Here is a 72089-nt window from a genome sequence, read left to right as displayed (position 1 = left end):
GGAATGACAAATAGAGCTAGGTATCATCAGCATAACATTGGTATGAGAAGCCATGTGATCAGATGATCTGTCCCAGTGAGTTGGTGTATATGGCAAAGAGAAGAGGTCCCAGTACTGAGTCTTGGAGGACCCCTGTGGCAAGGTGGTGCGCTGCAGAAGTGTGACCAAGCCAGGATACTTTGAAGGACCGACCAGTGAGGTACGATTCAAACCAGGAGTGTGCTCTCCCTGTGATGCCCATGCTTGAAAGCATGGACAAAAGAATACTGAGGTTGACAGTGTCAAATGCAGCCGATAAGTTGAGCAGGATAAGTACAGAGGACTTAGCTGTCGCTCTGGCTTCTTTTAAAGCTTCTGTCACAGCTAACAGAGCCGTCTCAGTGGAGTGTCCACTTTTAAACCCAGATTGGTTTGGGTCAAGGAGGTTGTTATGAGAGAGGTAATCGTTGACCTGCTTAAAGACCGCCCTTTCAATGATTTTAGACAGAAACGGGAGGAGAGAGACCGGCCGATAATTCTCCACATGAGTTGGAGGGAGGGAAGGTTTCTTGAGCAGCGGTGTAACCTGAGCTTGTTTGAATGTGGTAGGAAATGTGCCCGATGTCAGTGAAGCATTAATCACATGCGTGACTGCTGCAGTTACAGTAGGAGCAATGGATTGGAGAAGATTAGTAGGAACGGGGTCCAGCGGGCATGTAGTAGGATGGCTACATGTGAGAGGTTTAGACACACTGCTCTGAGTCAGAGGGGTAAATGAGGAAAATGATGCAGTAGGACTTCTGTATGCAGATTTTGTGGTAACAGGTTCGGTAAACTGTTTGCTTATAGCTGCCACTTTGTCAGTAAAAAATGAGGCGAAGGTGTCTGCTGTTAGATTGGTAGCAGGTGGCGGAGGCGGAGGATTAAGTAGAGTTTTGAAGGTGGAAAAAAGTTTCCGGGTGTCAGTAGTACTATGAATCTTGTTGATGTAGAAAGACTTTTTTGCATCAGTGACACTGGATGCGAATGATGACAGTAGCACCTGGAATTTAGCTAGATCTGCCGGATCTTTTGACTTTTGCCATTTCCTTTTGGCAGCTCTGAGATTGGTGCGCAACGCTCGGAGAGTATCATTAAGCCAGGGGTGAGACTGGGAGGATCGGGAGGGTTTGGTGAATAGAGGACACAGACTATCCAGAGATAAGCTCAGAGTAGAGCAAAGGGACTCCGTGGCATCATTAACCTGAAGGGAGGAGAATGTGCTGGAGGTTGGAAGAGCGGAGGCAACAACGGAGGAGAAGCGAGTGGGCGACAGGTTGCGGAGATTGCGGCGGAAGGAAACCATAGGGGTAGAAGCAGATGGTCTTCTCGGGAGACTCACTCTGAACTGAATGAAATAGTGGTCAGAGAACTGCAGAGGTTTGACAGATAGGGCCTCTGTGGCACAGTTTCTTGAGAAAACGAGATCGAACACTTTGCCAGCTTTATGGGTCGGAGGACTGCTGAGCAGTTGTAGCTCAAACGAGTGCATTAGTGACAGAAAATCAGAAGAGTTAGGACTGTCAAGGTGGATGTTCATATCACCAAGGACAATTGTGGGACAGTCATGCTCTAGGATAGAAGAGAGCAAGGTGTCTAGTTCATTTAGAAAGTCACCGAGTTGTCCTGGTGGGCGATATACGACAATCATATAGGTTTTGACCGGTGCAGTTACCAAGATGGCGTGGTATTCAAAGGTATTGTATTTAGCTTCAGGTAGCAGTTGGGTGTATTTCCATTTGTTGGAAATGAGCATGCCCGTTCCACCACCTCTCCCAGATGTACGAGAGGTGTGGGAAAATGAGTGGTTGGTTGAAAGTGCAGCCGCACTTAATCCACGTTTCAGTGAGAGCCAGGATGTCAAGAGACAGGTGATTAGCATAAGCCATAATGAAATCTGCTTTGTTTACCACCAATTGGCAATTCCACAACCCCACAGACAAGGGTGTGTCACAGAGTGAAGTGGGCTTTAGAGAGCGGAGGTTGTTAAGGTTGCGGTGGCGTTTGGTTGTGTGACACCTTCTGTGCGAGCCGGAGACAACAGGAATGGGAATGGGTTTGAGGCTCATTTTAAAGCAGGTGGTGAGGCCAGAGCGACATGGATGAGGCAAGTAGGACAGGTTTACCTTGTTCAGTGGCCTTGACCATATGACCAAGTCTTGCGGTTAGCCTCTCAATTGCAATTAAAGAAACTGTGGTTTCACGGAAAGTGGTATATCACTAAGTTTGTCTGCGAAGATGAACTCAAGTAAGTCGGCATCTCCAACAACAGAAACAATTTAAGGGCCTAAAAAAACTTTGTATCAACTTACTTCCACATATTGTCCGATGTGATACCCGTAGTCTCGAACTGCAGGCTCTGCCACTGTCTCCAATGAGGCGCAATCTTACTTGGTTTCGCCGTGAAGACCCACATATGGGAGTTTCAGTTTTCCATCGGCCACTCACATCAACACTTATTTCGTTGATGTCTCAAGAAATAGCAAGGAGTCGATTTCTTGTCCCAGGCATCATTTACGTGCTACTCGATGTGAACTTTACTGAAAAACACACAACTCAAGGCCGCAGCGTAACTAGGGTATCTAGTGTATGTACCTGTAAATTTGATACTTGCCAGAGCTCTGATACTGGCTACTGGAAGCAGCCAATGAAATCAAGCCCCTCGAACAGTCCTGCTGCGCGAGGGCTGAATAACCAATCAAATTAACTGCAGTACAATATATAGTAATATAGCACTGTTAGATCTGGTTAGGTCATTTATTTTTGTGGTTGGTAGCATTTTCAGACTTGATATATTGAAACAGTTGGCTCTAACAATTCCTTCAACAATGTATATGGTCAGAAAAATACTTTCACTCAAAAGCGATGATAGGGTTTTCGTTCTTATAAACAAAGTCCCACCTTAAACAGAAAGAACCACGCAAGAGATCAATGTTAAGTTCAGCTTTTGCAAAAGAGGAGAACCGTTGCTGCTTCAGCCACAGGTGTATGTGTTTAAGCAACCTCCAGCAATCTCCGACTCCCTCCCTGCAGCAGCCTGGTTTTATTCAGAGATAAGAAAAGGGGGAGAGCTTTACAACAACAAAAGGTTGCATAGAAAGTTCAGAGCGCTTGACTCTGTCGAATGTTTAGATATGGAGACATATCTGCAAATTCAGAGTATGAGACCTTGTAAAAAATCATACAAAGAGATACATCTGTAAACTGGTTTGAATCAGGCATTGTGCGTTGTAGTTTAACTCAATTAAACTCTGTTGACCTCTGGAACACTCTGTCATCTCTCTTTGTCTATACGCATTTCATATCACATGATTGGAACTAATATAGCATATGATTCATATATGGCACACAGAATTTATGGTATAGCATGATAGTGTAATTATAGCACACGGTATATCATGAGATAACAACTAAAAACTCTAACAAGCGATGACTCCATTCACTATGTGGCATGCCTAGTTTGTAACAAAGTATATACACTTGAAGAGGCAACAATAATTGTAAACGATGGACGAGGCATAAGTATAAAAATCTGCAAGATGTTGTCATGTTGGAAAATAACAAACTTGTCCAAAACATACACAAAAGCATCATCGTAAGGAATGTGGAACTTTGCTTTTGAAAACAGTCATTGTAAGAAAAGGCTTAACATATTTATATTCCAAACGTAGCTTTTGCTACAGAAATTTTACAAAGATTGCAGGACTTAGCACATAGACCACGTTTTAATGAAGTCTGTGAGAAGTGGAGAGAATGAGAAATGTGTGACAATGTATATGCTGACGTGTATGATTTAAAGATTTGGAAAGACTTTCAATCTTATGATGGCAAGCCATTCCTCTTTGAAGCACGTAATCTGGGTCTCATGCTTAAACATTAAGCATGGTTTCAGCCCTATGATAAGGTTAAAGATTACGTAGGTTTTACGTACCGAGTTGTAATGAATCTGCCTCATGACGAAAGATTTAAGCAGGAGAATATTATCATAGCAGGAATCATTCCTGGCCAACGTGAGCCTAAATGGCATATTAATCCCTACTTGGGATCTCTTGTCAGTGACCTTTATGACCTGTGGAGAGGGTTTTACTGGTTAGACAATACAGAGCAATTTTGCACCCCTTTTAATGTTTAAGACTTTATGCAAAAATGACTGTTTCCACAGAGTGTCTTTCAACACCATCAGGTTCGACAGCTCCACACTAGGAGGGGAATTATCAACAAGAAACTACAGAGCAAAAGTCGTGTGTATTTGCAAGGTGGTTTAGAAATGGCAAGAAAACTGGAGAACCTGTTATTGATCTGAAAGCTGGAGCTCAACCAGCGTTGATTTCCAGAATGCTTAAGGTCATAGTCTTTTTGAAAAAAGATGGTGAGACAGTTAAAGCTGAGCATACTGTGGCTGAGGTTAAATGGTTAAAAACACACGGTGATAGATATTATTACAGTCAAAGTGATTCATGTTCTGTTTGGGAAGTAGGTTTTGAGCCATTTTACTGTGCAACTTACTGAAAAGCATACACTGAAAAGAATCATTGGCCGTTGTGCCTATACCAAGACTAAGGTTAGGTTTTCACGTAGTCGGGAGGAAAGTGTAAGCATTGTTGTTCCAGTGTCATCACTGAGATGCATTTCGGGACAAGGATAAGTTTAGGCTAAAACATGACTGATAAATGAAACATTACCGAAACATTACTGAATTACCCTTTTTCCACCTTTTTTAAAATGATTTAAGAATATGATTTGTTGTTTCTAAAAGCTTATGACTTGGAAGTTGACTGGCTACTTCAAGTTATTTTCTTGTTTTCATTCAGCATCTCTGACAAGTAAGCAATTTCAGAATCAGAATGGGTCTTTATTGACAAGTAAGTTTGCACATACAAGGAACTTGTCTTAGGGTGAGCAAACACAAAAGAGACAGGACAGAGAGAGGTGTTAGTGTGGTGGGGGTGGGGGGATCGTTAGAGGTGATCAGCTTCAAAGGGCCCTTCTCCTGTTGTGCTGGGGGAGGGTAAGTGACTAGTTTGCTGGTCTTTGTTTTTCAAAGTGTCAGTAAAACTTTTCTAATTCTATTCTAATGATATCAAATCAAATTTGTTTCTAATCTTTGACATAGCCAAGACTCTAGTTACCACCAAAGCCCCATCCATATAATATTTTACAGAAAAGGTTTAATGTTTTTTGTGTTTGTAGTAAATAATTAATTAAAAATAGTTAAAATGTGATTTAAAGGGTTAAAATCCTAAAAATGATTGAATGTTAGGTATTTTTGAGCAGGACGGAAGTTGTTTTGTTAGCCCGATTCTTTCATTGGAAGCCCAAGAACAAGCTGGATAAATCTTAAGTTAAACAAAGTATTTATATGTGCTCATGTTATAATTGGCTTTGTTCTTAGACATTATGTATTCATATTCTGTATTTTACTAAATAACCTATGTTCCTAGCTGGTACTTTTCCACTCTGCTCATACTGCACAATCGATGATCTTAAAATGGTCCAAGACCTTAGAATGACATAAACAACTGGGTCAGACAAAACATCTCTATTAGAGTAGATAGGACTGGTACATTAGATCAACGCCTAAAACAGCACTCACACATACACACATTGTTTATCACATCCAAAGAACACAACAAGGACAGTGGTTGGCCTTATCATGCCACTAAAAACTGGCCAATTATACTCTGACAAGTGTGAATACAACTTCTGTGAGATAAAGCTGAATATAAATATGAAATGTTTCTGGATATCGGGGCTCGGCCTGACGGATTTCCCGCGGGAGCTCTGGCACTCCGAGTCCAGCGCTGCAATATACTTTACATGTGACCACTAATAAATACTTTATTTAATAAACGATTTCTCCAGCTTGTTCTTGGGCTTCCAATGAAAGAATCGGGCTAACACTCAGATGTAAAGTATATGGCAGCGCTGGACTCAGAGTGACAGAGTTCTCGCAGGAAATCCGTCAGGTCAAGTCCCGATATCTTGAAACTTGTCATATTTCTGTTCACCTTTATCTCACAGAGGTTATACTAACACTTGACAGTGTATAATTGGCCAGTTTTTAGTGACATGAGCAGGCTTACTACTGTCTTCGTCATGTTCTTTGGATGTGATAAAGGACATGTGTGTGCAAGTGTTGTTTTAGGTGTGTATCTAATGTACCAGGCCTATCTACCCTAATCGTGACGCTTTGTCTGACCCAGTTATTTTGTCCCGCTATGTCATCCTAAAATCTTTGACATACATTGTGTTGTATGAGCAGAGTGTAGAAGTACAAAATTGGAACAGAGATTGTTTAGTTAACTACAGAATATGAATACATAATTTCTAAGAACAAAGCCAATTATAACAGTTTTTATAGTGATAAAATATTGATATATGATGTATGTATACAGAGTATATCCAAAACTAGGATCTATCACAGATGTGTTTCCAGAAAATATCCTATTTTAGCATCTGTTGTAGATGTATATGGAAGATATCCAATACCAGGATCTGTCACAGATGTGTATAGGAAAGATATCCAATGTCAGGATATGTCACAGATGTGTATCCGGAGAATATCCTATACTAGGCTTTGCTATAGATGTGTATACGGAGGGTATCCTATACTAGGATCTGTTACAGATTAGATCTTCCTGTATAGCCCCGGAAACATTTTGGATATGCGGCAGATGTGTAAACTTGTGTACTGTTGGATCTGTCTGGATATTAGGTCTTTTAGTGCAGTGTCAAATTGATTTATTATTTTCATGTAAGATGGCAGCATGCTAAGACATGCAATGTAGGGGGTGCAGAGGCAGTGTGCTGGTGAGGCAAACCACCATTTCCAAGTATTTTCCTTCCAAACACGAGGTCTCTGGCAAACAAACTGGATGAGTAGAAGATACAGATTGCAACGACTGGACATGTCTATCGAGCTAGCCGGTGACAGCAAGTATCCTCAGGCTGCTGACATCATATCCAGGGACTTCAATCATGTGGAATTGTTAGCCCGATTTTTTCATTGGAAGCCCAAGAACAAGCTGGAGAAATCGTTTATTAAAAAAGTATTTATTAGTGGTCACAAGTAGAGTATATTGCAGCACTGGTCTCGGAGTGCCAGAGCTCCCGCAGGAAATCCGTCAGGCCGAGCCCCGATATCCGGAAACATGTCATATTTATATTCAGCTTTATCTCACAGAAGTTGTATTCACACTTGTCAGAGTATAATTGGCCAGTTTTTAGTGGCATGATCAGGCCAGCTGCTGTCCTTGTTGTGTTCTTTGGATGTGATAAACAATGTGTTTGTGTGCTGTTTTTAGGCGTGGATCTAATGTACCAGACCTATCTACTCTACTAGAGATGTTTTGTCTGACCCAGTTGTTTATGTCATTCTAAAGTCTTGGACCCTTTCAAGGTCATCGATTGTGCAGTATGAGCAGAGTGGAAAAGTACCAGCTAGGAACATAGGTTATTTAGGAAAATACAGAATATGAATTTATAATGTCTAAGATCAAAGCCAATTATAACAGATCTGAAAGCTGTTCTTCCCAAATTCTATCAACACATAAAGTGTACAACTGGGGGAGGAAAAACACTGAACAAGGTGTACAAACGCATAAGGATCTATTCAAACCTGAAGCCCTGGATTACTCGGGAGGTCCAAAACCTACTTAAAGTCAGGAACACCGTATTCGGGTCTGGTGATGGGGCACTTTATAGTGCTGCCAGAGCCAACCTGAAGAGAAGCATCTAAGAGACCAAGGTAGTGTACAGGAGGAGGATAGAGGACCCACTTAAGAGCAGCAACACCAGCTACAATTCCAGCAACTACTTAGCCACTGAGGGAGACGCATTGCTGGCAGAGGAGCTGAATCTCTTTTTTGCCCACTTTTAGGCGACACCAGCAGCAGCTCCATTACAGCTGCCTGTCCGCAGCGGCCACACACTTATTGTGGAAAAGTGTGAGTTGAGGTGGGTACTGAGGAAGATGAACTCGAGGAAAGCTGCAGGACCCTATGATTTAGCTAGACGGGTGCTGAAAGACTGTATAGATAAACTGGCTGGAATTTTCACCAGGATCTTCAGTCTCTGTCCTGTCCCTGTCTTAAGACTGTCCTTTGTCCTGTTGTAAAAAAAAAACCCACGTCCAAATCCAGTCCAAAAACAAACCAGGACCCATTTCAGATTGCTTATACAACAAAGAGATCTACAGTCCCTCAGGCAGCCCTGATCCACCTGGAGCAACAGGGGAGCTACGCCAGACTGCTCTTTGTGGATTTCATCTTTGTCACAGCTAGGTGCCTAGCCGACTCACAAAAAGGACCCAAGAGCAGACGCAGAACACTGAGAGATTTAGAGTTAGAACAGAGTTTATTTACAGGTGTTGGGAGCCAGAGGGAGGATCCAAGTAAACGTGGAATTCTGAGAGAGGAGGTAGACAGTTAGTGAGGATCCGATAAGGTCATTTGTCCAGACAAAGGTAGTGATCAGTTCTTACTAGGTCCAGGTAGGAATCCAGAATGGAAAGGGATGATACTGGCTGTGGTGCTGTGGTCCTGAGTCAGCAGCAGGGCGAGCAGGGGGTAGGGGAAACAGGAATCCAACAATGAATGCTAAGTGCTTAGCATGGGAATCCAGAATGAGGAGAATCGATGACGGAAGTGGCACTGAAGAGAAACACGAAGGCAAGGTAAGTACTATAAAATAACTCTCTATGGAACACAAGAGTCGGCCTAATTACCACTGGTGAAGTGAAACAATCTGGTGAAGGCTGGTTGCTCTTGCAGCTCCTTAAGACTGTGTCTTGATGAGGACAAATGAGGAACAGGTGTGAAGACAGGAGCACTCCAGACTCCACCCTGGACTTCCTGGAAACCGGCTTATTCCCACCTAACGCCCAGAAACCACAACACAGCCAAGCATAATCGTGATAATCGTAACACCATCTTCCAACAATGACTGGTGTCCAAATTGGCAGATCCCGGACTTCCACCACTCACCAGCAGCTCTATCCTAAGCTTCCTGTCAGGTCGCTCCCAGAACCTCCACTGTTCTCAGCCTGAACACTGGCTCAACACAGGGCTGTTGAGTCAGCTCTTGTTCATACATATTTACAAAAGAGCAGGTCTTCACACAGTGACCCTGACATGTCAAAACGGACATAAGTAATAAACAAACAGTCTCTATTGCTGTCAGTGGTCTCGTCCATTTGTAAGGCAAAACGTTTGTCTGTCAGATGTTCTGTGAGTTGTTCTTGGAGGTCGTCTGAATTGTCATATATATATCTCCGGACTGTGTCATTGGAAAGGACATATTTCAGTTTCTCACTTTTTTCACCTAGCTTGTCCAATGCTGCCGGGAGTATTAGCTCCTCAGCTATTGTGTGAGGTTTTTTGGACCTTGCAATGTGGTGGGAAACTTTGTACGAGGTTAACAGTGCTTTTTTATTAACTGATGCCAAGCTCACAAAGCGGCCAGCCTGTTGGCGATACTCATCGAATTTTCAATAAAAAAAGTCCAGTGGCTTATTGGCATAACTGGGGTGTAAGGTCTCCAGGTGTCATCTTAATTTGTTTGGTTTTATGCTGTCTGCTGAAAGAGTTTTTAGGCATAAAACACACACAGGTCTTTCCTCATTTCCGACCGTATTCACGGTAAACCCAATGGCTATGTAGGCTTCGTCGTATTTCCTGGTCTTATTGTGTTTATGCCGGTTAACGTCACTTGCCTCTGACGCATCTTCTGCTTTCTTTTCATTCCTGTCACAAACTTCTCCATCTCTCCTCCTGCCTCAACTCTGTACACCAGTGTTTCCGTGTACTTCTTCTACTGGGTTAAACAAGCAGCCTGTTGATTAGTTTGAGCACCGCTGCCACCTAGTGATTGGAGGCCCCCATGCCTCTTGCGCCCCCCAATACCTCACCGAGCCCCACTATTTGAGAAGTACTGGACTAGACCTTCAATTTTTTTGTTCTTTTTGTAAAAAAATAAGTGACAATGACAATAAAGACTTATCTTATCTTATCTGATGTCACTTTAACCATGCAAGCGTTTGAACTATGCTCTCCTCACTTTTCATCAGTTTGTTGACTGCATCACAAGAGACAGTAAAACACCGGACCTTCTGTATGCCAGTTAAAGATACATACAGAGCTACAGCCCTACTTGTACTTGGCCACTCTGATTGCAACCTGGATGATTTGTCAGTATGTTCCTGCCGTTCAAAAGCTGCCTGTCTCTACAAAGGCTTATGTCATATACAGTGGGGCAAAAAAGTATTTAGTAAGCCACCAATTGTGCAAGTTCTCCCACTTAAAAAGATGAGCCTACAAACTACAAACATTTGACCTCTGTCATTGCAAACAAAGGGTATATAACAAAGTATTGAGATTAACTTTTGTTATTGACCAAATACTTATTTTCCACCATAATTTGCAAATAAATTCTTTAAAAATCATACAATGTGATTTTCTGGATTTTTTTTCTCATTTTGTCTCTCATAGTTGAGGTATACCTATGATGAAAATTACAGGCCTCTCTCATCTTTTTAAGTGGGAAGGTATTTTTTTTTAGTAGGCACAACAGTTTGTTCACAAACCGGATTGTTCGTATGGATCGTTCTTTCGTTCATTTGTCATGTGACTGCAGCTCAGCTACGGGGCGGTGCACTGAGAAACAATGGAGGAAATGAATGATGTCTGATTTGTGATGTTCATTTGTCATGAAATCATAATTAATTAGTGGTCTTCGGTTCTTGTAGATGTGTATAGTGTTCTTGTGTATATAATGCATGTGTAAATAAATAAATGATAATGTAATAATGTGAATAAATAATACAATATAATAATAATAATGACAATAATAACAATATAATAATAAAGATGATAGTAGTAGTAATAATAATGATAATAATAATAATAATAATAATAATAGCACACAATAAATGCACCATGTAACATTTCAAGGAACTTATTGTTACTTTTTTTCTCTCTTAATTGTGTTACTAATTGTCAAAATGAATTTGAGTTTTACATTCACTTGTCCTCTACCAGCTGTCACGTGACAGGGCTGAACGGATCGTTGTCGTTCGTTAATTTGTCACGTGACAACTACCGAGTCAGTGTCAGGCTTTAAACAACAGTGGCAGGGAGGATACAGACACAAGTCACCTTATTGTGTATTTGCTTTCCCAGGTTTTCACATGGTTTGAATTGTTTGTGGCATTTTGTGTATTGTATTTTGTCAGCTCAGCTGAAGCAAACTATGTTGCCTTCAGTGATAAGTGTTTAGAACCGTGGGCTTTTTGTGCAACGCCCACAGTAGGGCTACAGCGCCACCTGCTAGAAAAATGAACGAAATGAACAAAATGACTCAAAAAAAGATTTGTTCAATTTACTGTTCGAGAGTAAAAGATCCGAATCAGTAAAATGAGTTCCCTTACTACTGTTGTGTGCTCTCATCTAAGAATTGTCCAGTTTTCCTAGTCTCTCCTGAGAAACAGATGCTGTTTTGGAAGTACTCATCACTGCTTGATATCATCACATGCCAATTGGGGATACAGCCATCTTCTCCTCACTACCTTGGCCACCTTTTGTCAACTGAGTTTTGGTAAACATTTATAAACTTATTTTGTGTCTTTGGGTGCAGAAAACTATTATTCCTTACAAAATATCAGTTTTGCTCAGCAAATTTTCATTGGGGCGAAATTACCAGTTTAAATAGATTGATCACGTGTGTGAGGGTGTTTGTTTTTTTTCCCTTTTATGTAAATTGATCCATTTCGTATCTACTTCTTCTCTGATCCTAAACAACATGTGGTTGTCCATGGTAGGGGCTCCAAAACACTGTGCCCACACTGCCTTAATGTCTCCCACAGCTAACAACTTGCCCATAGTCTCTTCTTCAAATGTTCTTATTCATTTACTTGCACCTTTGTGAACATCAGGCAATCTAGCAACCAGCCCTGTAAGGTCAAGCGTATGCCATGGCACATAATGTCCCTGGGTCCCCTTTTATTAAAATTGGGTATTGTCCTGTATTGGTATATCTGTCTGGTGGGTGAATATTGAGTCTGTATCTCATAACATTTATCTTCACTGGTGCTGCCATCTTCAGGCAGAGTTATCATGGGCTCAGAGTTGATTTTATTCTTATCACTATCTATCATAATTTCTGCCTGTGCTCTTCCTAAGTTACCTGCGTTGCCCTGGTGTACAGGGGTGAAAACAAGTTTTTACAAGTAAATGAAAACACTAAGTATAAAAATAGGCACCCCACCTCTTTGCAAAGAGGGCCTTAGTGTTATTTCAATTATTTCATACAATTCCACATACTGCCACTATAAGCGCCTGTTACAATGATGGCTTGAGTACACACAAAAAGAATAAACATTCCTGTTAGATGCTAATGGAAGTTCAGCGTGTGTGTCTCATCTTTTCTGTGTCACAGGTCAGTAAAATGTATTTTTATGCATATATATTGTTTACCTGTAAGAGTTGAAGAGATTATTGAATTGAAGGTCAACTTGTGAGTATTGTTATGTAGTTTCAAATTAGTATTGTGCAGAAAACAGGACATATTTCTGGATGCTAATGGAAGCTCAACGTGTCTCATCTTTTCTGTGTCACAGCATCACACATTGAGGACAAACAACCACATTACCCTAAGCCCATCCGAGGTTGCTGGGTAATACTGGGAACTTACTGTTTTCTGTTTTAGATCATGCATCTCTGTTTGGTTTATTTCTTGTTGTAAATCTGAATGAATGCTCAAGCTCTAACTAGTATGATTCTCCTCCCAGCTTATCGTTAAATCCAGTGTAGCAGTCTAAAACTGTGGATGTCTTACCGCCTGTACTACAATATCTTTGAACCATCTCTTGTAGTATAGTTTTGCCTCGAGGAGGAGTAATGGTACGATCTTGATTTTCTGATTTTTGGTAGTCTGGGGCATGTGCTGTTGCTGAAGCTGCTAAAATCCTAGGACATTCAAGAGGTGGCTTCTGAACTGGTGATTTTTGATAATGTGGGGGTTGTCTCTCTGCACCCTGATTTGAATTAAGGACAGCATCTGGCTCAGGACATCCTGGGTCATCATGTTTACTTGATGTGGATACTGGGGTACCAGGATGTTCATGTCTACTTGATGTAACTACTTGTTCTGTATGTTCATGTGGTGTCTTGTGATCTGTCATTTCAAAATGATGCAGGGTCATGCTGATTGATTTTATCCACTTCTACCTGTTGGCTCCTCAGTATTGCTACACCCTCTCTCAAATACCGTCACTTTCAAACAAGTTTAAAACTTTTAATTCAAGCTCTCTTTTCCTGTCTCTTTTTGCTTTTATCTCTTGGTTTGTGAGCTTTGATTCTTCATTCCATATCTTCACAGGCAACCACATCAAAAGTCCCTTCTTTTGGCCATAGTGAGGGCAGTCTTTTTGTCAATTTTTACAATTTTTTAGATATTTTTTGAATATCCTTTAAACAAAACAACCCTTGGATGTCTAAGTTTCAGCTAGTCTAAAGCTCAAACTAATATTAGTTCAAGACATTCTCGGGTAAAGACTAGCGTGTCTACCTGCGCGTGTCCACCGAGCAAGGCCACTGAACAAGGCAAACCTGTCCTCATCCATGTCGCTCTGGCCTCACCTTGTTGACACGAACATCCACCTTGACAGTCCTAACTCTTCTGATTTTCTGACACTAATGCAGTCATTTGAGCTACAACTGCTCAGCAGTCCTCCGACCCATAAAGCTGGCAAAGAGCTCGATCTCGTTTTCTCAAGAAACTGTGCCACAGAGGCCCAATCTGTCACACCTCTGCATTTCTCTGAACACTATCTAATTCAGTTCAGTGAGTCTCCCGAGAAGACCATCTGCTTCTACCCCCATGGTTTCCTACACTAAGCATATCCCTGGATAGTCTGTGTCCTCTATCCACCAAACCTGCCCGATTCTCCCAGTCTCACCCCTGGCTTAATGATCCTCTCCGAGCGTTGCGCACCAATCTCAGAGCTGCCGAAAGGAAATGGTACAAGTCAAAAGATCCTGCAGATCGAGCTAAACTCCAGGCGCTACTGTCATCATTTGCATCCAGTGTTACTGATGCAAAAAAGTCTTTCTACATCAACAATATTCATAGTACTACTGACACCCGTAAACTTTTTTCCACCTTCAAAACACCTTTGCCTAATTTTTTACTGACAAAGTGGCAGCTATAAGCAAACAGTTTACCGAACCTTGTACCACAAAATCTGCATGCAGAAGTCCTACTGCATCATTTTCCTCATTTACCCCTCTCGCTCAGAGCAGTGTGTCTAAACTTCTCACATGTAGCCGTCCTACTACATGCCCGCTGGACCCCGTTCCTACTAATCTTCTCCAATCCATTGCTCCTACTGTAACTGCAGCAGTCACGCATGTGATTAATGCTTCACTGACATCGGGCACATTTCCTACCACATTCAAGCAAGCTCAGGTTACACCGCTGCTCAAGAAACCTTCCCTCCCTCCAACTCATGTGGCCGGTCTCTCTCCTCCCGTTTCTGTCTAAAATCATTGAAAGGGTGGTCTTTAAGCAGGTCACCGATTATCTCTCACATAACAACCTCCTTGACCCAAACCAATCTGGGTTTAAAAGTAGACACTCCACCGAAACGGCTCTGTTGGCTGTGAGAGAAGCCTTAAAAGAAGCCAGAGCGACAGCTAAGTCCTCTGTACTTATCCTGCTCGACTTATCAACTGCATTTGACACTGTCAACCACAGTATCCTTTTGTCCATACTCTTTAGCATGGGCATCACAGGGAGAGCACACTCCTGGTTTGAATCATACCTCACTGGTCGGTCTTTCAAAGTATCCTGGCTTGGTCACACTTCTGCAGCGCACCACCTTGCTACAGGGGTCCCCCAAGGTTCAGTACTGGGACCTCTTCTCTTTGCCATATACACCAACTCACTGGGACAGATTATCCGATCACATGGCTTCTCATACCAATGTTATGCTGATGATACCTAGCTCTATCTGTCATTCCCACCTGACGACCACACGGTCTCAGCACGAATCTCAGACTGTCTCTTTGACATATCAACATGGATGAAAGCCCATCACCTCCAACTTAACCTCCCAAAAACTGAACTGCTTGTCATCCCAGCCAAACCAACCATACACCACAGCATCTGCATCCAAACCGAATCCCTATCTCTTGCTCCATCAAAGGTTGCTAGAAACTTGGGTGTCATGATTGATGACCAACTAACCTTCAAAGATCACGTTACCTTGGTTGCTCGTTCATGCCGCTTTGCATTACTAAACATAAGAAAGATCAGACCATACCTAACCCAACATGCCACCCAACTCCTGGTTTAGGCCATGGTCATCTCCCGCCTTGACTACTGCAATGCTCTCCTAACTCCAAGCCTGTACTATGAAACCTCTGCAGATGGTCCAGAACGCGGCGGCGCGTCTGGTCTTCGATCAGCCTAAAAGAACACTTGTCACCCCTCTGTTCATTGAACTCCACTGGCTAACATTAGCCGTCCATCCATCCATCCATCCATCCATCCATCCATCCATCATCTGCCGCTTATCCGCAGCAGCTTGTGCAAAGAAACCCAGACGTCCCTGTCCCCGGCCACTTCCTCCAGCTCTTCCGGGGGGACCCCGAGGCATTCCCAGGCCAGCCGAGAGACATAGTCTCTCCAACGTGTCCTGGGTCTTCCCCGGGGTCTCCTCCCAGTGGGACGTGCCCGGAACACCTCCCCAGGGAGGCGTCCAGGGGGCATCCTAACCAGATGCCCGAGCCACCTCATCTGACTCCTCTCAATACGGAGGAGCAGCGGTTCTACTCCGAGCCCCTCCCGGATGACTGAGCTTCTCACCCTATCTCTAAGGGAGAGCCCAGACACCCTGCGGAGGAAACCCATTTCGGCCGCTTGTATTCGCGATCTTGTTCTTTCGGTCACTACCCACAACTCGTGACCATGGGTGAGGATGGGAACGTAGATTGACCAGTATAAAATAGAGAGCTTCGCCTTCTGGCTCAATTCCTTCTTCACAACGACGGGTCGGTGCAGAGCCCGCAACACTGCAGACGCCGCACTGATCCGCCCGTCAATCTCACGCTCCATTCGTCCCTCACTCGTGAACAAGACCCCGAGATACTTGAACTCCTCCACTTGGGGAAGGATCTCATTCCCTCATTTCCTTACTGCCGGCAATGCGGACCAAACTCTGGCACCGGTCATACAGAGACCGAACGGCCCCTATCAAGGGGTCCGGCACTCCATATTCCAGGGGAACCCCCCACAGGACTCCACGAGGGACACGGTCGAACGCTTTCTCCAAGTCCACAAAACACATGTAGACTGGTTGGGCGAACTCCCATGCACCCTCCAGGATCCTGCCGAGGGTATAGAGCTGGTCCACTGTTCCACGGTCAGGACAAAAGCCACACTGCACCTCCTGAATCTGAGGCTCGATTATCCGACGGATCCTCCTTTCCAGTACCCCCGAATAGACCTTACCAGGGAGGCTGAGGAGTGTGATACCCCTATAGTTGGAACACACCCTCCGGTCCCCCTTTTTAAAGAGGGGGACCACCACCCCGATCTGCCAGTCCAGAGGCACTGTCCCCGATGTCCATGCGATGCTGCAGAGAAATGTCAGCCAAGACAGCCCTACAACATCCAGAGCCTTGAGAAACTCAGGACGGACCTCATCCACCCCCGGGGCCCTAACACCGAGGAGCTTTTTGACCACCTCGGCAACCTCAGCCCCAGAAATGGGAGGCCCCGTTTCCGAGCTCTCCGACTCTGTCTCTTCCGAGCACGTGTTGGTAGGATTGAGGAGTTCCTCAAAGTATTCCCCCCACCAACTCACAACATCCCTAGTTGAGGTCAGCAAAGCCCCGTCCCCACTGTACACAGTGTTGACTGTGAGCCGCTCCCCCCTCCTGAGACGCCGTATGGTGGACCAGAATCTCTTCGAGGCCGTCCGGAAATCGTTCTCCATGGTCTCACCGAACTCCTCCCAGGCCCGAGTTTTTGCCTCAGCAACCGCCGAAGCCGCAGCCCATCTTGCCTGCCGGTACCTATCAGCTGCTTTCAGGGTCCCACTGGCCCAAAAAGGCCCAATAGGACTCCTTCTTCAGCTTGACGGCTTCCCTCACCACTGGTGTCCACCAGCAGGTTCGAGGGTTGCCGCCACGACAGGCACCGACCACCTTACGGCCACAACTCCGATCAGTTGCCTCGGCAATGGAGTCACGGAACATGGCCCATTCGGACTCAATGTTCCGAACCTCCCCCGGGATATGGTGAAGCTCTGCCGGAGGTGGGAGTTAAAGCTCCTCCTGAAGGGGGATTCTGACAAACGCTCCCAGCAGACCCTCACAATACGTTTGGGCCTGCCAGGTCTGATCGGCATCCTCCCCCACCAGCGGAGCCAACTCACCACCAGGTGGTGATCAGTTGACAGCTCCGCCCCTCTCTTCACCCGAGTGTCCAGGACATACGGCCGCAAGTCCGATGATACAACCACAAGTCGATCATCGAACTGCGGCCAAGGGTGTCCTGGTGCCAAGTGCCCTTATGCCTGAACATGGTGTTCGTTATGGACAGTCCATGGCACAGAAGTCCAACAACATAACACCACTCCCAGGTCTCACTGTCATTGCCCACGTGAGCATTGAAGTCCCCCAGTAGAACGAGGGAGTCTCCGGTAGGAGCATTCTCCAGTGCCTCCCCCAGAGACTCCAAAAAGGGTGGGTACTCTGAACTGCTGTTTGGCGCATAGGCACAAACAACAGTCAAGACCCGTCCCCCCACCCGAAGGCGGAGGGAGGCTACCCTCTCGTTCACTGGGGTAAACCTCAATGTACTGGCACACAGCCGGGAGGCAATAAGTATGCCCACACCTGCTCTGCGCCTCTCACCATGGGCAACTCCAGAGTGGAAGAGAGTCCAACCCCTCTCAAGAGGACTGGTTCCAGAGCCCAAGCCGTGCGTCGAGGTGAGTCTGACTATATCTAGCTGGAACCGCTCAGCCTCGCGCACCAGCTCCGGCTCCTTCCCCAACAGAGAGGTGACATTCCATGTCCCAAGAGTTAACTTCAGTAGCCGAGGATCAGACCGCCAAGGCCTCCGCCTTCGGCTGCTACCCAGCTCACATGGCACCCGACCCCCTTGGCCCCTCCCATGGGTGGTGAGCCTGTTAGAAGGGGGACCCACGTGATGATTTTCGGGCTATGCCCGACCGAGCCCCATGGGCACAGGCCCGGCCACCAGGCACTTGCTGCCGGGCCTGGCTCCGGGGGGAGGCCCCGGTGTCCCATATCCGGGCAAGGGATGACGAGGTCCAAATTTCTTTTTCATCATAAGGAGTCTTTTGAGCTGTTCTTTGTCTGGTCCCTCATCTAGGATCTGTTTGCCTTGGGTGACCCTACCAGGGGCTTGAAGTCCCGGGCAACATAGCTCCCAGACTCATTGGGGCACGCAAACTCAGGGGAGCCTTAGCCGCATCAAATTCAAGTCACTGACGTTAGCCATGGATTCCACCTTAGGAATGTTTTGCTCCTCCATAGGAATGTGCTGGGTGGTCTCTCTTACAAACAATGGGTGCCTCATCCTGTGTTTTTCATATGATTTACAAATTTTTCTATTAGTGAAGTTTCCACTTTGCATCGGCTGCTTGTGCAGCTGAGGTGGCTAAGTCTTTGCGGCTTTGCTTTGCGATAAGACGTATTGCATCACTTCCTGTTGCCTTGTGTGTGTACTGTGACATTTCTTGCTCCTCTTGAACTACTAATAATCACCTTATTTCTCCCTATAATTTACACATTTTTCATAGTTAATTCTATCGCATACTTCTTATATTCTAATGCTCAGTCTTACAGATCTTTTGTCTTTATTTTTCACTTTTTAGCGATGTCTTGGGTTCTCTAGCTTAGCATGGCTACCAGTTCTCTTCCTCCATCTCCTGCTTTCACCTGATCCGGGTTATCTGAATTGGAAGCTCGGCTCTGCACTGTTGAAAACCACCCAATAGCGAGCCAGGCCCCTTTAGCCAGTGCGGAGCCAACTAGCCTAGCTAGCTCTATTAGTAGTCCCCTTGAAGATCCCGAGCAGCCGGGACCTCAGAGTGGCTGGGTGACTGTCAGGAAGAGGAGCCATAGTCCTAAAGTCAAGCCTGTGATTCACCATCAACCTGTCCACGTTTCAAATAGATTTTCCCCAGTCAGTGACACACCCAATGAGGACAAAACCCTGGTAATTGGCAGCTCTATAGTAAGAAACGTGGCATTAGTGACACCAGCGACCATAGTCAAATGTATTCCAGGGGCCAGAGCGGGCGACATAGAATCCTACTTAAAACTGCTGGCTAAGGATAAGCGTAAACACAGTAACATAGTTATTCAAGTCGGCGGTAATGACACCCGGTTACGCCAATCGGAGGTCACTAAAATCAAAGTTGCATCGGTGTGTAATTTTGCCAAAACAATGTCGGACTCCCTAGTTTTCTCTGGACCCCTGCCAAATCTGACCAGTGATGACATGTTTAGTCGCATGTCCTCCTTCAATCGCTGGTTGTCTAGATGGTGTCCAGCAAACAACGCGGCCTACATAGATAATTGGCAATCTTTCTGGAGAAAACCTGGTCTGATGGGGAGAGACGGCATCCATCCCCCCAAGGAGCGGCTCTCATTTCTAGATATATGTACGAATTTATTAGTCATCGAAAAACATGAACACCCAGGGTTGAGACCAGGATGCAGACTTGTAGTCTTACAACTTTAACTGAACAAAAACATCAAACTATTAAATGTGGTTTGCTGAATATTAGATCTCTCCTTTCGTAGTCTCTGTTAGTGAATAATTTGATTTGTGATCATCATATTGATATATTTTGTTTTACAGAAACCTGGCTGCAGCAGGAGGATCATGTTAGCATTAATGAATCAATGACTATTTAAATGTTCACGTTCCTCGAACCACAGGCAGAGGAGGAGGAATGGCAGCTATCTTCAGAGCAGGGTTACTAATCAGTCCTAGACCCAAGATTAGTTTTAGCTCTTTTGAATCTCTGATTCTCAGTTTTTCCCACCCAAAGTGGAAATCACAAAAACCTCTTGTGTTTGTTGTTGTGTATCGTCCACCTGGCCCTTATTCTGAGTTTCTGTCTGAATTCTCAGAGTTTTTATCCCAGTTAGTGCTGAGTACAGATAAAGTCATTGTAGCAGGTGACTTTAATATCCACGTAGATGTTGAAAATGACAGCCTAAATATTAACTTTAATGCTATATTAGACTCTATTGGATTTTCTCAAAGTGTTCCCAGACCTACTCACTGCCTTAATCATACCCTTGACCTTGTGCTGACTTATGACATTGAGAGTGAACAGTTAGCAGTGTTCCCTCAAAATCCTGTCTTGTCTGACCATTTTTTGATAACTTTTGAATTTACATTACTTAACTATATGGCTTCTGAGAAGAATTTTACATATCGAAGGTGATTTCATCATCTTTTTCTTCACTGCCATGTGAAAATATGACAGAGGACGGCAAACAAAATTTTACTCCAGCAATACTTGACTCTCTTGTTGACAGCACTATAGTTTCAATGCGTACAACACTGGACAATGTTGCCCCTCGGAAAAGGAAGGTAATCAGTCAGAAGAGGTTGGCTCCTTGGTATAATTCACATCTGCATGCGTTAAAGCAGACTGCAAGAAAGCTGGAGAGACAGTGGCGTTCCCCTAATTTAGAAGAGTCTCAATTAGTCTGGAAAGATAGTTTAATAACGTATAAGAAAGACCTTCGTAAAGCTAGAACTGCTTATTATTCATCATTGATAGAAGAGAATAAGAACAATCCCAGGTTTCTTTTCAGCACTGTTGCAAGGCTGACAAAGAGTCCAAGCTCTGTTGAGCCATGTATTCCTTTAACTCTCAGCAGTGATGATTTCATGAGATTCTTTATCAATAAAATTGTTATTATCAGAGAGAAGATTAATGGAATCCTTCCCACTATTATCACTGATGTATCATCAAGTGCAGCAGCTTTATAAGTATCTTTAGAACCTGATTTGTATTTAGACAGCTTCTGCCCAGTTGATCTCTCTGAGCTAACAACAGCTATAATCTCTTCTTTTGATCCAGTTGACCACAATATGTGACTCAAACGACTGGAGAACTGGGTGGGTCTGTACTAAACTGGTTCAAAACATACTTACAGAACAGGAAGTACTTTGTATCAATAGGTAACTTTACATCTGAGCAGACAAGAGTCACATGTGGAGTTCCCCAAGGTTGAATCCTGGGACCTCTTCTGTTTAACATCTACATCCTCCCACTGGCACATATTATAAAAAAACAACAAAATAAACTGCCATAGCTATGCAGATGACACGCAGATATATATTATAATGTCACCAGGAGACCGAGGCCCTGTACAGGCCCTTGGTACATGCATTGATGAGATTAATGGCTGGATGTGCCACAACTTTCTCCAGCTAAACAAAAACAAAACTGAGGTAATTGTCTTTGGAGCCAAAGATAAACGATTGCAGAAGCTGCATTCAGCTTCTGTGCTCCGCATGTCTGGAACAAACTCCCAGAAAGCCTCAGATCAGCTGAGACACTTAATGTTTTTAACTCCAGGTTGAAGACATCTATTTTCTGCATTTGAATAAAGCTCCAAGTAAGCTTGAGTTTCAAAACGGAATCATATTTTAACTACTGATTTTATCTTTCATATATATCATTTTATTCTTATTTTATCTATTGTTTTTCTTTCTTTCTTTTGTTTTAGGCGAGACACGGCAGGCAAAAAAAGTGATTTTTCATGCAGTGGTCAATTTTGAGATTATGAGCCAGTCTACTCCGTCAATACGTGTTCTTTCAACCTGCTATAAAGAAAACTTTGAAAACCTACATTAAAATGTTTATTTTATTACATTTTGTTTACTTGCGGCAGTACGTTTCGCCCGAATTTACCAAGGAGTTAGCATTCCAACGCGCCATGCCGAGCTTCGTCTGTTTACTGAAGTCTGTCATGACCGGTATCACTGTAAAGCTCCGACTCTCCTGCACAATGATATGTAATGCAAATAATGGCACTTCATTTCTATCAGTAACCAATCGTGAATGTCTAAAGGCGGATTTATAGCTAATGACAAAATCTCATTGGCTACTGCTCGTTTTTTTTAACCTGATTCGCTCAGAATCATCACGTGGTAGACTCTGACACTTTCGCGGAATCTCCGAAAATGCCCCCAACACCGCAACTTTCAAAGAAAAGAAAGCAACAATTGCCCGTTGCAAGATGCAATAAAAGAAAATATATTAGATTAGCTGATGAACCATCGGAAAGCAGCACATCTGACAATAAACTGCCGTTATGAAACCGAGGAGGAGTTAATGACAGTGCCACTGACTGTGCGACACAGCAGTGGCCGATCATACATGTCGCACGTCTCAATGAATTGATACGCAATCTTGTATTCTATTGAGCTTGTATTCTATATTATTCTAGATTAATAATATTCTATATTATTATTACTGAGGGCCTCAACATTTGTTCTGTTTTTTAGAAATTGTTTCCAATACAAATGTATTAAATTCCGCTATTTAAATCTTTACATGCCATTTTCTCAAAATAATTTTTTTGTATTTTTCCAGTACTAATATCTCAGCCTACGTAGCACCTACTCACACCAAACTTTCCAGTTTTACACGTAGCGGTATTCTGAAGATATTTACTGAAGGATTTCTTAATAAACCATTCCTGGCCTGATTTTAGGAACATTATAATAAAAAAAGATGGAGAAAATTGATGTTTTTTTATTTGCTAGCTAATGAAAGCAGATATCTTGAAATCCTACTGTAATTTTCTTTTCATCTGGTGTGTTAACAAAATTAAAAAATGATTTTGCACCTGGCTTTATCATGTGTTCAGATCTATCAACTGGAAATATATGCAAATTTGCGCATATTTAATTAGATAATGCATAATTTGCATAATTAAATGTATGAAAAAAATGTCATACAAATTTAAAAAATTTGTATGACATTTTTTTCATACATACATGATGAAGTTTCATGGTGATATCTATTATTTCAAAATGTTACCCTAATGACCTTCAGTGTCTCGCCTTATTTCTTCTGTTTCAATGTCTCTGTAAAGCACTTAGAATCACCTTGTCGTTGAATTGTTCTATACAAATAAACTTGCCTTGCCTTGCCTTGCCTTCTAAACTTGTATTTTAGACCCAATCCCAACCAGACTGTTAAAGGAGGTTTTCCCCTTAATTGACACTTCCATACTGGATTTGATCAATCTGTCTTTGTTGACAGGATATGTACCTCAGACTTTTAAGGTTGCTGCAATAAAACCTTTATTTAAAAAAACCTACTCTTGATTCAGAAGTGTTGGCTAATTATCGACCTATATCCAATCTCCCTTTTTTGTCTAAAGTACTTGAAAAAATAGTTGCAGCTCAACTTTTTGATCATTTACACAGAAATAATCTGTTTGAAGAGTTTCAGTCAGGATTCAGAGTGCATCATAGCACAGAAACAGCACTAGTGAAAGTTACCAATGATCTCCTCTTCGCCTCTGATAGCGGACTTATGTCTGTGCTTGTCCTGTTGGATCTCAGTGCTGCATTTGATACGATCGATCACAGCATTCTGTTACAAAATGAATTGAACATGTTATTGGGATTAAAGGAACTGCATTAGGCTGGTTTAAGTCATATTTATTTGATAGATTCCAGTTTGTTCTTGTAAATAAAGAATCTTCCTCACACACCAGAGTAAGTCCTCAGGGACTTACTGTGAGTTTCTCAGGGTTCTGTGCTTGGACCAATTCTTTTTACTTTATACACGCTTCCATTAGGTAACATTTTTAGACAGCATGGCATACATGATGATACTCAGCAGTACTTATCTATGTAACCAGATGGAACCAATAGGTTGGTCAGACTACAAGCCTGGCTTAAAGACATAAAGACCTGGATGACTCAGAACTGTCTGCTTCTAAATTCAGACAAAACTGAAGTTGTTCTCTTTGGACCTGAGCACTTCAAGGATAAATTGTCTAGTTATATAGTTACTCTCGATGGTATTTCCTTGGCTTCTAGTTCTACAGTGAGGAACCTTGGAGTTATTTCTGACCAGAATTTATCATTTGAAACATATAAAACTGGTTTCTAGGACTGCCTTCTTTCACCTTCGTAATATTTCCAAAATCAGGAACATCCTGTCTCAGGGTGATGCAGAGAAACTAGTTCATGCATTTGTTACTTCAAGTTTGGACTACTGTAATTCCTTATTATTGGGCTGTCCCACATATTCTCTGAAAAACCTCCAGCTGATCCAAAATAATGCAGCCAGAGTTCTGATGATAACTAAAAGGAGAGATCATGTTTCTCCAGTTTTAGCTTCTCTTCATTGGCTCCCTGTTAAATACAGAATAGAATTTAAGATTCTTCTCGTCACATATATTAGCTCTTAATGACCGAGCGCCATCATATCTTAAAGATCTCATTGTAAGATATTTTCCTAACAGAGCACTTCGCTCCCAAACTGCAGGTTTACTTGTTGTTCCCAGAGTTTATAAAAGTAGAATGGGAGGCAGATTCTTCAGTTATCAGGCTCCTCTCTTGTGGAATAAGCTGCCAGTAAATCTCCGGGAAGCAGACACCCTTTCCACTTTTAAGATTAGGCTTAAAACTTTAATTTTCGATAAAGCTTATAGTTAGGGATGGCTCAGGTGATCCTGAAACATTCTATAGTTAAGCTGCTATTGGCTCTCTGTTTGTCTGCTTTCAGGTCTTTTTTGCTCTTCTTCTTTCCTCGTCCTCCAGTCCGGTTCGGCTCTATTACATGTTATATATTGTAGTTAGGAATGGCTGAGGTGATCCTGAAAAATCCCATAGTTAAGCTGCTATTGGCAGAGAAATAAAAGGATACCTTCGATCAAACTCATTTTGACAGGTGACCTCTTACCTCTTATCGATCAATCAAATTAATATGACAGGTGACCTTTGTTTGACATAGATTAGCCATCTGTTGAAGAGATCTTTGACATCTAAGGAAGGGGGTGTTTATGGCTAGGGTTAAGAATAATTACAGCTAAGGTCAGGGGGTTGTGAGAAATATATTAGTTGAATGTTTAAATAAGAGAAAGGGTTAATAGAAAAGTTGTAGTTCAGCATTTTAACAGCTTCAAAGACCGGTCCCTGTAAGGTAAAGTTGGGAAAATAATTAGATGTGTGGGGGGTCGCAAGAATGCAGCACTGCCAGGATTTAGGTGTGGGTGGAGGGTAACAGACATTTGGCTCTGACTGATCAACTCATACTATGAGAGTCAACTGCATGCATGCTGTGACTCTGGGCAGTAGGAACAAATGGCCAGGGGTTCATAAAAATGCAAAGTACAGTGTGGTAAACAGTCTGTGTCATTGTCTTAGTTTGCAAGTAAACAAATGAACATATATGATGTTCACTAGAATGCACCATGCTGTGTGGGAAAGAGACAACATTTTAAGTCTCGTACGAGCAAGGCTCAGGGTGCCGGAAAGTCCTCCTTTTACCAGGTGTTGCTAGCACTGCATGGATTTGGGTGGGGTGGGGGTGTTAACAGACATCTGGCTCTCTCTGGCTGCACCATACTGTGACACTGAACGGAGGATGGGGTGTTTATAGCAAATAGAGGTAGGTTTAAATTACATAAAAAGGTTTCCCTCTTAGTTTGCATACATGGTGTATATGGTATCATGGGTTAATCTACAGAGAATTCACTAATAGACCAGGTTGCCCATAAAGTTTACATCTAGTTCTCTCTCTGACTGATCAACTCATGCCATGAGACTCAACTGCATGCTGTGGCACTGGGCAGTAGGAACAAATGGCCAGGGGTTCATAAAAATGCAAAGTACAGTGTGGTAAACAGTATGTGTCGTTGTCTTAGTTCGCAAGTAAACAAATGAACATATATGATGTTCACTAGAATGCATCATGCTGTGTGGGAAAGAGACAACGTCTTACTTCACAAGTAAACAGAATCAATCTGTTACTAACCGTAGGATGGATGTAGACCAGGTGTGAAGAGCAAATGGGTTGAAATTAGCACTTCAAGAAATTTTTAAAACACTCCCTTATTTCTATGGAGTGGGATGTAAGACTATATAAAATGGTTCAGGCATTTACGTCAGGGGCTCAACCGCGGCAGGACAGGAACCATGGACACAGGTACGCAAAAAGTCTCCTTAAAACTTAAAAAAAAACAAAAAAAACCCAACTTTTTTAGGACGGAAAACAAGAGCTGACATCCATACACAGCCAACCGGCGGTTCTTTGGCACTCTTAGGAGTATTCAACGGTGAGTAAAAAAGATCTGATGATAAACATATTAATGCGTGTATAATTATATTACCACACCGTGACAGAGTGCTAATTTCCAGAGTTGGACGCGGAGGATTTGGATGACTTCATATTGACGCAAGCCGATTATGGTAATGTTTCTTTAACTTTAATAACCTTTAACAAGTGAAATGTTTCAATGAAATAACATCAGTTGTAACTGTTTACAGATTTATTAAACAGTGTGGAGCAAGGGCTTCCCCGAAAGAAGAAGAACCCAGCCGTGTTCGAGGGTGAATTGACTTTAATTGCACCGGGCGAGGGAAACGGACTTTCCCTGAATAAATCCCGGCTACGACGAAGACTGCTCCCTGTACAGCACAATCAGTTTTCAACTGAGTGTCCGAGTGTTAGTACAGAGGACGGACGGCAGGAAACATCGGTTCTACACACACCACCGAGTATACCTTTCACCCCACGAATAACACCGCGACCCGAGTCGCCTGTGAGCGGCCTCAATACCGATACGGTTGAGGGCGAAGGGGCACGGGCTGTCGGTTTACTAGGCTGCATATCGGCGCAGCTATTAGAGGTGCCGGGCGTTGTTCGCGGGGAGGAAGGACCCCTCGCTAAACAGCCTGATCAGCGGGGTAAGTTTTAAAAAAAAACAACTCATCACTCATTGTTTTTGTTTTCTCACGTGAGCGCGTAAGCGTCATACGTCATCAACACGGATGTGACGCATAGGGAGAGAGTGAGGGTGGGAGGGGTTAAAAGAGTGCAACCTTTTTCAGTTGAACTCATGTGAGGTGCCTGTAAAACAAGCCAGTTGATATATTATTACTGCTCTGTCCACTTATCCGTGCTGCGTTCAACGGGAGCATTATATGGTAACATCTATGCAAATTGCACATAGTGTATACTTAAGCAAGGTTTTTTTATTTATCTATTTTATGCTATTAAACTGTGTTTCAATTTGACAGAATCTGATGTTATAGTTCCCGTGAGGTCCGTGGTGAAGAATCGACGGTGCAATAGAGTGCGCAACAGACTGTCGCTTGTCGAAGGGCTAACGAAAGGTACAGCCTATTATTATTATTATTCTAATGATAATAATTTTTAAATATTATTATTTATAATTTAAATTATTATTATTAATTTTTAAAAAAATTTTAAAATTTTATTTTTATTCATTTATTTATTTTATTTTTTTATTTATTTATTTTTAAAAAAAAAAAAATTTTTAAATTCACAATCACTGAACCAGGTATATTCAAAATACTTTCATGGTTATTTCTCCTTCATCCACAGAGGCCGATCTGTCGATAGAACGGATAAATCCTCCAATCCGACCCGACCCTCGTCTGTGGAGGAAAAGAAACGCTACCATCCGACGTGAAAGATCAAGAGCTCGGGCATTCATGAGAAGTAGCGAGATTCTTATACAGAGAATTAACCGTGACTTGAACGTGATTTCGAAGTAAAGTAAATGTGTGTATATATATATAAGTAGATATCTTAACCCCTCTTAGCCATTCTCAATTCTGTGTAAAGATGGATAATCAAGCAGGCAGAGCTGTGCCGGCTGTAATATCCGAGGCTGTGGGAAATTTGGAAAACATACCCATACCGGTTCATGTGTGGGATTACTTTACACCACTGGAGTATGCGCTCCTTAATGTCGATTATCAATCATCTCCTATGAATATTGAAGAAGATGAAAATGATTAAATTGATGTGTTACATGAATTAGAATCATTAGTCCTGAATTTAAACGGGCCTCCGCCACCCGCCCTGAGTTTACAAAATGAGTCATCAAATCCAGCTCCTTGTGTCAGACCACTAGAGACAGCCTTAGCGATTAGTGCTTCTCAAACTTCAGCATCAGAAACAGCCTCATCAAATCTGAATTCTTTACCTTCTCCAGCTGCAGCAGAACAAACTCGGCAGCATGGTAGGGGGTTGAATCAGGAGAACGAACGAATAGTAATAATAATAATAATAATAATAATAATAATAATAATAGGCTGTACCTTTCGTTAGCCCTTCGACAAGCGACAGTCTGTTGCGCACTCTATTGCACCGTCGATTCTTCACCACGGACCTCATGGGAACTATAACATCAGATTCTGTCAAATTGAAACACAGTTTAATAGCCTAAAATAGATAAATAAAAAAACCTTGCTTAAGTATACACTATGTGAAATTTGCATAGATGTTACCATATAATGCTCCCGTTGAATGCAGCACGGATAAGTGGACAGAGCAGTAATAATATATCAACTGGCTTGTTTTACAGGCACCTCACATGAGTTCTACTGAAAAAGGTTGCGCTCTTTTAACCCCTCCCACCCTCACTCTCTCCCTATGCGTCACATCCGTGTTGATGACGTATGACGCTTACACGCTCACGTGAGAAAACAAAAACAATGAGTGATGAGTTTTTTTTTTTTTTTTTTTTTAAAACTTACCCCGCAGATCAGGCTGTTTAGCGAGGGGTCCTTCCTCCCCGCGAACAACGCCCGGCACCTCTAATAGCTGCGCCGATATGCAGCCTAGTAAACCGACAGCCCGTGCCCCTTCGCCCTCAACCGTATCGGTATTGAGGCCGCTCACAGGCGACTCGGGTCGCGGTGTTATTCGTGGGGTGAAAGGTATACTCGATGGTGTGTGTAGAACCAATGTTTCCTGCCGTCCGTCCTCTGTACTAACACTCGGACACTCAGTTGAAAACTGATTGTGCTGTACAGGGAGCAGTCTTCGTCGTAGCCGGGATTTATTCAGGGAAAGTCCGTTTCCCCCGCCCGGTGCGATTAAAGTCAATTCACCCTCGAACACGGCTGGGTTCTTCTTCTTTCGGGGAAGCCCTTGCTCCACACTGTTTAATAAATCTGTAAACAGTTACAACTGATGTTATTTCATTGAAACATTTCACTTGTTAAAGGTTATTAAAGTTAAAGAAACATTACCATAATCGGCTTGCGTCAATATGAAGTCATCCAAATCCTCCGCGTCCAACTCTGGAAATTAGCACTCTGTCACGGTGTGGTAATATAATTATACACGCATTAATATGTTTATCATCAGATCTTTTTTACTCACCGTTGAATACTCCTAAGAGTGCCAAAGAACCGCCGGTTGGCTGTGTATGGATGTCAGCTCTTGTTTTCCGTCCTAAAAAAGTTGTTTTTTTTTTTTTTTTTTTAAAGTTTTAAGGAGACTTTTTGCGTACCTATGTCCATGGTTCCTGTCCTGCCGTGGTTGAGCCCCTGACGTAAATGCCTGAACCATTTTATATAGTCTTACATCCCCCTCCATAGAAATAAGGGAGTGTTTTAAAAATATCTTGAAGTGCTAATTTCAACCCATTTGCTCTTCACACCTGGTCTACATTCATCCTACGGTTAGTAACAGATTGATTCTGTTTACTTGTGAAGTAAGACGTTGTCTCTTTCCCACACTACTGCCCAGTGCCACAGCATGCAGGCAGTTGAGTCTCATGGCATGAGTTGATCAGTCAGAGAGAGAACTAGATGTAAACTTTATGGGCAACCTGGTCTATTAGTGAATTCTCTGTAGATTAACCCATGATACCATATACACCATGTATGCAAACTAAGAGGGAAACCTTTTTATGTAATTTAAATCTACCTCTATTTGCTATAAACACCCCATCCTCCGTTCAGTGTCACAGTATGGTGCAGCCAGAGAGAACCAGATGTCTGTTAACACCCCCACCCCACCCAAATCCATGCAGTGCTAGCAACACCTGGTAAAAGGAGGACTTTCCGGCACCCTGAGCCTTGCTCGTACGAGACTTAAAATGTTGTCTCTTTCCCACACAGCATGGTGCATTCTAGTGAACATCATATATGTTCATTTGTTTACTTGCGAACTAAGACAATGACACAGACTGTTTACCACACTGTACTTTGCATTCTTATGAACCCCTGGCCATTTGTTCCTACTGCCCAGAGTCACAGCATGCATGCAGTTGACTCTCATAGTATGAGTTGATCAGTCAGAGCCAAATGTCTGTTACCCTCCACCCACACCTAAATCCTGGCAGTGCTGCATTCTTGCGACCCCCCACACATCTAATTATTTTCCCAACTTTACCTTACAGGGACCGGTCTTTGAAGCTGTTAAAATGCTGAACTACAACTTTTCTATTAACCCTTTCTCTTATTTAAACATTCAACTAATATATTTCTCACAACCCCCTGACCTTAGCTGTAATTATTCTTAACCCTAGCCATAAACACCCACTTCCTTAGATGTCAAAGATCTCTTCAACAGATGGCTAATCTATGTCAAACAAAGGTCACACGTCAAAATAGCTTGATCGATCGATAAGAGGTCAAAAGTCATATCCCCAGATGTCAGCAAACGGATGTCAAACAAAGGTTACCTGTCATATTAATTTGATTGATTGATAAGAGGTCAGAGGTCACCTGTCAAAATAAGTTTGATCGAAGGTATCCTTTTATTTCTCTATTGGCTCTCTGTTTGTCATCTTTCAGGTCTTCTTTGCTCTTCTTCTTTCTTCGTCCCCCGGTCCGGTTCGGCTCTAATACATGTTATATATTGTAAACAAAAATAAATAAATAAGCAGTTGATGGGCATCAAGGGCAGCTTCACATTTATAAAGCTTCCCTTGGCAAAGCAAATCTGTTTGGCATAAAAGGTATTCAGATTACAATTATGCTGCCATAATGCTGGACAGGACAAGGGGGAAAAAACACCCCCCAAAAAAACCTGCTAACCAGTCTAAGCCTATGCTTAGACTGCTGGGGGGCCTCATCTGTCACACCTTTCCTCCCTTTGCTCTCTTTTACACCTGTTTAATTTCTTAAATGATATTATGTACATGTGACATTATTGTGGTCAATAACTTGTGTGTCCCTTTTCCAACAGGTATCCTTTGAATGGTGTTTTTCCCCCCCTATTTTCCCTCTTTTCTGTCTTCTCAAACCCCAGCTGGTATAGGCGGATGGCTACCCTTCCTGAGTCTGGTTCTGCCAGAGGTTTCTTCCTGTTAAAAGGGAGTCGTTCCTTTCCACAGTCGCCTCAGGCACGCTCAGGACGGGAGATTGGACTGAAGACAAGTTTCGGTGCAATCTGTTGGTTTCCTTTGTTAGGATATTGTTTTTGAATTAGCTCTATATGAATGAATTGGATTATTTTGAAATTAATTAATTGGATTTCATTGGATTATGATTACAATGAATTGAATTCCAATTGGCTTGAATTGAACTATGTCATTTTAGTGCCTTGCGATGACATTTGTTGTAATTTGGCGCTATATAAATAAAACTGAATTGAATGGAATTGAATTAATCAGCAAGTAATAATCTAATCTGTCTCATGCACATTTCCCACCTTTGTGTAAAACTCCACCTTTGTATGTATCAGTATCCATGAAAGTTTCATACTTCTTCAGAGCTACAGCGAGCGCTGTTACTCTCCTTCATGAAGTAAAATTAAACTTTGGAAACTTTGATGCGGTCTAACTGTGCTTTGTTAACAGAAACTTCCACCACACTATGTGGGAATTTCAACACATGTTTAGTGTCCATCCTTTAAAGGTAAAACAACTTCAGTAAAACACTTAACTTTTGATCCTCAGAAACAAGTGTGCAGTTCATGATGGATTTTGGTCTTGGTAGTAGTTGGCAGTTAATGTTGGTGTCCAGTTTTGTCGTTGACATCCAAAAGTAATTTACAAACACAGGTGCAAACAGCTCATCTTAATATTAATCAAAGCAGTGTAAATTAGGACATAGTTGCAAATGTACACAACCATTTTACAGATTCCACCTCAGTTCACATCAGTGTAAATAGAATAAAAGATGTGTGGGTAGCTTTGTTTGCCAGTTCTAGCACTTTTAGGCACACAAAAATAGCTCAAATAGACTTGCACACCAAGCAATACTGTGATTCATACCAAGAAATATCTTTCTAGTCTGCACATAGTAAACACAATACAGCAGTTGATATCATGTGACATGTGGTGCGTCAGCACATTGCTCATGTTGGATTTGTTGTAAGAAGTAGACAGGAAAAAGCCAGAAAAACGCAATGATAAATTATCTGTATACAAAAATAAAGGTCTTGTTTCCTCACTGGGAAAACACCCCAGTAAAAGTTGTGATGTAAATAAACATTTAAATAGACTGCCTCTGACACCATACCTTGTTAGCATTTACCCCATGTAGGAGAGACAGAGATATCTTCTTAATCTGGGTTCATAAATGTACAAATCCTAAGGGAAAGAAAGCCTGCCTAATCCTATATGGCAGGTTACTATGGCCCTCATGAAAATTAAAAAAACTTTGCTTAAATTATTAATACAAGTGTCAAAAACAAAATCATGCATGCAGAAAATATTACTCAGATTTAGTTTCAGTATGGATATCCCACTAACCCAATCCTGTAAAAGAGGAAACAGGCCCTATTGCTCAAAATCTAACATTCTCGCAAGCAGAGAGTATAGAACAGTCAACTTTATACTAGAATAAAGTAAATCATTAGCAGGTTGGCACAGCAAGCAAGATATATTTCATCAAGTTACACAATGTTGAAATTACATAATACATCACAGATCTCATTTTACCCCTTTATTTTATCAAAGTAAATTATTATTAGATGTTTGTGGTGGCCTGTTGCCACTGCGGGTTCTCTCAGAGAGACTCAGAGACAGCGGACGGTTCAACGTATAGTTTATTTAACCCTTTTCACGAATGTGGAGTCGTTCGCAGGCCTTCCCTCCTGGTTCGTGCTGCCGACTCCACTTCAATCCTCCTTCCAGCTCCAGCACGCTACTGAGTTTTTAAAAGAGGAGAGTGATTAGACAAGTGACTGCCGGTGTACTAATCACTCACCTAGTTCTGCTCCCCAGAGCTCTCTCCACAGCTCTCCTCTGCAGCTGATGCACCACGCCCCCTCCACAATGTTATACCCAACCCAAATCTGATTACATACATACAGCGGTGTCTTTTTAAATCTTAATCCAGACAGTTACACTGCAGTTTTTGTGACGATGAAGAAAATAAAGACAAACAGACTCTACTTAATTTAACTCTTCAGGGCCCAAGCTGCAAGGCAGGAAAGCCCTATTGTTCTTCAAGGTGTTATTCTAGCTCGACCTGCAAGGCAGCGAAGCCCTATTGAGTTATTTTTAGGGCCCAAACTGTGAAAAAGCGGAAGACGTATTGTATCTGAAGTTATTCTTATTCTCTGTGCATTGGACGTGATTTACGGTGCTTTCGCGTACGTGAAAAAAAAAATTTTTTGGCATGAGTGAACACGACGTCATAGTGAAGTTGCTTCAAAGGGACTCTGTAGCGCCCCCTACTGATTCACTAAATACACGTGTCGTCCAGCTTAGTTTAACGTAGCTAGACTAAATTCGCTTCACGCCTTCGTCATACCAAGGTGCACAAAACAGCCTTTGCACTTAATAGCGCCAGGTCAACAGGAAGTCGGCCATTTTGACTTGAACATGCAACTTGGTGCCATTTTTGCCTTTTTCCACAACTCGCATTTGATCAAACTCCTCCTACAGATTTAATGTTGACGGCTTCTAACTTGGTGTGCTTAATCTTCAGCCATGAGGGATTAAAAGTTGAGATCAGATTTTCGAAATTGTAAAAGGTGTGTCCGTGGCAGACCCTCAAACTTGGATGACTCACCACTGCTCGCCACAAAACACATAGTCACTCATAACGTTTGCATACATTGCATACATCTTCAAATCGGCATCGGCTTCAAACTTGGTCAGGTTACTCTTACGCCATGGGGGATTAAAAGTTAGGAGAATTTGAAGTCTTCAGAAGTCTGAAGGGTGTGGCCGTGGCGGGGCAGTGAAGATCGTGTTTTGCCAATGTGGATTAAAAGCGATATCATCATCGCAATGTCATGAAACTTGGCACACATGTCCACGCTGACAACCTAATACATACGTAAATAATATTGTTTTTGTCCAGAGGAAAATGGCTCTGTAGCGCCCCCTACAAATTTTCTAAATTTTCTAAATACCCCAGCGTAGGCTGGTGAAATTCGGTACACGCCTTCATCATGCCCAGGCCCTCCAAAAAACTTTACCTGAGTATGTGGCATCAAGAAAGACCATGTTCTTGCCATATTGCTCAAGTTTGCTTTGTTGATATGTGGACTGCAGGACAATGATCAGTGGTTGGTCTTTGCCAAGTGGTTGATAGAAGCAAACATGATCTTTAAGGTCACTCTTCAACAGCTTGTCAACGCTAGCTACATCACTTCTGTGTGCTCGTCCCTCATGCTTGAATGTTTACATGATGTACTTGACATCTTCAGGTGTTGTATAGAACCGTCTATCACCTGGGTCATTATGACCTCTGCTGCTTGACCAGTCAGCTACTTCAACAATGATGTCATTGGCCTTCTTATTCAAAGCAGTGAGATTTCTTATGAAAGACCCAAGCTCTCCATCTGTTTGATTTCTTCCATCTTGGGACTTTTCATCAATGATGTGCCCAGTGTACAAAAGCTTTTTTGTGGATTATGGCAGCTTTCGTCCATTTTCTGTCACAAAATGGAATGAAACATAGGCTGAGCAGGAATTGCAGCGTGTTGGAGAAGGATCTCCGGTTGATTTCCCTATAGGTTTCCCCGATCGCTCACACAGGCACTGTTTGTAGCCTTTGGTGTTTTCATTTTTCTGACAGGAAAAACTTCCCTGGTTATTCTGTTGGAGTTTGTTAAGGTAACCACAGTTTAATTGTTTTTCTGTGACCTTTATAATTTCCACATCAAACTCCAAATTTTGTGTGTCAGCGATAGTCCAACAGATGGAATCCAAAACTCTTTTCTCCATAATTCACACTGAAATAAAATAAATGAGGAATGATTAGAAAAGTTTGCATTTTTTTATTATTATCTTTCATTTAAGCTCCATCACAATCTAAAATAGTTACAATAAAATAGTTAAAATAGCAATGTAATAATCAGCCTACAAGGCACTAATCTCAACAGTCGGACTTGAAGGCAGCTGACTGAATAATGACATGCAATATGAAATCATCATTATCTTAATAATCAGCCTGCAAGGCACTAATTTCACTCTTGAAAGCAGCAAACAGAATACTGACAAAATATGCCTTTTGTATCAACAAACTGGCTAAGCTAAGGTTAGCAGTAATTTGCAATTAAAAATTTCAAGCAGCTCAACTAATCAATTTCTTTACAAAAATACATATAGTATTATATACATATAATGTATAGTCTTGGTTAGCTATAAATTGCTGAAATAGCTCTTGGTTGCATTAGTCAAAGCAATCAAATGTATTGAGTAAGTAGCTTAAACATCTAACGTACAAAGTTCGTTCGGTGGCTTACTGCTTCGTGTTCGCTCAAAGGAGTCCGCTCGATGGATGCCTTGTGAGCTTATTGGTTGTGCTGTAGCTCGCGATCTGATTGGTTGTTGTTGAGGGTGGTGCTTGTGCAGCCTGTAGACATCAGCCTGAAAATCAACGGCTGAAGGCAGATTCACCCTGGAGCCATTCTCTATGGTGAAAGTGGTGATGGCTGCATGGTGCATAGCTGATTCCGAATTGATTGCCATTCTTAGGGTAAGAAACTATTCCCCTAAATGGAATTTCATTCATTACTGAGGATATTAAACATCTGGTGGCGGCTATAATTTCATGTTTACATCTTGTAGAGTAGCGCGATCAGGGGATGACTGCTGCCGATCAAGCACGATGCGCATAGAGAGCCCCACTCATTGATTCAACGGTGAGTGAAACTTTCCGAGACCTGATAAACGGTAACGATTCACAAGATGCAATTCAGAATGGGTGCTAATGGTTGTAATAGCTACTCAATGCTGTACCACAATGCTAATGCTCTTAATCTGAGCCTAGCTACCCTGCTAATGTGGGTGCCTGGTGCTAAATGTGTAGCCTTGTCTTTGCAAAGATGGATTTATTTCCAGTTGAGTTTACAAAAGATGCTATCTGCCCAAACCAACGTTTACTATGTATGTGGAAAAAAGGATGTTGAAGTGTCTGTTTGTTTATTGTGTGTAGTGCAAGTTGTTACTAATTTGGGTGATGATACCCTTGAATATTTGAAATTGTCACTGTTAAAATAAATGAAAATGGATGTAACAACAACAAAAAAAGCGCTTTAGGATGTATTTATAGTTCACTACTGTAAACACTTTAGATCTGATATTTTTGATTTTTTTTTCGTAATCAATTCAATTAAATTTTATTTATATAGCGCCAGATTACAACAATTGTCATCTCAAGGCACTTAAATAATATAGTCCAATTCAAGCCAATTGGAATTCAATTCATTATAATCATAATCGAATTTATTCACATAGAGCCAATTCAAAAAATAATATCCTCGCTAAGGAAACCAACAGATTGCACCGAAACTTGTCTTCAGTCCAATCTCCCGTCCTGAGCGTGCCTGTGGCAACCGTGGAAAGGAACGACTCCCTTTTAACAGGAAGAAACCTCTGGCAGAACCAGACTCAGGAAGGGTGGCCATCCGCCTCGACCAGCTGGGGTTTGAGAAGATAGAAAAGAGGTGGAAAAACACCATAACACCATTCAAAGGATACCTGGGAAACACAAGTTAATAACCACAATAATGTCACATGTACAAAATATCATTTGAGAAATTAAAAAGGGGGAAAATGAGAGCAAAGTGAGGAAAGGTGTGACAGATGAGGTCCCCCAGCAGTCTAAGCCTATAGCAGCTTAACTATGGGATGTTTCAGGATCACCTGAGCCAAATCATTGTTTATTTGGTGGTACTTAACCAACCATGCTCTTATCGACGCTTCCATCCATCCATCTGTTTTTTAAAAAAAAAAGTTTTTACGCCTTTTAATAGAAAGGACAGATAAAAAGAGACAGAAAACAGAGAGAGGGGGAATTGTCTGATGCGGGATTCAAACCGGGGCCGAATGCAGCAAGGACTGTAGCCTCTATACACAGGGCGCCTGTACGACCCACTACAACGCTGCCGACCACCCCATCCATCTGTTTTTTAAAACAAAATTTCCCATCCACTGGGCCAACCAAAGCGGTCTCATCAGCTTCTTAGTTCATGTTTGACTATTGTTCACTGTGGTTTGTTGTTGTCTGAAGTCATGAACGTTAGTTGGTCCAGTACAGTCGGTATGCCTGAAACTCATCCAGTGAGAAACGTTCCGCGGTGCAAAAATAAGTGCGATTAAAATGCATTCATTTTTTAAAAACATAGATTTTTGTGTAATTAATTAATCTTAATGCGTTAAAGTCCCGGCCCTAGTATTTATGTATTATGCACATTAATTAATGTTCTTCTGTCTGAACTTCTGTCAATTGTGTTAACTATGAATGTAGTGATGTTTAAGAAAGTTGTAAACTGGAGTGACAAACAAATTAAATGTGAGCCTCCATGGTAAATTCAAACTTTCCAAGCATGACCTACTATCCTGTGCAGAGGGAGCTGATTGCTTTTCATCACTAATATTGCTTAATCTAGACTACTGGCTTGTCTGGGCCTCACTGCTGCTGGTTGTAGCTGGGCTGGCTCTTACTGCAATCTTTTTTTGATGAAGAAGCTTTCAATATTTCTGCTTCTCTTCATATTCCCTTAATATCCCTGGGGGAAATGTACTTCAATCACTCAATCTATCAATCAACCAACCAGTCAGTCAATTCACTTTGAAGTAAAAGCCTAAATTATGTCAATTTATAGTATCTACAAATCACTTTTAATAACACAATTAACACATATTGCATCTCAAACATTTGTGGCATTTGAATGCAATTTACTCTGCCTATTTAATCGTTTAAAAATATGTCAACTGTGAAGATGGGCTAATTGATACATACAAAAAGTCCTTTATCTGCAAGAGAAGAAAAGCCTTTAAACAGCCCTTAAATGACAGAGCAAATAAATAAACCACAGCTTGTTCTTGTGTTATAGCTACTTAAATAAAGACTGTCACACTATATTTTACTATATTTGGTCAAAAATATAACAAGCTATATTGAACACACACACATCTGCAAAAACACCCTCTGTCCAGAAGCATTTCATATTTAATGGTGATATCCAAATAACAATAAAAAAACCTGCAAATGTTAAATTCTTAACTCATACCTGCCAATTCTGGGCTATGAAAAAGAGAGAGATTTTGTGTGGTAGCGGTTGGAATACTGCACTCAGCCTGACACGTCTATAAAATGCATTTCACTTTAAATTCAGGGATAGCGCCAAATTACAAATCAGGACCAGGGTAGGGCTGCTAAACTAGGTAGTGCAATGTGTCACGTCTTGGTTTTGTTGTGTTTTTATTTCTTGATTTTATTTTCTGTTATGATTATAGTTTTTGTTTTCATGTTTTAGGTTTATATTTAGTCCATATTTTTTTTACCATTGTTTTTCCCTTTACTCTTGCTCATCAGTTCACTCAAGTAACCTTTGCTTTCCCCTCAGCTGCACTCCATCACCAATCACCTCCCCACTGTATTTAGTTTCCAGGTTCCCTCACGTCATTGCCTTATCCTACCACCATCTTTGATACCACTACCATTCATGTTATCAGATTGGTCATGTAAAGTCATTGTCATTCTTGTTCATAGTCATAGTCACGTTTTTTCATAGTTCAAGCCATGTTTTGTTTTGTTAGTTTTCATGTTCGAAGTAAAGTTTTTGTAATCCGGCTATTAAGTTTTTCTTAATAAATATCTGCATCTGGGTCCTCCCTTCTCACCGAGCCACACCACAGCTACCCCATTGTGACACAGTGTAGTTTGTCTTTTAGCTGCTACTTTGTGCTACATAAAATTTTCCTACATATTCAGAGAGAACTACTACATAACCAAGCATTAAATTATTATACCTCTCAATTGACAGATTTTATCCGTTTTTATCACCGGACCAGCAGTGGCACACAGATGTAGCGTGCATGACCATTGACATAACGTCCGTGTATCAGAAATCAGCTCTCAAAGCCTCAATATGACCATTTCTGCATTAGTTAGAAATGTAAAACTGACCCTAAAACAGATTCAGAATTATTGATCCCGGAAGTCTGAATCTGTGAATATCTTTCTAACTTTACTTAAGTTGGATGAAGGTGCAGCATTTCTGCTGGTGTGTGCTCACTGTGCTTGTGTAGTGAGGTATTGTGGATGCACCACAGTTAGGTTCCTCCCCCTGCCCAGGTGCAGCATAAAAGGCCTCACCTGACCCAGTCTCATCAGCTGTCTCTTGCTGAGGGTGGCAGCCCATTTGGTTTGTTAGGTTTGTTTTTTTTTTTGTTCGGGTTTCTTTTCTTCTTGCCTTAATTGTACCTTGCCGGCTTTTTCTGTTATTTTTTTTGTACGTGTTTTGAGATATTGTTTGTCTACCAATTGGGTTGTTGGTTTTTGTTTTATTGTGTTAATTGTTCATTGTGTTAACCCTTATTCTTTGCATTTTAGGAAGTGTCTTTTGTTTCAGTGTGGACTGGGTGCCTCCCACTGAGGCCTCAACCCACTGATTTTAGTCTCTTGTTATAATTATTAATACTTTTGTGTTATGGTTGGTCATTTTAGTAAATGATTGTGTAATATTTTTTTGTGTTTTATGTCTGCATTTTCTTTCTAGCAGCTTTTATCCCTCATTTCGTTTAGGTTTAGTTTTGATTGCCAGTAGTATTATTTCAATAAACTTTTTATTTTTTATTTAAACTTACTGTCTCTGCCTCCTCGGTCCAGAACTGTGTCCTGTCCACCCACTCTTTGTCACACTTGCATCACTCGTTGCCATTTTGTCACAAACACAGACAGTTTACACACTATGCCGTCAGAATCCTTTCATATTGCGTGTGCAACTATCAACTGAACGTGTCACCAGGCGCTCACACCAAAAAGCGTCTTGAGCGGCCGCTCACTAATGGATAAGGCACTGGCCTCCTAAGCCAGGGATTGTGGGTTTGAGTCCTAGGGCGGCCGTGGCTCAGTGAGTGTAGGTCGTCCAATAACCTGAAAACCTGAAGGTTGGTGGTTCGATCCCCACTCTCACCGCTCAAAAGATTGATGAACTGACAGCTGGAGGGGTGGCGCTGTGAATGGCTGCCCACCGCTCCAGTGTATGGCATCTGTCTCTATGAGTGTGTGACCCTGTGCTTGTGTGTCAACAGGTGCCAACCTGGATGGGTTAAAAGCAGAAGACAAATTGTGTATGTATGACAAATAAATCTGATCTGATCTTAATCAGAACCCACCACCTGCAGTAGCTGCAGCCAGAGAGGACAAAGTGGCCGAAAGGGGCCAAATAGCAGGCATATATCATAATCCGGGAAATGACGTGCGCAAACTCTGTCATGCGTGACTATTTTATGCCAGCGCATTATACTAAAAAACCTTGACGTGTCACCTCCGCCTGCAAAAAGATGTAATGAGGGTGACGGGTTTGGATGCCTGTGTACACGCTTGTCTCAATATACAAATAACCCAGACAACAAAAAATGAAAAAAAAAGGTAAAATTATTTCAGCTACTTAAAAATAAAATGTCAAATATCCTGACAGCTCTGATGGAGACTATGTATAACGGCTGACTCTTTCCCCTGTGCTGCTGCTGCAGGCTATTTCAAGTCTACAAGTACACAAGTTAAGGCGTCTGAAGCATTGGCTTTAGTACAATAGTGACACACGCGTTAACGCCTATAGCGTGTGAACGCCTATAATGGGATGTTGAGGTATATCATATAGATGAACCCCAAGACCCATCAGAGCTGTCAGATTTATCGCGAGTCTATCCTGAGCACCAGATTGCAATGTGGTAAGTAACCTAAAGATTTGCACAATATAATTCACTTGTCTCCCTCCTTTAATACACCAATGTATCCACTATACATTACAGGAGAGTTTGATGGCCTTCATCTGGGTAACAGGGGTTACCCAATGCCAACGTAGGCTGCTGACCCCTTACCCTGACCCAGGGTAAGGGGTCAGCAGCCTACGTTGGCAGAACGTCGATGATGTCATCGACGCAGCCCCCGATAAGGCCCCCTATAGCCCCCAATAACTACAACACGGCAGCTCTGTGCTAACAGTGCAATAGTATGCGTTCATTCATTCATTCATCAAGTATTGGTGAAATAAAGACAGATAATGCCTTATTTAGAGGCTTTATTGTCTATGCCCCATTCACTCCCGTTATATGGATGTATGTGGAGCTCAAGTGATCTAAATAGCGTCCGAAAGACGCTGACTTTCACCAAAATTTTATCGATGAGTAGATGAAAGTATTTTATGGCAGAAATAAGGTCCAGGTTTAAAAAAAAAAAAAAAAAACCTTTAATGTTGCTAGGTAAACCAGTGTTGCAGTCATAATTCGTACTACTGTAGGGATTTATTCCATCAATGTAGAAATGTCTGAAGGCTTCTGATTTTTATATATTTATTCATTTGTTCTGTCAGAACGATATGCTGGGGCACATGGAAGTTGGTTCTGGGCCACATGTGGTCCGCAGGCCGCCATTTGAAGAGGCCTGCTCTACACCCTATTCACCCACAACTGTTGCTTCCCACAAGGACATCATCATCCTAAAGTTCACGGACAACACCGCAGTGATAGGATGCATCATTGGAGGGGACACTTAACACCATTCAACAGCTGTACTTTCTAAGGAGGCTGGGGAACTTTGGTATGTTGATTATCCTGATTATTCTGTGCAGAGCATCTACACTGCAGAATCCAAATGAAAGCTGCTTCCATCCTCAAGGACACCACCCACCCTCTGCATGGACTGTTCACACTTCTAACCTCAGGCCGGAGGTACAGAAGCCTGAAATGCAGAACTTTTAGACTAAAGAACTCTTTCTTCCCCCCATCAGATTCCTAAACAGCTGATAGAAGGTTATGATAATAGGCTACTTCATGTAATCATACTTGACTGTTTACTTTTTAGTTTGCACATGTGTAATTGCACACTCATTACTGACTATTATACATACAGCTAATGTTTCATATTGATTTGCATAATTACGTACATGGTTTATTGCAGCTCTGTTTTTATCTGCAGTTAAATTTCTGCATGGTTTACATTTCTGTTGTATTTTTTACATTCTGCCTTTTAAAATAGTCTTTATTGTGTTTTATTACTTTTTATTTTATAGGTTGATTTATTGTTTGGCATGCATTGTGGATAGCAAATAAATAATTTCATTGTACAGGGAAACATGTTTCCTTACTGTGCATATGACAATAAACTTTAATCATTCCTTCATTTACAAAAAGGTTTTAATGAAGACATGTGCACAATAAGCTTCATTGGTTATATGTCTCAATATATTCACAGTTGACCTTTATCATTTTTATTTAATCCACAGATGAAAATGATAAAGATGTCAAGCATATCCTTATTTTGGAAGATTTCTGCCGTGTGAAATCTCTGCTCATTCAGTTCAGTTTGAATTCAATTCAGTTTATTTATACAATGCCTAATCAATACAAATGTCTTCTTAAGGCACTTCAGTGATACAGTCCAAGCCAATTAGAGTCCAATTCATTATAATTATAATCCAATCAAATCCAATTGATTAATTGACATCATGCAATCATCATCTGGCATTTCCTTTCACCTCATACAAGATCCACTCATAAAATAGCATTTCATATACAGTATAAATGAGAAAATCAAATGTAACATAATTTTACAGACATCTTCCTCATGATTCAGATTCCGGATAGAATGCATATCGCTAGGGGTCGCATGCGGTCCACGGACCAGCTTCTCTACCTGACACACTTCGGATCTTGTGTACCGAGATGAAAAGGCAAAACAAACAAAAAAAAAAACGTTTAGACTGTTTATTACAACCAATAGTCTTGTGACCTGAATGGCGAAGGATTCGTATCACTGTATTTGCATACAATAACCCGTTAGTCGAGCACAACCTTCGTGCTCATAAATGCCTTTGGCATCATGTCAACAAGTCCTCCACTCACTCTAATTAAATACTGGTTCATTAGTCATCTGCTGGAGGGATGGTGATATAATAATAAATCTCAAGAAAATATAAGTAATAAATAAATGCCAAGCTTCTACCCCTGTTTTCTCATACGTCAGATACTCTTAAGAGAAAGCAGTCCAAGTTTGAGGGGGAGGTAAAGAGAGATAGACAAGGGGTGAGGAAGACGAGGACTACGCTGACAGGCAACATTCGTAACCAATGACAGCCATGGGGCTACGGGGGAGGCGAGATGAGGGACCAAAAGCTAATACTTGAGTGAACAGCAGTAGTACAGTGGAGAAGACGGAGGTGAGGACGGAGGTTTAATGAAGAAAGAAAAACGAGTGATTTTTTTTTCTGACTACGGACCATCGCTGAAGAGTAAATATAAGCCTCATGATTCTTATTTGGATTATAGTTTAAAATAATTTCGAAGTCCCTTCCTGGATTCACCACGACAGCGGCACTGCTTTTCGCTTGAATGCGCGCTGTATCTTGGAGGCGCATATGAAAAGCAAGACAACGGAGCTAGAAGAGAAAAAAGCTTCTGCAATCATTTAAACTCATTTAGAACCAAAATGTATCTGCTTCAATCGGACAGATTTGTCTGGAACGCATCCCATAACATTGGAGAGCTTACGCATTTGAGAGACATTTACCCCCAGGCTGAAATGGGTGATGGATATTGGCATTTTTTTATTAGTAGAGAATAATAAGACTTGTTATCTTGTTTTTATTGTAATTATTATTATCATTATTATTATTATTATTATTAGTAGTAGTAGTATTTATTTTATTCTTATATACATATATATACGCATATATATATATATATTTTTTTTTTCAAAATTATTTATTCATTTATTTTTTCCCGGTACACTTGTACAGCGATGATTGTGCTTTTGATTATCCTGGTCATTACGGACGAAGCACTTACTCAAATACGTTACTCTCTCTTGGAGGAAGCAGACCATGGCACTTTGGTAGGTAATATCGCTGAAGACCTGGGACTGGACCTGAATAAGCTGGCGTCCCGTCGCTTTCAAATAGTCCCAAGCTCTCGGACACCGTATCTGGAGGTGAACCTTGAGAATGGCGTCCTGTTTGTAAATGAGAAAATCGACAGGGAGCAAATCTGTAAGCAGAGCACTAACTGCCAGCTCAATGTGGAGGTGTTCCTGGAGAACCCATTGGAGCTGTTTCGGATTGAAATCGAGGTGGTGGACATTAATGACAACCCGCCCAGTTTTCCAGAGACAGACATCACTGTTGAGATCTCAGAAAGCGCCTCTCCAGGCACCCGTTTCCCCTTGGAGAGTGCCTTTGACCCGGACGTGGGCTCTAACGCTTTACGCACGTATGATATAACAACTAATAACTACTTTTATCTGGACGTACAGATCCAAACGGACGGAAACAAGTTCGCGGAGCTCGTCTTAGAGAAGCCGTTGGACAGGGAGCAACAGGCGGTACACAGGTACGTGTTAACAGCGATGGACGGCGGTCAACCCCCTCGTACTGGCACAGCGCTGCTTGTGGTCAGAGTGTTAGACTCTAATGACAACGTTCCTGTGTTTGACCAGTCCGTCTACACAGTGAGCCTCTCGGAGAACATTCCAGTGGGAACGGTGGTCATAGAGCTAAATGCCACCGACTTAGACGAGGGACTTAACGGGGAAATAATTTATTCCTTCAGTAACCACATCTCCAACCGCGTAAAAGACCTGTTTTGCATCGATTCGCGCACCGGGCGTATCGAGGTGCATGGGGAGGTAGATTTCGAGGAGAGCAGCTTGTATCAAATCTTCGTCCAGGCGAAGGATCTTGGACCAAACGCCGTGCCTGCACACTGTAAAGTGCTAGTCAAAGTCGCCGACATGAACGACAATGCACCTGAAATCACTTTCAGCACCGTGTCTGAGTCACTGAGTGAAAAAGCAGCTCCTGGTACTGTCATCGCATTGTTGAGTGTGACGGATCTGGACGCAGGGAAGAACGGCCAGATCCGTGTGGAAATCATCGGCGATGTCCCGTTCAAATTGAAGTCCTCCTTCAAAAATTATTTCACCTTGGTGACTGACGGGCTACTTAACCGCGAGCAGACTGGCTCCTACTCTGTCACTGTGGTCGCGCAGGATAAAGGAACACCTTCCCTTGCCACTAATAAGTCCATACAAGTCCAGGTGTCAGATGAGAACGACAACACCCCCACATTTACACAGTCGACATATGATGTGTATGTGACAGAGAATAATGTGCCAGGGGCATACATACATGCTGTAACGGCTCTGGATCATGACATTGGACTAAATTCACTGATCAGCTACTCCATAGTAGAATGTGACATTCAGGGCATGTCAGTGAAAACTTATGTGTCAATTAATGAGGAAACAGGATATCTTTATGCACTCAGGTCCTTTGATTATGAGCAACTGAAGGATTTCACATTCATGGTGCAGGCCAAAGATGCAGGCACCCCAAAGCTCTCCTCAAATGCCACAGTCAAAGTTGTAATTGTGGACCAGAATGACAACTGCCCCCTAGTGCTTGGTCCTCTGGGAAAGAATGGAACAGCTAGGGAGCCCCTTCCCCGCTCAGCTGAACCAGGCTACCTGGTGTCCCGTATTGTGGCCATGGATGCAGATGATAGCGAGAATGCTCGCTTGTCCTACAGCATCCAGAGGGGTAATGAGAATGGCATATTCAGGATGGACTGGAGGACAGGTGAACTCAGGACGGCAAGGCGGGTATCAGCTAAGCGAGATCCCCATCAGTTGTATGAGCTACTGATTGAGGTGAGAGACCACGGCCAGCCACCACTGTCATCTAGTGCCAGTGTACTTGTGATGCTGGTGGATAGCCTGGCTGACAGCCAGGGTGGCGGGGACAAAGTGGGCACCAGAAATGTCAAAGATGATACCTTGGATCTCACCCTCATTCTTATCATTGCCCTTGGCTCTGTCTCCTTTATCTTCCTCATTGTCATGATTGTTCTGGCTGTGCGCTGCATGAAGGACAAAAAGCTGAACCTTTACACCTGCCTGACAAGCGAATGCTGTCTTGGCTGTAGCTCCTGCTGCTCACGACAGAGCCGATCTCACAGAAAAAAGTTCAATAAGTCAGACATCATGCTGGTGCAAAGCGCTGTTAATATTAGTGGTGGTGGTATGGCTCAAGTTCCTGTGGAGGAGTTGGGCAGCTTCAGTGTCCACCACCAAAACCAGAACTATTGCTACCAGGTTTGTCTGACACCTGAATCTGCCAAAACTGACCTCATGTTCCTAAAGCCGTGTAGTCCATCAAGGAGCACAAACACCGATCATACCCCATGTGGGGCCATAGTGTCAGGGTACACAAACACGCCTGACATCATATCAAATGGCAGCATTTTATCAAATGAGGTAAGAGACCATCTCATGCTTAAATATATATATATATATATGTGTGTGTGTGTGTATGTATGTATCTATGTGAGTCATACAGGAGCCATTTCTTTACTCAGTTTTTTTCCCTCAGTTCAATAGTATGCCAGCTTGTTGTTCACGAGTGCGTATACACTTTATGATAGTGAATTCTGACACATTTCAGGTTGATTAGAGGATTGGTTAAACACATGTTGCTTCTTATTGCCTATGGGAAGAGTTGGCCCTGAAAAAGCAATGACTGCATGTTTATATTGTGCTTCTGGTCATTGAAACTAATAAATATTATGTATTGGCTAAGAGGCTGCTTGTAGCTGTGGGAGTAGCTATGTGTGTGTGTGACCAAGTCTTCCAGGAGATTAACATTTGCATTAAGTCTAGTGGTCAAGATGTTACTCACTATGATGATGTATTACAGAACTGTGGCAGCCTGATGATGCACTATTTTGTCTTGAGTCTTAGTTGCATGTTTTCTTCGCTCCCTCCCACCTTGATGAAAATTACTCTAAATTAAACACATAATCCTCATCAGATTTGACTGACATATGTAATTTAACATTAATTTATTGCTAATGTCTGCATGCGACTGTGTGCCTTGCATAATTTCTGATGCAATGGTCACAGCATTATCTTTCTGTTAAACTTTTTTGTCCTAATAATGTTATATGAGGTTATTTTGTGACACACTGAATAACCGCCTTCTCTTTCAGACCAAACGTTACCTGGTTGATAAGCCAAGACGTGTCAACAGGTAAATACAGAGACAGATTCTCACTGCAGCTTCTCCTCTCTCTACCTTGTCATGCCCTCTTGGAATACAGCTCATATCCTTTTACTCAATGGAGTCCATTATATAGTAACAGTAAATATTGTGATAATACTGATGATGAGGACATGAAATCGGAACGATGAATTGCAGTATGAAAATAGTGAGGGTGGTTTTTGATTGATTGTTATGTTTTCAGTTCAGCTTTTCAAGAGACAGATCTGGTCAGCTCCAAAGATAGTGGCCACGGAGACAGCGAGCAGGGAGACAGTGACCAGGATGCCATAAATCGTGGCCAGTCTTCTGGTAAGACTGACTGTATATGAATAACCTTGTTTTCTCAACAAGCACATTTGAATTCTTTAAGCTGAACACTGAGTGGGTATATCAACGGCTCTCAGGTTTCTATTGAGCTTTAGTAGAATTTGCTAATGTGCATGCCCTTACTATGCAGAATCCTGTCCCTCCAGTTAGAAAATTAAAGCTTGTTTTAATTAGGGCTGCTATAATGCACAGCTGTAGTTATCATCATCTGAGGCATTTCATTGTTTACAGCAATCAATTTTTAGGCATCTAGTTACACTGGTGTATGATTTTGTAATCCATCCATCCATTTTCTATACCGGCTTAATCCATCAGTCGGTTTGCGGGAGGGCTGGAGCCTATCCCAGCGGTCATTGGGTGAGAGGTGGGGTGCACCCTGGACAGGTCGCCAGTCCATCACAGGGCCACACAGAGACAAACGAGACAAACAACCACACATGCTATTACTCTTCAATTGCACATTGTTGCTATTTCTCTTTTTCTTTTTTCACTTTTTACTTTTTTGCCTAAGCTCATACAATAGGGCCTGTTGAGTTATGAATGCTGGTTTTATGTCTTCATTCAGTGTTTGATGTGGGTAGTCTATAGATTGAGCCTGTCATCATGTCTCATCAGCCAAACCAAGGCCCAATCGGAAGGTCGGTGGCTCGACTCTGGCTTCCCCGGGCTACATGTCGAAGCGTCCTTGGGCAAGACACTGAATCCCACGTTGCCTCCCAGTGTATCACTGGGGTATGAATGTGTGTATGAATGCTTAGAAAGCACGTAGTTATGAATCTTAAGACGTGCTGTATGAGTGTGTGTGAGTGGGGTGAATGCGGCATGTAGTGAAGCGCTTTGAGTGGTCAGTTAGACTAGAAAAGCACTGTACAAGTACATGTCCATTTATGTTGAGCTCCTATATGCTTTTGTTGAGAAAGATGACAGGCTAGCTAGACATTTGGAGACTTATCTTATTCACTGAAAAATCTACTCTGTTGAATTCATATATTTGTAAATCTGATTCTGATGGAGTCAGTGCTTCACCAGCCATGAACCTCACCGCACGTCACTGCTTATATGTGACTTTAGTGCAAGATATGCTGACAGAATTTTCTGTGTTCTACATTCTGTGTTGAGGTGGAGTGCAGATACTATACTCTGTAACTTGACTTTCATTTAGATTGCTCTTTATTCAGATTTCTGGGTGTGTAGACATACTGTGGTTTTAACAGTTCTAGCTGAAATGTTTTTATCTTTCTGATTTGATAGACTGTTAAATGTACCAAGAGAACATACATTTTTTCTGAAAATGTCAAAAAGAAAATTGCCATGAGACCTGTGATCCTTGCTTCATCCAGACCTGTATAGATCTGATCTGGGAAGGAAGGAAATTTATTTTTAAATCGGAGACAGTTAGTCCATTATTTTCTTTGGGTCGTTGTAGTGTAGACAGACGGATCCTAGCCCATTTGCCAGCCCAGATGAACTTAGAAAATTGTAAATGTGTATTGTCAAAACATTTCGTAGACGGTTGAATGGGTAGCATAAGAAAGGATTTTTTTAGAATGGTAACTAGCTTGCATAGAGAGCTTCATCTTTTGGGGTCTGCAGTTACTTTTTGTATGTGCTCAGTGTAGTTATCTGGTAGAATAGTTGACAGGGAGTCACTTATATTAATACTTGGATAAACAAAGGAAGTCACCATTGGAATAAATGGGGATAGTGAGATATAGTCTTTTATATGACTGATTAGCATCAGTGCAAATTTGGACCACTTTCCCTTACAGCTAGATAGATTGTGAAATTTATCAATTAACTGCAAGACATGAGGAACTGTTTGATTAATATTGGACAAATAGAGTGAGATGTCATTGGCATATAGCAAAATATGATGAGGCGTCTAGTGGTGTGATTGGTGAAATAGTCTAGTTTTGTCTCACAGCCTGTGCAAGGGGTTTTAAAGGTAGAGCAAAAAATTGGGGGAAGAGGGGACAGCTCTGCCTTATACCTCAGTGCTGTTCAAAAGGGGGAAGTTTGCAAACCCAGTTTGTACTGAGGCAGTGGGAGAGCAATAGAGACCATTAACCATTTCAATGAATGTTGGCCCAAATCTGTGGTGTTCAAAAACGAACTGCAAGTTCGAAGCGATCAATTGCCTTTTCTGTGTCAAGTGAGTTCTCACTTGACTGTGGTGGAGTCGTGAGAGGCATCAGCTAGATTAGTGATATGGAGTAACCTCCTTGAATTATGCACTGCCATCCACCCTTTAATAAAACCTGTTTGGTCATGATGATCAAGTTTGGCAATAAAGGGTTATGTCTTGCAACCAGTACCTTTGTAAATATTTTAACAAATAATAAATATTTCAGCACAGATTAAAGAAATGGGTCTAAAGCTGGAACAATCCAAAGGGTCTTTTTTTTTTTTTGCACTTACGTCTTGCTGTTGGGACGGCAAACCCAAACATGACTATACAGATAAGGCTGAAGGACACAACAGCGAGGCAAACAATACCCAGCCCTCCCCCCTCACTTCACATAACCCAAGGTCTCCAAAGGATGTCTGTATCCCAGACAGGACTCCAGCGACCACCATCTACCAGGAAATGCAGGGCAGCCCCTCCTCTTACATCATCTGTCCTGGCAGAGCACGGCACAAGGGACATCCCAGTAGAGTCGTCCCAGTAGAGTGCCTGTGTAGAAATCCCTCCGTTACCAATAGCCACAAGTAGCCTCATAACAGCACCTATTGTAACAGGTGGTGTATGGACCCAATTGCAGTACAAAGGAGTCAGAAGACAGTGGTAAAAAGTTCAAGGCTTTACTGAGACTCTGGCAGACAGACAAACGGTTTAGAAACCAGCAAACCGGAATCAGGAGAGGAGAGGAGAGGCAAAGTTCTTGGTCAGGGACAGAAGGCTGGGTCGAATTACCAGGAGGCAGACGAAGCAGGGAATCAGGGACAGGCGAGGTCGGTACCGGTAAAGCTGGCAGGAGAACGCTGGAAAGACATGCATGGCAAAGAACAATCTGGCAAAGGACTAATTGTGGAGCTGGTGACTATATGCTGGGCTGATTGCATGTGATGAGAGGCAGCTGTGTGCACAGGTGAATGGAGTGAACTGATGAGGTGTGTGTGGCTGACAGGCTGAGTGGGGCAGAAGCAGGATCAATGGAAAATTACTGATGGTTGGATGACTAAACTGTGACACCTATGAGCTAACAGAGCTATAGTACACGTTTGTTCATTCATTCTTCTTAAAGTATTGGTGAAATAAAGACAGATAATGCCTTATTTAGATGCTGCATCGTCCCTGTCCCTGTCACTCCTTTATATGGATATACGCCGATCACGTGTTTTCTAAATAGCTTCCGAAGGACGCCGACTTTCGCCAAACTGTTCTCTGTGAATAGATAAACGTATTTCATGCCAGAAATAAGGTCTAGGTTTAAAAATTTAAGGAGTGGTTTTCAGTTCTTGTTAATTGTTTTATAGACACCTCTGTTAGAGGAGCGTTGCGTTTCGGTTTTTAATGAATGTTTCATAGTTCCTACACTAGTGGAGCGATTTTGTGTTTTGTTTTAGAGATCTTTGCACCGCAATTAAAGGTGAGCTTATAGTTAAGAGTTAAGTTTTATAGTACCTCCCTTAGCCATAGTTATTGAGGAGAGTGCTTCGGGAGTTTCACAGCCCTTTTGCTTTGCTCTGTGTGGAGATCCTCAACCTGTTGTTTATAAATAAACACTTTTGCCTTGAAACCGACCCTGCACTTGTGTCCTGAGGCCTTGACAATAATAGACATTTTCTGGTCCCTGTAGAAAGATCCTTCTTTAATAGCAAATTTAATAGAATCAAGTATCAGTGTGCCAACAACTTCCTAAAGTGCAAGACATAATTCTGGCAGAATTCCATTTGTTGCCCGGTCGACAACCCTCCAGCACCTCGGCTAGCTTTTTCAGGACTTGGTCATGGCACCATCTGTAGCATCCCTGAGAGAGTGCGATCTTACAGCCTGACAGGATGTGCTTGAGGCTTGCATTTGGGGGCACTGCAGAGTGAGCAGCATTCTTCACTCCCAAAACATTTGTGAAGGTTCCGAGGACAGGGAAGCCTGTCGTAGGTTGAGCGAATGAGGAAGCTGAGTCTTGCCTGTGTAATCTTTCACGGGTCTGACCAACTGATGTTACAGTTGACAACTGTCAACTGTCAGGATGTCCAGCTTCCTTGTCCGCCTTGCGTCATAGCTTTGATCTTCTAGCGCTCTTCCTCCATCCTCGTCACCTCTACCACCACCATCTCCTTCCTCTCTTTATGATTGACCTTGGACCAGAAACATGGCACCTCTCCCCATCCCAGCCCTGCTCTTCCTGCCTGGACTCTGCCAACGACCTCTTGGTGTTGCAATCGACTGACAGCTTGGTTGAGCTCAGTCTGGGCATTCCACTTCTAGCCGGTAGGAACCTTGGCGTTTGTGTTCCTTACGGACTGGTCTTTGGACTCCCTCAGCTTGAGAACCAGCCTGGTCTTCTCTTGCATGTAGCCCAAACATGGACTGCAATGGTAGCTGCAGTGTGTTCTTCCCAAAGAGGCCGGTTTCAGAGAGGCACCGTGGGAGCCTCAACCACTTTCGGATGAATGAGTTGGCTTTTCCATCCATCTTACTTGCAGTTGATAAGGGGATCTTGCTCATTTTCAAGGGCCACATAACCCTCCTGTAGAGTAGTTAGAGACAAAGGGTTAACTGTTGCATTTAAAATCCCAACCTATATACAGATGGCAGTCGTGAAAAGAAAGCAGCGTTTGGAGGCAAGTTAAGTTTATTTGTATAGCACAATTCAACGACAAGGTGATTCAGCGTGCTTTACAGAGACATTAAAACAGAAGAAATAAAAAGCATGATTTAAAATTTAAACAAAAGAAAGAAATAAGAACAATAGATAAAATCAGAAAAGATTACATATATGAAAGATAAAATCAATAGTTAAAATATGATTCCGTTCTGAAACTCAAGCTTATTCAAATGCAGCTGAAAATAGATGTGTCTTCAACCTGGACTTAAATACACTGAGTGTTTCAGCTGATCTGAGGCTTTCTGAGAGTTTGTTCCAGACATGTGGAGCATAGAAGCTGAATGCAGCTTCTCCATGTCTGGTTCTGACTCTGGGAACTGATAAAAAAACGGATCCAGATGAACTGAGGGGTCTGGAAGGTTCATAGTGGGTCAGGAGGTCACTGATGTATTTTGGTCTTTGACCATTCAGAGCTTTATAGACCAGCATTAGAACTTTAAAGTCTATCCTCTGATGGACAGGCAGCCAGTGTAAAGACTTCAGAGTTAGATTGATGTGCTCCACTTTTTTTGGTCTTAGTGAGGACTTGAGCAGCTGAGTTCTGGATGAGCTGCAGTTGTCTAACTGACTTTTTACGTAGACCTATAAAGATGCTGTTACAATAATCAAGCCTACTAAAGATGAATGCATGGACTAGTTTTTCCAGGTCCTGCTGAGACATCAGATCTTTTAGCCTTGATATATTCGTAAGGTGATAGTAGGCTGACTTTGTTATTGCCTTAATGTGTTTGTCCAAATTTAGGTCTGAGTCCATCACTACACCCAGATTTCTGGCCTGGTTGGTAGTTTTTACATTTATAGATTGAAACTCTGTGGTGATTTTCAATCGTTTATCTTTGGCTCCAAAGACAATTACCTCAGTTTTGTTTTTGTTTAGCTGGAGGAAGTTGTGGCACATCCAGTCATTAATGTCCTCAATGCATTTACCAAGGGCCTGTACAGGCCCTCGGTCTCCTGGTGAGATTGTAATATATATCTGTGTGTCATCTGCATAGCTATGGTAGTTTATTTGGTTGTTTTTTATAATCTGTGCCAGTGGGAACATGTAGATGTTAAACAGAAGAGGTCCCAGGATGGAACCTTGGGGAACTCCACATGTGATTCTTGTCTGCTCAGATGTAAAGTTACCTATTGACACAAAGTACTTCCTGTTCTCTAAGTATGTTTTAAACCAGTTTAGTACAGTTCCGGAAAGACCCACCCAGTTCTCCAGTCGTCTGAGTAATATATTTTGGTCAGCTGTATCAAAGGCAGCACTGAGATCCAGTAAAACTAAGACTGACATTTTTCCACTGTCTGTATTCAGACATATGTCATTAAACACTTTGGTCAGAGCAGTCTCAGTGCTGTGGTGCTGTCTAAAGCCTGACTGGAAGGTATCATAGCAGTTATTTTTTGTTAAAAAGTAATTAAGCTGTTGAAAAACCGCTTTTTCAATGATCTTACTTAAAAATGGGAGATTTGAGATGGGCCTGTAGTTGTTCCCCTTTGAAAAAACCTGTTGGCAGGATGTCTAAACAGCAAGAGGAGGAGTTCAGGTGACGTAAGATGTCCTCCAGGTCTTTACTGTAAATGGGTTGAAACAGTGTCATGGTGCTTAAACCGGTTTTCTGTGGACACGGTACATATGCTGAACCTGCTGCTGATGTACCGACTGCTTGTCTAATATATTGGACTTTGTCTATGAAGAATTTGGCAAAGTCATTGCAGGCCATGGTGGAATGGAGTTCAGTTGCCACTGACACAGGAGGGTTTGTTAGCCTGTCAACTGTAGAAAATAAGGCCCAAGCATTATGACGGTTTTTGGTGATGATGTCAGAGAAGTAGGATTTCCTTGCATTCCTCAGTTATAAATTATAAGAGTGAAGTTTCTCTTTATAGATGTCATAATGAACCTGGAGATTTGTTTTTCTCCATCTGCGCTCAGCTTTCCGACACTCTCTTTTCCCATTTTTCACCAGTGTGGAATTTCGCCATGGAGACTTCTTCCTTCCAGAGATAACCTTCACCTTAATGGGAGCAATAGTATCCATAACATTTAACATTTTAGTATGGAAACTACTGACGAGCTCACTGACTGAACCCCCGGACAGGGCAGGTGTTAAAGAGAAGACCTGGTTAAAGATCTCACTACTGTTTTCAGTTATACACTGTTTTGAGATCACTGCTGTTGAGACATTTGTGTGCACTGAAATCGTACTCTCAAAGAAAACACAGGAATGGTCAGACAGGCCCACATCAGACACAGTAATCTTTTAAATGCTCAGACCCTTTGAGATCACTAAGTCTAGAGTGTGCCCCCTATTGTGCGTGGGCTCTGTTACATGCTGAGTCAGCCCAAAGTTGTCCAGAGTGTTACTCAGGTCTTTAGTCCCTCTGTCCTGAGGGTTGTCCATATGGATGTTAAAATCACCAACAATAATTATACAGTCAAAATCAACACAGATCATAGACGGCAGTTCACTGAGGTCTTCAGAAAAATCTGCACAGTATTTAGGGGGCCTGTAAACATTCAGAAACAGGACTCTGGGTGAGGCCTTCAGCTGTATAGCCATATATTCAAAGGACTGAAAACTTCCAGGAGATAACTGCTTACATTGAAATGATTAATTGAATAAGACTGCGACCCCTCCTCCTCTCCTGCTCACTCTGGCCTCACTGATAAAACTGTAACCAGGAGGGGTTGACTCAATGAGAACAGCAGCACTGTTATTTTGTTCCAACCAAGTTTCAGTTAAAAACATAAAATCCAGGGTGTACTCAGTGGTAAAATCATTAATTAAGAATGTTTTCCCAGCTAAAGACCTAACATTTAATAAAGCCAACTTAAGTGTTTTAGAGATATTGTTTGCCCCCTCGTGTTTGGGAGCAGTCTGTGGCACACAAGGTATGTTTACTTTATTTAAAGATCTTTTTGAGTGCAACTCTCTGTGTTTTGACTGGATCACATATGTTTAAATGCATGACTCCTTCTGTCACCTAAAAGTACAGAAATTTTAAAATCTTCTAATAAATAGGGTCCCAGCTTGTCCTGGGAAAAGTCACGACTGTCAGAATCCACACAGCCTGGACCCTCCACACATCACACATCAGACTGCGGAGACAGTACATGGTGGCAGCGTGAAGGGACAGGAGGGGGTGGGGCTGGGCTCCGTCGCTCAGCGGGGAACCTTTGGTCGCTCTGGTGGGGGGTTTATGGGGGACAATGGGCTGGGGGGTAGATCTAAGCCCAGCATTGACCCGCTCCATCATCTCCTCAGTGAATTTCAGGTGAGGGGAGGAGGAGGGAGAAAGGGAGGGTGAGGAGCACAATGACCTGTCAGGGGTTTGGGGGGCTGGGGAAGGTCCTGGTCCTGGTCATTAGTGCTGTTGAGAGGGTTGGGGGCAAATACAGACCCCTCTTCTTGCCTCTGATGTCTCTCCTTTCCAAAGTTCATCTCGGGTGGGGGGCAGTGGGGGGGCAGATGAAGTAGGAAATAAAATATGTTGGAGGTGAACAGTTTCACCCCTGACTTGTTCCCAAAAATTTTTTAAATTATTAATAAAATGCACTCAGTGGTCAGCACATGCCAATAAAAGCCATTTATTCAGTGCCAGCAACCTGCTGAATCTTTCCTCTCCTCTTCTTACGGGTGGTACAGGTCCACTGATGAATACAGCTGCATTCAGCGAGCTCACTGTGTTTAATAATCCAATGAAGTCCCGTTTCAGAACCTCAGATTGTTGCTTGGATACATCGTTTGACCCTGTATGTAGAACGATGTTTGTCACAGTTGGATATTCATCTGCAATTCCAAGAATTCTCTCCTTCAGATCGTTCACCATATCCCTAGGAAAGCAGAGGCCTTTAGTGTTCTTACCGCAGATCCTTTGTACATCATTTACGGCAGAGTCACCCACAATCAGAGTTTGAGGCCCAGCCTTTAGCTTTCCCTGTGGCCTTTTATTTTCCAACTGGTTTTCAGTCCTTGCCTTGCTGCTTTGGGATGGATGGTCATCCAATAGAGATCCAGAGTCCTTCGTTAGTGGAGCAAATCTGTTCTGCAGTTTCACACTCGGTTGTTTTGGAGGTTTGTTGTTAACCTTCCCATTCACAGATGTCCAGTCTTGTTTCCTCCCATGTACAGGGGTAGAAGAGCTCATCTGCCTCGTAGGAAGTGAAGGCCAGTCGGTTTCTCGTCCTCCCACTTTCAGGAGACATGATTTACTCTTTGGTTTTGCACCGAGACAGTTCCAGGGAGGATTATTATTCGCTGATTTATTATAATGCACACAGTCTACTTTCTTGGTTGTGTTATCTGTGCTCCTTAGCTGTGTGTTAGCTTGCTCATCTCCGCTGTTTTGAATCAATGGCAAGGTTGTTTCATTTCCACATAGTCCATTTACCTCCACATTTACTTCTAAGTGATGAATTTTCGTCTCCAGTACTGCAATCTTCTGCAGGAGGCTGTAGTAGTCATCTGTGGAGAAGGGAGGCATCTTGTTGCTAGTTAGCCTAATGGTTAGCACCTTTCCAGGCTATTTAGCTTTATCTGAGTGCTAGGTGCCCGGACACTGTGTGTAGGCCACGCACACGGAGTTGCTGGCTCGTCAGATAAGTTGTAAAAAGAATAAAAATTATAAAAAAATATTTAAAAAGTCTTGGTTCACTTAAAAGAAAAATAATAGAATTATATCCAAGACTTGTGGAGAGAAATAGAATCATTTAAAAGCAAATTAAGCAGTAAGCAGCAGGAGGAAGCAGAGACGTGTCTGCACTCTTCCGAAGCAGGAAGCAGAAAAAAGTAGAAAGACGCCAAAAGAACCTTCGTACTAAAGGCGCTTATGACAACATAAGTGTACCAGCCACTTGTGGCTTTCCCAGTACTGTTTTGTGGGCGGATCTTTTAACTAATATTAAAACACCCATGGTCTTAGTACTTGTGCAAGAAAAAGCCACAACTTTGAATCGCCTATTTTAAAAGCGATGGACATCCTCTTGTTTTAGATGGGATTCTTGAATTAATGTAACATGTGCATTATTATGATGTAAAAATTGGAGGCGCCGTGTTTCTTTTGTGGAGCTGTTCAAGCCACACACATTACAACTAATTACGTTCAGATCTTCCATCGCTGAGTTTTTTATCGAAATGTCAGGTCATGTCTTGCCAAAAAACTAGGTACCTGCATACCAAAAACAATCCACATTACTATTACAGTCCGTAATGTCCTGTACATCTACCTGAACAAATGTATGTGATCTGCCATTGACCAGAAAGATGCAGGAAACAATGCAACCATACACATGAAATGAGGAAACTGCAAGGTAATATTGATCCCTTTGGTTTAGTAGTTGTAGGTGAAAGCAAGAGCTGTAATATAGCAGTGTCTGTCTGTCTCTAATGTCTGTATGTAATGTACTTACTCACTAACTCACTTTCTTACCAACCTACTTACTTACGAAGATCAGTCTTGTTACAGCCAGGGTGAGTATTTTCCCTCTGACAGCCAAGCTGGGTCAAAACCTGTCATCCAGTGGTGACTGGACTTTTGCTACTTGTCAAGGGCAAGCACTTGAACTCTTTTTTTGTACTTGGACCTGGAGAGAAGAGCTACTCCCGCCACTACTTGCAGGAGAGCAAGTGTTGCCATCTTCACCGCCCTTGGAGCGTTTAAAACATGCAGATTTTTTTGTCTGCTTTTCAGGTGGTTAAAGCTACATATTTTTCCAACATGTGCTCTCTGTCCGCTGGTGGGAGTATACTCACCTGTATGTGCGCACACGTGTCTGTGTTTGTGTGTCCACATCGAACTCCACCGTCCGCGATACAGAGAGCAGAGGAGAATTATAAACACGTAACCATGTAAAGACAGAAATTACATGCCATCATGTAAATAAGATCAATAACTTAAGACTTTTTGGTGTGTTTGATAAAAGAACATGGTATTGACCTGTTCTTTAGGAAAGGTAACCTACTTACTTGTTGTGATCTGATGCTATATAGAAAATAAAATTAACTTGACCTTCAAGGGCGTCGGGGATGCTGTTAGGCAGGCAGGGCGTCCTCCTAATATGATGGTGGAAGAAACACTGCTGTACATCAACTTATCCCAAATAGTTAATTTTTAAGTAAATTTCTTTTTTAAATGTATTTTAGGTGGGTGCCATTCTGTTATTTTGTTTATTGTGAAATACACACTGCCATGAAAGGCAACCACAGAAGAATTTCTAGTTGAAAAATATTTTCTAGTTTCTGTTTTTTTTTTCATAATGCCCTGGACTTTTACAAATTGAACACATTAGATAGCTGCTGTGTCAGAAAAGTTAAACTAATTTATTAGCTTTAGCTCAGTTAAGATGTGTTGCTTCTTCTGCTACTAGCCTATGTGTTTTGTTTTTGTGTGGTTCTTTTTTCTTTTTTTCATAGCAGCAAAACAAAAAGATTATATGTCAGTGCACCAAAATCCCTATACAGTTTTATTAAGTTGTCATCCGGAAAGAGTAATGTTCTTATGAAACCTATTCACAGTGTTACAGACAAAAAACAGCACAAAGAACCAAGCTGGGTTCAGACAGGGCCAGTGAGAGAGGAAGACAGTGTCATTTCAGTTTCTTTTATCTGAGTTATAGAGTTTGAACACACTTGTAAAAATGTAAAGACAGCAGTCTTGGTGTCGCACTGAATAGTGTATTTGATAGTTCTGAGTGTATAAAGACCCATAGGTCTATTATGTGGGAAACAATTTTCAGTTTCTGTGAGAGGCGCATGGATCAGAAGTCGGGGAGAAAGGACTTCAGCAGGCAGCACAGAAAACGGGAGGATTCTGAATGATGATACTGTCATTGAAGCAACAGAGTCCGTCAACATTTGCTCTTGAAATATTTTCTTTTGATTGTGTACTTTTTGTGAATTTGGGTACTTTTCCAGGCTGTTTACTATATTATGCCAAAATAATTCTCTAACAAAGTAGATTCCCCCCTTTACTAACAGATACAGATATGCAGAAGAAAACACACAATCTGCTTACTGGGATGAAAGCAGTCTTAGTCTAATCAGTCTGTATTAGGTACAGAGGGATTAGTATCAGATAGCACTAGCTGGACAGTTCAAATTTATCCCCAAAACAGTGACTCAAATACACACAGCAAGGTGATTTTGGCTTCAGAAAACAGACGGCAAAAACAAACAAACCAAAAAAAAAGAAGCCATATGGGGCAATGAAAGTAATGAAAACAGAAACTTGAGGCTTTCATTCCCCAACTAACTTCTTTCTAACGCTTTCCTCCTTCACTCTTTGACTAAAGGGTAGTTTTTGTCACTTAGAATTTAATAATTAAAAACTCAAATAATAACTGCCCAGACTGGTCCACTTGTACCTGCAGTCAGACAAGCTTATAAAAAGGGAGTAAGAGTGAAGGCCCAGGGCATAGCCAGGCTGGTTATCCAGAGCTTCTGAGTTTGTGGTTTTATTCACGTTTCAGGATAAATTGAGCATTGGTAGATTGTTTGCAATGGCATTGTATCTATTTTGACTTTTAATATAAATTCCACACATTTTTATCTTAATTTTTTAATCTCAGCAGTGATAACACAGAAATCCGTGACATGAAAAATATGTTTCATAAATGCATCTAATGAAAGACTTGCAGAAATAGATCACATATGTTTAAATGCATTTGTGTTTTTGCATATATAAAGTATATTGTGGGATTGTTAACCTAACCCCATTATCTCCCCCCCATCTGCAGATGCTGATCTGTTCTCTAACTGCACAGAGGAGTGTAAGGCTCTGGGTCACTCTGATCGTTGCTGGATGCCAAGCTTTGTGCCTTCTGATGGGCATCAGGGTCTAGACTACCGCAGCAATCTCCACGTGCCTGGCATGGACTCCATCCCAGACACAGAGGTATTCTAAACCACAGCTCAAACAGCTGCTAGGCCATTCTCTACCTCTATTAAAAAGATGCCTCTGTCAGCAACACCTCCACCACCATCAAAACCACTACCACCTTCTCCAAAACCCTCTCCTCAGCCAACACAACAGATCCCAACAGGGAAAGAGTTGGAAGTATTTCTGCCTAGCTCCAGAGCATTTTATAACCCAGCTTATTTAAGTGGGTATCCTGTTTTGCTCCAGTCTAAATTCTTACTCTCTAATATAATAATCAAATTGAGTAGAATATCTTTAAATATCTAAAATACTTTAAATTGGATTTTTTCCCCAGACTGGTTATTGTAAGAAAACAGCTTTGACCTTTGTTCTTTCAGATTTTTTGTCAGTGTATAAATAACTCCTGCCTATTTCTCTGCATTTCCATTACCTCTAATCTTTTTCACACATCATTGCACCTTATAGGAGAAAAAAGACATCTTCGTTAACCTGCCATAGTTTCTACTTGTAATTCACACATGCCAAACTGAGTTTGTTCAGCGACACATAGCTCTGTTCTTACAAACGTCAACCCAACGATACCGCTATTTGTTAGAGTAGAGAAATCTGCTATGTAAGCATACACAAGACCAGCCTTTTTTGACTTGTGTTACTACTTCCCTTGCCAGCTCAGAGGGGCTTCAGCAGCAGATCAACTATGACCTCCCATTTTGCATCTGGACACAAATGACACAATGTGCAACAAGTGTGCATTAGTCCCAACTTGAAAAGGCATATGTGAAAGAGTTCTGAGTGTGTTGATCTTATCCCTCCTCACCTATTGTTTCAATTCTTTTCTACACACACACTCAGACAAACATACAAACCAAGCATACCCACAGTACTGCGGCATTGGAAGGCTCTGATTGAGGTCAGTCAATATGTTAGCAATCAGAAAGATTTGTCACATTATGGCCTCTGCAACATGAGACACTGACTCTCACACTGTAATGACTATTTTTAAATCCGTGAAGAAATGGAGCAGCAAGCGGCAAGCTTAACATCTTGTTTCTGAGGAGAATGTCATTGTGTTAGAGCTGAGGATCAAATAAAACAATTTTTTGGATTATTCTGAACAGAAAAAGGTTAATCAACTAAATAATTTATCTGAAGTCTGTTCAAATGCCACAAAGAAAAAATATCCTTTAATTTATAATTATAATCAATGGCAATCACTCAGCACAGCCAGATGGACTCTCAGAATGTAAACCCCCCCCTTTTGATAATTGTGTATTTTGCAATGGTCTTTCTTTGCTTCTTGTTTTTATGACTGACTGAGTCACTTGATTAATAAGCTAGTAGGCCACCAACTGTTCATTTTACAATTGTCACCAAGTGTGGCGTGGAGGTGAGGAGAGAGGACCTGAATGCAGATTATAAATGAAAAAAAAATTGATTTATTTTAAGAAACTATAACAAAAGGCGTTGCAAAACCTAAACTGACAAAAAAAACCTGACTATGACTATGAAAAAATAACAATGATAACAAAAAACCTGACATGAAACGCCAGTAACAAGGACAAACCTGAATATACAACTTAAGTGAAAGGTGAGGATCTCACAATGAGTGAATGACAACCGGGAGACTAAATACTAGGGAGGGTGATTGGTGAATGAGTGCAGCTGATGACAATGAACACAGGTGAAGGGAGTGGAACTGATCACCAGAGGAGGGAACTGAGGAAAAAGGTGAGAACATGCCAGATCTAAAGATGACACAGAAACAGAACACAGAGCATGACAAAAAATGCAAAACATGACAGACAACAACCATTGTAATCTTCTAAAAATATATGGCTAAATAGCTGAAATAAGAATTTGGCTATATCAGGCTATGACAAGAGGTTAAGAAAAACTAAATGTGATATATAGATTATGAAGATCGATTAAGGTAATTACAACAGTGAGGTGATTGAGCAGTTGTAAGGCAAGGAGATATTTAGGAAGAACTATGAACATTAGACATAAGTACAGTTGTTCTGACTTAAGGTTGTTTATTGATAAGAATACATTAGCACCATCTTAGGGAAATAATAAATTAAAATCTATGAATAATACTGAGGGGGCAGTGCATTATTTTTTTTTTACCATATATGCTTTGCTTGAAGAGCTCATATTATGCTTGATAATATAATCCTTTTCTTGCTTCATTATTCTTCTAGATACTTTACTTTTCAAAGAAGACATTTTCTTTACGTTGTACATTGCCGCAGTGCCTGTTTTAACCCCCTGTCAGCAGCAGTAATTTTCAGCATTTTCAACATTAATTAATTAAAAGTTCTCTTCCCAAAATGTCCCCCCCTAATTAGCTAGACCAATAAATGATGTAAAAGAATGCTTGCTGCTTTCCATGACCTTGATTCTATGAAGTATGGTCCACTAAGAACTGTGTTCTCTCAGAAGAGAAAGCTTATTTTAGGCTATATTATAATAGTACTAAATACCTTATGAAAGCAATCCATTTCTAGTCCATGCTTCAGAATAATCTTAAAAGTTTACTTTTTATATGAACACTGCAGAAACTACTTTAAAGATGAAAAATTGTTTTATTTAAATTTTTACATTTGTCATTGTGAAGCAAACAAGAAATAAAATCCAGAAAACTTCAATGTGCATAATCATTCACCCCAATATCAGTACTTTGTAGGCAAACTTTTGCAACAGTTACAGCTCCAAGTCTCTTAGGGTATTTCTTTATGACTGTGGCACATCTAACCAATGGAATATTTTTTCTCATTGTTCAAAGCTACAGCTCGTTGAAGTTGGATGGGTTCTACTGTTGTACAAAAATGTTTTGATTGTACTAAATATTCTCACTTGGATTGAGGTCCAACATGTTTGAATGTTTTACCTTAAAACTCCCGAGTGTTCTTTTAGCCTTATGCTATTGTTATTGTCCTGCTGGAAAATTAACCTCAGTCTCAAATCTCTTGAAGACTGATGTAAGCATTGGTTGTTTTCTTGCCAGTCTTCTATAAAGCCCAGCTCTTCTAAATTTAAATGCTGAATGAACTGTACTTATATATTCGCTTTTCTTGTCCAGCTGACCATTCAAAGCGTTTTTACTCTGCAAGCCACAGTCACTTATTTACAAACACACTCATACAGTCCTTTTTTCTCTATCACAGACATTCACACCAACGGACGCATCGGTAGGCAATGTGGGGTTCAGTTTCTTGTCCAAGGACACTTCATCATGTGGTCTGGAGAAGCGGGAAGTCGAACCACAGACCCTCCGATTGGCAGACAACTGCTCTTCCTCCTGAGCTACAGCTGCTCAATGTATGTCGTATAGTGGTCCTATGGACAGATTCACCACTTTTGAGATATCTAGCTCCTTCAGAATAGTAGAGAGAGAGATAGTTCTAATACAAAAAGGCTAAAACTCTCTAATCTGGTCAAGTCAGCCAGTGATATAAAGCGAATCTCCTGCCTTTAAAGGCCAAGGTCTGGATTTAGGGTTAAGTTGGGGCCGGATAAAGTGAGAAGGTGAGGCAGTTTGGTGATAAAGGACTGACAGGGTCAGAGGTTAGACTCCAGCCTGTTTAAGCTCAGCTTCTTACTTTTGTTGTCCTAAATGGCATTACCGTACTATATACTATAGACATGCTATACTCACCCCTAACACATATAATATCTCTGGAGTGAATTGAGGGATGTGAAACTCCCAACCCCCTTTTTGTACGTGTTAAATCTCTAATTCTGTGTGAATGAGCCCATTTAAATGTTGTTTTGCTTTCTGTCAACCTTTTAACTCACCACATTCCCACCCTCAATCCCAGTGCCACCACCACCATCACCACTGTGTATATTTACTCAAACACTTAAATGTCACATACAAATCTAACCAAGGTTTTTGTTATTTTTGCATGCAGCAAGGAAAAGGGTTTACTTGTTCCTTTCAGGTTAACATACCCCAGATTGCATGACTTTGCACAGTTGCTCCTTGTCAATTAGCTATAAAAAAATACATGTCCTTCCTTGCCCTCATCTTTCCTTACCAAGCAAACATCCAAACACAGCAATTAATGACACGAAAAACCATCCCCTTAGGGAACTGCTTAGAACACTACCTGGTTTTAGAAGCACTGTTGGGAGAAAGTGAGAGTCGGAAACGGAGGATGGATGGAGGAATGCAGGTAAATGAATAGCTTTAATGGGAGGATCCATTTTCTCAGCAGGACTGGGAAACCAAAAGAAGAGAACCAACAGGGATGGTGTAGAAATACAACTCTTTACAGCACTGGAAAATACGAGGACTGCATACAAAAAAATGAAAGTCAAATTCAAGTGAGAGCCTTTCAGAGAAACAGCCCTTTAGGCATTGTACTCACAGAGTGAGATGCCAAATTTTATAGAATATTTATGCATTTCAAAATGCAGTACCACTGTTGTAGAGTTTTCTATTCTTTTTGTGTGGTCAAGTGTCTCTGTTGCAATGTACTTTGTCTTTTATAGAAAAAACAAAAGAAAAAAATGTGTGCAAGACATATAATATATATATATATATATATTATGGCATGCCGTTCAGGAAATTAATCTTTGAATATATGGAATGAAACTTTGAATATATTGAATGAACCTTGAATATTTGGAATGAAACTCTGAATATATGGAATGAAACTGAATATATTGAATGAACCTTGAATATATTGAATGAACCTTGAATATATTGAATGAACCTTGAATATATGGAATGAAACTCTGAATATATTGAATGAACCTTGAATATATTGAATGAAACTCTGAATATATTGAATGAACCTTGAATATATGGAATGAACCTTTGAATATATTGAATGAAACTCTGAATATATTGAATGAACCTTGAATATATGGAATGAACCTTTGAATATATGGAATGAAACTCTGAATATATTGAATGAAACTTGACTGACGTCAGACTTCACGGAAGTGCCAGCGGCCATCTTGTCTAAGGTGTGGATACTGTGGCGAAAAGCGAATGACAATGAGTCAGTCCGCTCGGAGTTTCGTAGGAGGAATATTAAAGTATGAGGACATCATTAACACACTGGCGAATGCATGTAAGGGCCAAAATCCTCCCGATAACCCTGCCCGTTCTTCTAACGAAGAAGTCATGGCAGACTTACGACAATAGGCCAGGCAGCTGTTTATCAGGCCAACGTCAGCATGCCTTCAACCTCTCAGGAGTGCCCCAAAACAGTCCCTGTGTGCAATCTCCACCCGTAAACAAGAAAGGGCCCAACACACAAGATGTTGGAATAGATAGGCTTTATTTAAAACAACACGAGGGCCCTGATGTAATATAATGAGCCCTGGTAACACGGCTTCTCCTTAAAAAACAAAAGCAGAACTACTAACAGAACAGTCTGTTGTGTGTAGAGGTCTCTATGGTTAGCTTGATAAAGTTTTCAGTTGATTTAATAAAGGTGAAACACAGTGAATGGCCGTGCGTAATGACACTGCGCTCTGACGCGGCACTTCTCCGGCACTGGAGAAGCTGCTGCGGCTACAGGGATTTCGTGAACTGAAAGAGAAGCTCTTAATATATTGTTTAGATACAATAAGAATCACCCATATTCATAGACCAATGTAGGCTGAATATTTAGTTTAGTATTGAACGTATTTGATGATCCGCGACACAGCTTTGTTGACGTTACTCACAGCAGATTGCGGACAGACAAATGCATCGTGCCCAAAGTGGACATTGTGTCACGGATCATCATATACGTTCGTTACTTAACTAAATATTCAGCCTGCATTGCCGTTTTGGGGCACTCCTGAGAGGTTGAAGGCATGCTGAGGTTGGCCTGATAAACAGCTGCCTGGCCTGTTGTCGTAAGTCTGCCACGACTTCTACGTTAGAAGAACTGGCAGGGTTATCGGGAGGATTTTGGCCCGTACATGCATTCGCCAGTGTGTTAATGATGTCCTCATACTTTAATATTCCTCCTACGAAATTCCGAGCGGACTGACTCATTGTCATTCGCTTTTCGCCACAGTAGCCACACCTTAGACAAGATGGCCGCTGGCACTTCCGTGAAGTCTGACGTCAGTCAAGTTTCATTCCATACATTCAGAGTTTCATTCAATATATTCAGAGTTTCATTCCATATATTCAGAGTTTCATTCAATATATTCAGAGTTTCATTCCATATATTCAGAGTTTCATTCAATATATTCAAGGTTCATTCAATATATTCAAGGTTCATTCCATATATTCAAAGATTAATTTCCTGAACGGCATGCCATAATATATATATACTTTCATTCATTTTTATTTTGGCTTTGAGTTTGGTTTGTTACACTTTTCTGACTCTGACCATCAAGTAGTTTCTATCATGTGTGAGAAGGGTTTATAGTACTCTTTAGAAATTAAAGCTATCTCCATATAATTCTATCAGTATCTACCTGTTCTCATGGTGTCCTATTTTTTGCTTGGTTTCACCATCTAAAATAGAGTTTAACTCTAGTTTAACTACTCATGAAATAGACTTGGGTGTTTTTTCCTCTGTGGGAAACAAAGAGATGCGGAACAGCCTTAGCAGATGGAAAAATTTTTGTTGTCATTGTTTGACATTATTGTTTTCCCACTTTTGGGTATTAATATATATCATGTTTAAAAATTAAATGTAAGGAATTCATGGTTATTACGTGTTATGATAACCAACGCTTTAAAGCAACACTCGAGAAGTTTGTGAACCTTAAAATTATACGTTTGAGTGGCTTTGAAGTACATTGACATTTCATATAAGCATTCCTGGGCCTGAAACTGCCTTTGAGCACCCTGGGACTAAGATACATTAATGAATTAGTTCATTCATTTGTGTTCTAGCCCTGTATCTCTCAGTTTTACGTCACGGTCGATTGAATGTTTTGTGAACTTGGTGTCTGTGTGGCCTCTTCAACATGACAACAAATTCATGTGTATGTCTGTGCATTTGCTGGGCTTACATGGAGATTTGTTTTTATGACAGTGGTGTTACATTCTAAAACTGTAGGGACAGCCAAAGAGCAAAAATAAGCCAAATTCTCTAGTGTTACTTTAAGGATTACTTTATAAAGAAAGAGAAAATGGTCAAATGAGAATAGTGTTGTACAAAATATACTTGTAATCCAGTATACACATATTTGTTTCTCACACTTTACGAACACACCAATAAGCCAACAATAAACAGAGGAATACAAAGGAATGTGTGCTCTGTTTTTTTATCGTTTATTGAAAGCAAGAATTGTTCTGCCCTGTTTTGGGCATATTTGTTTCCCTTGGTAATGTCTCCACAGCTAAATCCGTTATGTGTTTAACAAATGTTTTAAAATGTATTCATTTAATGTATGAACGAGGCCCTGTGTCACAATCTATATGAAGTTGACCACAAATCAAATCAAATACAGACTGTTTTGTGTCCAGACGAGATTATTTGAAGAAGACTGGTTGGTCTCATGGTATTAAAAATGTTGAAATAATCAAAAATGTAAATTTAATGAGCAGCAGGATAATTTTTATCACATATTTTCAGGTTTTTCATTTATTAGATCACCCAAAACATATTTCTCTTTACCTTCATCCATACTCCCCACCACCCTGACCTTAAGAAGGTATATTAAGCAGGCATAGAAAATGGATGGATGGAAATAGAAAATGATGGTTGGATGGATACATCCATACTTTTTATGTCATTGCTATCCAGTGTAACATATATTGAGTAAACATTTAAGTAAAAGTTTAATTTGAATTCATAGAATGTGAAACACTGTTGAATGTGAGGGCTGCACGATGGTGTGGTGTTTAGCACCGTCACCTCACACCAAGAGGGTTCCAGGTTTGAAGCCATTGGCTGCAGCCTTTCTGTGTGATTTTGCATGTTCTCCCCATGTATGCGTGAGTTCTCTCTGATGTTAGGTTAATTGGAGACTCTAAATTATCCCTAGGAGTGGGTGTGAGCGTGCATGATTGTGAGTCTCGTTTTTTTCTCGATGTAGCCCTGTGTTGGACTGGCGACCTGTCCAGGATAGCTTCCCCCGTGACCCTAAATTCACTTTCTCACTTTCTTTTTCCAATGATTTGCAAGATAGAGGAGGAGGATGTAATTATGATAGAAAGTTACAAAGTCACTCGCAAAACACATCTGAGTTTAGACAAGCTGGCACTGCTGGACGATTTAAAATAATAGTAAAGTGGCTGTTTTTTTTTTTTTTGCTTTTTTTAACTGATCAACAAATGAAACAAAATTCAAGTTTGAATGTGCACAAAACCCTGAATCTGAGCAAATTCACATACGGTGCACTGCAATATGCACATTTTGGTGCACAACAGTAGCATACATGCAACAGTCCAATGTAAATGCTATCTAAGGGGGATTACAGTGGCATGGACAGACCTTTCCTACTGGAAGAAGTGTATAGAAGTAAATCTGTGTCATCGGATTTTGAAAGAAAAAAGTGATTGAATTTCTAGCACTGAATATTTATGCATTGAAATTATGTATCTGAATATTTTTCAACATTAAAATATTCAACTGCAAAAAATTCAACCGCAACATCCGGTAACCCAACGAAGAGCAATCGATTCTAGATTCAAGATCGGGAGCATGCATCAAGCAAAAGGAGCGAGTAGGAGTCACCCCAGTAAAACTTCGGCCTGTCGGCTGGCATGGTGACCGGATTTTAGCCATGTCCAATAATAATGGGGCTTCAGTGAGTGTTTTAACTCTTCTTTATGCCATCAGTTGTCACATCACGTTTTGAGTTTCGTTTTGTCTTGTTTTCAGGTTTTAGGTTCTGGTCATGTTTTTTCCCCTGACTCAAGTCACTCCATCACCAATCACCTCCCCGCAGTATTTAGTTTCCAGGTTTTCCTCAGTCCTCACCTCACCTTTCTCCATGGTGCACGGTCACGTTTGTCAGGTCAGGTTTTGCTTCCAAGTCATTGTCTAGTCTTGATTATTTATTCCAAAGCCACAGTCTTGTTTTGTTTTGTTTTTCACAGTTAAGATTTCTTGTAACCGGCTCAGCCGCTCTTTTTGTTCTTTGTTTTTGTTAATAAATTAACAGACAGTTTTAACTCTTCTTTATGCCATCAGTGTGGTTTGTGTCTGTGAGATTCAGTAATAGACAGCTGACATTTGTACATTAACAGACAGTTTTAACTCTTCTTTATGCCATCAGTGTGGTTTGTGTCTGTGAGATTCAGTAATAGACAGCTGACATTTGTACATTAACAGTTTTAACTCTGTTATATGCCATCAGTGTGGTTTGTGTCTCTGAGATTCAGTAACAGACAGCTGACATTTGTACATTAACAGACAGTTTTAACTCCTCTTTATGCCATCAGTGTGGTTTGTGTCTATGAGATTCAGTAACAGACAGCTGACATTTGTACATTAACAGACAGTTTTAACTCATTGTAGCATACATTGTGTTAACTTTAAAGTTACTTTCAGCAGATGGAAAAATGAACAGAACAGCCTTCAGTTTGACTTAAATTAATACAGCGGATTTCAGCTGTAGAAATATGTAATGTAATTATCATTATTATAGATTATAGACTAGCCTTACAGTAATGGTTTTATTTATGTATTGGTAGTTTACATGACATAACATTTTTTTCTCTTTCCTAGGAACTGCTGCTTAATCACCTGTTAGAAAGACTAAGCTCTCGATTGAAAATATTCTGGGACGCATGCCTCTAGATCTGGACTTCTTAGAGTTCACTTGCACACAAGAACTTGTGTTTTTAAATGCTGTATCCTCTCAGGTAGCTGTTTGTCCAGCAATTTTAGCTGTACTTACACAGTTACACAGTCTTATAAACATAGAAAAAGAAAAAAAGTACGTAACATATTGCAGTTGTACAGTTTGAGGAAGGACCAGCTGGGCGACAACGAATGGCCATATCCCCAGACTACCTATGCATTCTTCTTGAACTTAATCTGTCTGTCCCCTGTATAGCTAAACACATGGGGATTTCCAGAAGCACAGTGTACCGGCGCATGACTGAGTATAATCTTTCAATAAAGGCACTATACAGCACCATGACAGATGAAGAGCTAGACCAGTGTGTGAGAGAGAGATTGAATCCAGACAGCCTCATTCTGGATACTGAATAGTTAAGGCACTTCTGCAAGCCAGAGGACTAAGGGTGCAGTATAACCGTGTCAGAGCTTCCATGCACCGTGTTGACACCACTGGTGTCATCTCCCGTATGCTCCATTTAGGATGTATTGCTCAACTGACCTACTCAGTTCCAGGACCCCAGTCTTTAATTCATATTGATACAAACCATAAATTGATATGATAATTCTTTTCAAATAATGTTTTTGACAAAATGCAAATGAATTAAGAGTATGTTAGCCCTTAAGCAATGTAGTTATTCTGTTCTGAGTGTTAACACTATTTCTTATACAGTTCTATACAGTTGAAAAAACACATTGCTATCTTTGGTGGGATTGACGGTTTTTCCCGCAAGGTAAGCACAGTTGTCAGGACTAAGTGTACACATTTTTATAATCATTAAATAGTTAAGCGTCTCATAGTGTAATGTAATTGCATTTGTACTGCAGATAATGTATGTTGGTGCCGTCTCCAACAACTTAGCATCAACTACCCTGGCTTTCTTCCAAGAATCTGTTGAGAAGTTTGGGTTTCTCAGGTAAATTTATATTTTTTACCGAACAAAATTTTTTTTTTTTTTTTTTTTCCCTTGTCCTGTTCAGCATTATGGCAGCAGAATTGTAGTCTGAATACCTTTGATGCCAAACAGATTTGCTTTGCCAAGGGAAGTTTTATAAATGTAAAGCTCCCCTTGATGCCCATTTATTTATTTTTGTTTACAATATATAACATGTAATAGAACTGAACCGGACCGGGGGACAAGGAAAGAAGAAGAGGAAAGAAGAGGAAACAGAACAAAAATAGAAACAAAAACCAGACAACCAGCTGCTACACCTGTAAAAAACAAAACAGACAACAATCCATGGCCTCTGAGGGGAATCCAGCCTTAGCGCCACCAGGAGCACCTGAAAGCAGACAAGCAGAGAAAAAACAAACACACAAACAAACAAAAACAAGCACAAGAAGCGGCAATCGCATACAACACAGCTGTGGATATAGATGACCTGAGACGACATGATAATACATCAACTGCTTAGCGAGCATGCTACTGGGCTAATAAATGTGTGTGTGTGTGTGTGTGTGTGTGAGAACATGCAACACCCATGGCACAGGACCTACATGGTAACCGTGGGGGTTTTACACAAGCCAAGCAATCCTTCTGATTGCTTGGGGGGGGCTGTGGATTGTGGCCCTGTACACTTATACACTCATAACTTACCGAACAAAATTTTAAAGTACTTGAACCATGATTTTTCCTCTCCTCACCACCCTCTATTGTGCCCTATGATTGGTTTATAGGCCTACATGTTTTAAACTATTTAAATTAAGTCATGGAAGTATAGTAAGATACTGTATTATGAGAACATAATTCATTGGTA

At 41.4% G+C, this 72089-nt stretch overlaps 1 protein-coding gene across 1 annotated transcript; it reads left to right on the top strand.

Annotated features, from left to right (window-relative positions):
- Window positions 1-44247: 44247 nt before the first annotated feature.
- On the top strand, window positions 44248-65656 carry LOC140318451 (protocadherin-10-like). The gene is made up of 5 exons (XM_072396274.1): window positions 44248-46761; window positions 47493-47533; window positions 47748-47854; window positions 60434-60591; window positions 63744-65656. Exons 1-5 carry the CDS (start codon window positions 44251-44253, stop codon window positions 63879-63881), a joined length of 2955 nt encoding a protein of 984 aa, XP_072252375.1. The 5' UTR covers window positions 44248-44250; the 3' UTR covers window positions 63882-65656.
- The last annotated feature ends 6433 nt before the right edge of the window (window positions 65657-72089 follow it).

The sequence above is a fragment of the Leuresthes tenuis genome, unplaced genomic scaffold (assembly GCF_036924035.1).
Source record: "Leuresthes tenuis unplaced genomic scaffold, fLeuTen1.0.hap1 SCAF_11, whole genome shotgun sequence".
Lineage (NCBI taxonomy): Eukaryota > Metazoa > Chordata > Actinopteri > Atheriniformes > Atherinopsidae > Leuresthes > Leuresthes tenuis.
Note: the sequence above shows the minus strand (reverse complement) of the source record. Positions and strands in the feature narration are given on the sequence as shown.

Excerpts from the sequence above, each read along its gene's own strand:
- LOC140318451 (XM_072396274.1), top strand. The coding sequence starts at position 44,251 with ATGATTGTGCTTTTGATTATCCTGGTCATTACGGACGAAGCACTTACT. Across the intron at positions 47,534-47,747 it reads AAGCCAAGACGTGTCAACAG|TTCAGCTTTTCAAGAGACAG; the intron begins GTAAATACAGAG and ends TTATGTTTTCAG. Across the intron at positions 60,592-63,743 it reads ACTCCATCCCAGACACAGAG|ACATTCACACCAACGGACGC; the intron begins GTATTCTAAACC and ends TCTCTATCACAG.